The 71,691-nt window shown below is 40.6% G+C and overlaps 9 protein-coding genes across 9 annotated transcripts in view; 3 read left to right on the top strand and 6 right to left on the bottom strand.

Annotated features, from left to right (window-relative positions):
* The first annotated feature begins 17,915 nt into the window (after positions 1 to 17,915).
* Positions 17,916 to 18,857, top strand: LOC130492985 (olfactory receptor 6F1-like). Its single transcript, XM_056866761.1, has one exon. It carries the CDS (start codon positions 17,916 to 17,918, stop codon positions 18,855 to 18,857), a length of 942 nt encoding a protein of 313 aa, XP_056722739.1.
* Positions 18,858 to 23,073: 4,216 nt separating this feature from the next.
* LOC130492983 (olfactory receptor 6F1-like) lies at positions 23,074 to 24,102 on the bottom strand. The gene has a single exon (XM_056866760.1). It carries the CDS (start codon positions 24,100 to 24,102, stop codon positions 23,074 to 23,076), a length of 1,029 nt encoding a protein of 342 aa, XP_056722738.1.
* Positions 24,103 to 29,303: 5,201 nt separating this feature from the next.
* On the bottom strand, positions 29,304 to 30,266 carry LOC130492982 (olfactory receptor 6F1-like). The gene has a single exon (XM_056866759.1). The coding sequence runs from the start codon at positions 30,264 to 30,266 to the stop codon at positions 29,304 to 29,306; it is 963 nt and encodes a 320-aa protein (XP_056722737.1).
* Positions 30,267 to 36,388: 6,122 nt separating this feature from the next.
* On the bottom strand, positions 36,389 to 37,330 carry LOC130492981 (olfactory receptor 6F1-like). The gene has a single exon (XM_056866758.1). The coding sequence runs from the start codon at positions 37,328 to 37,330 to the stop codon at positions 36,389 to 36,391; it is 942 nt and encodes a 313-aa protein (XP_056722736.1).
* A 5,767-nt stretch (positions 37,331 to 43,097) lies between these two features.
* Positions 43,098 to 44,039, bottom strand: LOC130492969 (olfactory receptor 6F1-like). The gene has a single exon (XM_056866747.1). The coding sequence runs from the start codon at positions 44,037 to 44,039 to the stop codon at positions 43,098 to 43,100; it is 942 nt and encodes a 313-aa protein (XP_056722725.1).
* An 8,244-nt stretch (positions 44,040 to 52,283) lies between these two features.
* Positions 52,284 to 53,246, bottom strand: LOC130492980 (olfactory receptor 6F1-like). Its single transcript, XM_056866757.1, has one exon. The coding sequence runs from the start codon at positions 53,244 to 53,246 to the stop codon at positions 52,284 to 52,286; it is 963 nt and encodes a 320-aa protein (XP_056722735.1).
* Positions 53,247 to 60,747: 7,501 nt separating this feature from the next.
* On the top strand, positions 60,748 to 61,713 carry LOC130492979 (olfactory receptor 6F1-like). Its single transcript, XM_056866756.1, has one exon. The coding sequence runs from the start codon at positions 60,748 to 60,750 to the stop codon at positions 61,711 to 61,713; it is 966 nt and encodes a 321-aa protein (XP_056722734.1).
* Positions 61,714 to 67,940: 6,227 nt separating this feature from the next.
* LOC130492978 (olfactory receptor 6-like) lies at positions 67,941 to 68,915 on the top strand. Its single transcript, XM_056866755.1, has one exon. It carries the CDS (start codon positions 67,941 to 67,943, stop codon positions 68,913 to 68,915), a length of 975 nt encoding a protein of 324 aa, XP_056722733.1.
* Positions 68,916 to 71,042: 2,127 nt separating this feature from the next.
* Positions 71,043 to 71,691, bottom strand: part of LOC130492977 (vomeronasal type-2 receptor 26-like) — a 9,593-nt gene continuing 8,944 nt past the window's right edge. Inside the window, exon 5 of the mRNA XM_056866754.1 lies at positions 71,043 to 71,691. This exon is cut by the window's right edge and continues 265 nt beyond it. Coding sequence (XP_056722732.1) covers positions 71,043 to 71,691 — 649 coding nt within the window.

Raw genomic sequence — 71,691 nt, 5'->3', positions numbered from 1 at the left:
TACCTTGGGCCAGTCACAGTTATTTCAGAACTCTCTGCCCATGTGAAGACAGGTAATGGCAAACCACCTCTTAATGTCTCTTGCCTTGAAAACCCCACGGGGATCGCCATAAATCAGCTGTGACTTGTCAGCACACACAAACACACACAAACACACACACACACAATATGCAAAACTGAAACAGATATTACCAACATATTAAGACATTTCCAGCGATGTCACCAATATATTATTGACAATAACATGGAGAGTTCACACATCTATAGATCACCCATCCCATCTTTTGTTGGATAATCATGCAGATGTTAACACCTCAACAAATGCATGCATGTTTGATAGTAAGGCTAATCAGCACCTGCACACCCCTATGTACTTCTTCATAGGAAACCTATCCTTTTTGGAGACATGCTATAGCTCAACCCTCCTACGCAAGTTGTACTGCCACAAAGAATATCTTTCCCTACAGAAAAATTATTTCAGCAGTACTACACAATATGTAGTATGTTCAATATGTTCAAGGGAGAGTATAAGCATTTTCCTTACCACATTTACAAAGGTGGCCAGGGTGGTACTCACATCAATGCAAGTTGAAAAAAAGAAACGAAAATTGATGTGTAACGTTCCACTTACAGGATAATAATAATAAAATTGTTGTTGCTGTAGTTTGCCATTGCCTTCCTCTGCAAAGTCTTTCTTGGTGGTCTCCCATCCCAGTACCAACCCTGCTTAGCTTTCGAGATCTGACAAGATCAGGCTATACTGTACTGTTCCACATTGCATCTGCAGACAGATTTAAAAAGCAAAATATATCTGAGGGTGGCTTTTGAGAGGCAGCAACTCCAAGCTCAACATCTGTCTAGCCTGCTAATTAAGATCCAACCCCTTGACTGTGTCCATAATATTTCTTTTTTTAATACAAGTTTTTGAACTGAGGGGGCTCCACTTTTTAGAAACCTGTTATTTGGTTTGCTTCTAGCTTAAGGACTGTTTTATGCATATCATTTTAAGCTGCTGAATGTTGTTTTATGATGTTTGTATGGAACTTTATTGTTTTTTTAAGACTTGCTTATCATTGGAAGTTTTTGTGTTGTTGTTTTTATTATTTTATTGTATTACTATTATTATTTACTTTGTGAGCCATTTCAAGCAAGTCTCTGATTTCCCTGAATATTCTCATTCCACAGCCCTATCCCAGAGATATTATGTATATGCAAATATTCCAAAATCTGAAATGATCCTAAATCTGAAACACTTCTGGTCCCAAGCACTTCAGAGAAGGGATAGTCAACTTGTATTGGTTTTATTTTGATTACAAATATACAAATACAAATCCAAGGTCATTATCAGAGGAGGACAAGTACAGCACAAAGCTTCCTCACTCATGTCATGGAAACCTGCTGAGGGACCTTGGGCCAGTCACACTCTCAGCCCTGACCCTGGCTAATATTTGGATGGGAGTCCTCCAAGAAATACTAGGGTCATGACGCAGAGACGTGCAATGGCAAACCACCTCCAAATGTCTCTTGCCTTGAAAAGCTTATGGGGTTGCCAGAAGTCAGCTGTGATTTGACAGCAAAACAACAACAACAATAACAACAACAACAGTCTGTACCAGTTTGTACCAGTAGCACATACAGTAATCTGGGAAGAAATTATATCTGGGGTTCCCTGGTCTATTTTCCTCACTCCTTCTATTATAACACACTGGTTCTCATTATGATCAGCATATTAAAAAACAGCAACAACAAAGTAGTCACTTGATTCAGTAACTAATGCTCTCCAGAGCTTTATTGTATAAACATCTCTTCCTCCATGTAACAAATCTCTGGTGCAATCTTTTACAACATATACAATGAAATTACAGAGGGATTGGCAACAGTTATTTAATAATATGCAAAGCAATCATTGCATGCAATACAATAGGGAAAGAGTTATTGGGGTTGGGAAAGCATGTGGTATATAACAGATGGCAAATTCATATCATTGAGTTGAACAAGGCAGGGAGCTATGGAAACTTGGGGGCTTCAAAACCCAAGTAAGAGGAGAAGCCTGAAAGTAGTAGAAATAAAAGACTTCTTAGAAGAAGAATATACATTTATAGAAGTTGGATGACAGACATAAAAAGGTAACATCTACTTCATATTCCTTTTAATTTTCTCTTTCATTTCCCTATAAATTATTCTTTGTTTACAGTGTGTAACTGACTCTTAGATATCTTAGAAAAATGCATCTGTATCTTGTAAAATATTTGACTGATTTTAAAAACAATAATTTCCTCTCCAAATTAGGTCTACCTAATGGAAAATTATAGGCAGCTCAATGGAACAGCAACAAATCTGTTAATACTCCTTGGCTTTGGGACTCTCCAGGAACTGCAGCTTTTAATATTTCCATTGTTTTTGGCAGTGTACATTATAACACTGGTAGGGAACTTTCTAATTTTAATAGTTGTATCCCTGGATAAGAAGCTTCATACACCCATGTATTTCTTTCTTGGCAACCTCTCTTTCCTGGAAATATGGTACACTTCAAACATCAGCCCCAAGATGCTGGTGGATTTATTCAGAACAGAGAAAACCATTTCACTGGCAGGTTGTTTCATCCAGCTGTATGTGTTTTGTGCCTTAGGAACTGTCGAATGCTTTCTCCTGTTGCTGATGTCCTATGACCGCTATCTCGCCATCTGCAACCCTCTGCATTATGCCAAATTGATGAGCTGGAACTATTGCTTTAAATTAAGTGCTGGAACCTGGTTATGGGGTTTCCTATTAGCTGCTGGGTTGAACTTCATTGTATCCACATCCGTAACGCTTTGTGGCCCTAATAAGGTTGATCATTTCTTTTGTGACTTGACGCCCTTGTTGAAACTATCTTGTTCTGACACCCGCCCAGCGGAGATGGCCATCTTTGTGGCATGCTTTGCAGTATCGTTGTTTCCTTTTCTACTAACCATTACATCATACATCAATATAATAGCAACGATTCTCAAAATCCCATCCTCCTCTGGCAAGATGAAAGCCTTTTCCACTTGTAGTTCTCATCTTATCATTGTAACCCTTTTCTATGGGACTCTAGGCATTACATACATTGTCTCTGTAGGAACTCAATCAGTGGAATTAAATAAAATCCTTTCCTTACTGTATACTATTCTGACCCCTATGTTTAACCCTATTGTATACAGTTTAAGGAACAAGGAGGTTAAAGAAGTCCTAACTAGACTGCTGGGTAAAGTTTCAGCTTTCTCAAACTGGGCCAAAGCTATTCAATAATATTTGTCATGTGTCCAGATATGAAAAAGGGATAAACAAAGATTGGATTTGTTGTGTGAAATTTGTACAGCAAGTTCAGATCATAGGACCAAAAATGAAGCACTGAATGTAGCATCACAAGAGAACACTTGCTATGTATGGAACCCTTGTTAGAACTTTTGTTATTTCTATCAAAACTGGTAGGTCTTCCCACATGATTTTTTAGATTGTTTGACTGAGAAGGGACCTCTACATTTACTTCAGATATTGCCTTAGGGTGCATTATGCTGGGAACTAAAGAATTTTCAGAACCCATTTTCAAAAGCTTTATAGAAATTAGTGATGCTCAAATTGCTCTTTATCCAATACATATCTAGGCTTAGCCAGCCTAAGGGACATACAAGACCAACAAAGGATCATCAGAATAGATATATAATGATAATAATATTTTATTGCTGTTTCACACGGGATAGTTGTAATGCAACATAACAATATGTTTTCATAATATTGAAACAGGAAAACACAAAATGCCAAGAGGCAGTCCCCAAATTTTCCAGTAGGCAGTTGTTTTAGCAGACTTGCTGGGAGACTGGGCAGACAATGAGTGTTCCTGCTTGCTTTTGTTAGTTAGACCTTACTTTCCAGAGGTTACCTTCCAGAGACAACAGATCCTTGATGTTCCTTGATAATAAGTCTGTTGGCCCGTGGATGGTGGAGATAGCCTGGAGACTACTGCAAATCAGTTGGTTGACCTTTTGTCCAGGCTAGTTGCTTTCCCAACTACTGTGGAAGTCCTGATATCATTTCCCCTTCCCTAATTAGTCAGACTAAGAAAGGTTTAGTCTGACTTTAAATCAAACATAACTCTTTAAAAAACAGATGTTTCTGTTCTTTTAGCACTGAAGCCCTCCAGTGGAAGTCTCCTTGCACTGAAGAAAGGGTTCACCATTAGTGGAACAACTTTTGAATCCTACCCTTCAAACATATTTCTTTCATAATTTAAAATTTGGTTGAATAATGCCAACTCAGATTTCAGCCATTTCATGAATGTTTCTCCTCATACATGAGGATGTCATCCTATTCCTCAATTCTTTCTATGCTGCCAAAAGGAGGGTTAATTATGCCAGCTTCTTGTAACATTCTTTCTTCATGCTATTGTCTACTTGTTTTAATATATAGTAAACTTAATAGTAAAAGCAAATGCCTGGAGTGGTTGTATTTATTGACTTGGAATCATATGGCTATTAAATCTGAGGAATATGAACCAAAACCACAAGCATAAAAAGGCTTAAAAGTCCATCTTCCTGTCTTCCTATTTGTAAACCTCTGTTATTTTTCTCATTCTGCTTTTTAACTTTCTCCTCCTCAGTTTTGAGCAAGATTGAGGGAGAGACAGGTGCATCACTGACTCAGAGGATACACAGACAGTACTTTACAGTTCCTCAGATCACCAAAACTCCTAGGAATACCTGTTACCCAAATTAGGCAGTCTCCACTTTAGTTGGGGGAATTAGCTGAAGGGCCAGAGCGAGAGGTGGGTAACTGGGACCTGTAACCTGTGTATACTACAATTCATCCTGGGGGAAACTCTCAAATAAGCAGGCAGTTGTATAACAAAATATATTTTTATTAAAGAAGAAAATAATAAAGAATATAATTCTCAAGCAAAAGGGTAAACACACAATTCATACAAGAGCCAAGGAAATAAGGATGGAAAATTGGAATAGTACAGGGACGGACGATATTTACCATTTCTGAAGCGACAACTAGTGAAGGCAGCACTGAGGAGCGAAACAACCAGCATTTCCAGGAGTAAAGAGAAGGATCTCACATGAAAATGGGGGTGTATGCATGGATCCAAGATAAACACACACTATGAATGGCCAAAGGACTAATATTTATACCCCAAAATGTGTCCTGAGGCAGTATGAGGTAAGCTGACTGGAAAGTCAGAGACAAAAAATTGTTTGCTTTTCTGGGGTCCGAACAAAAAGATTGTAGCAGCTTGATGAGTAGTCAGGATGCAGGAGAATACCTGGGCTATTTTTTCTGAATTCTGAATGATTGCCCAGGATGGGTGCAGCTAAGATAATTAATGGTTGGTCAGGAGCACTGAGTAAATCACTTTAGAGTGACACAATGAATGATTCAATTCATCTTGCACAAATCAAATCCGTGATTCTTTACTTTTCTACCATTTTCTGTGTCTCAACAAAATATGATCCATTCCTATGCCTTACAAGGGAAATGCTGATGGCTGCAATACATTATAGCTTGGGGATTTCCAGGCTAATATCCATGATTATCTACTGTGATCTTGCACATCAAAGTGAGACAAACCTCTGTAAACAATTCAGCATGGTAGCCATTCAGGGAGGTTTGCCTTTGCAGCATTAACTATGCCTCAAAAGTAATGTGAACCTTCTCCAGTTAGTAATTGTTTCTAGGGTTGTGAAAAACAAATTCAGTAAATTTCGGGTTCCGGTTTATTGGGTCCGATTTTTTCGGTAAACCCGGAATAAGCCGAATACCCATACCATTAAATGTGTATTTCGGTATGGGTATTCGGCTTATGGGGCCCTAAAAAAACCAGTAAAAAAAGAAGAAGATGGGAGAAAGCACAGAGCCGTGCATCTGAGCAAAGGTGAATAGCCGAACCCGAAAAGCCAAACAAATCTGCTCATTCTGCAACAGGAAATCTATATAGTATACAGTATAAGTAGCTATAATTTACTTATTACATTTCATTTTCAAAGAGGTGAAGGTAAATTTGCCACATTGATCCTCATAACAACCCAACTAGGGAGGTTAGAATTCAGATTTCACTAATCTAATTCTGCTCGTCATACATGAAGACATCTTGAACTGAGGCAGATGATTAATCTATGAAGGTCAGTATGGTCTACTCTGACAGGCAGTCTATCTCCAGGGTCTCAGGCTCTCATTGTTTGCTACGTGATCCTTTTAATTGGAGGTGCTGGGGGTTGAAACTGAGACTTTGGCTTGCAAAGCAGTTGCTCTACCACTATGTCACAGACCCTCCCCCTAGACCATGCTGACTAAAATATGCTTTCCATTCAAAACATTAAATTAACTACAAACATTGAGGCTGTATTCTCTGGTGTCCTATTTTATCAATAGGTCTCCCTTCCTTTACAGTACTAATCTCTGGGGTAACCCTTGAAAAAAATAGATCTCTAATGAAACAGCAAACTGGCATAAAAATAACACACGGAAACAATTATGATGCCAAAAGTAGAATCACAACCACGAGGAGATTGGGAAGGAGTATAAAAGAACATTTTTAAGAGCCAAGGATCAGAAATGGCCAATTCATATTGCGAGGGCAATTTAGATGTGATTTGAGTGACGAAGGTGAGAATAGCGGGAAAGGAAACCATGTTTAAGAAGATTGCAGAACATCATAAAAACCCCATTAAAGGCCCATTAAAGGAAACATCTAAATTTGCAAAAACTGCTTGAGAGAGTCTATTTAAAAGGTAATATGTATTTCTCTTCCCCCTTTCTTAAATGAAGTCTTGTTTTACCAGTGATCTATTCAAGCAGTCTCTGTTCTTTCTTTTCCTATTTGGAGAACATATTATGAGATATTTATTGTTGGTAAAGAAATGCAGCATTTCTCTAACTTTATTCGTGGATGCATTAGAATTGAGAGAGCCAGCGTGGTGAAGTGGTTAAGAGCAGTGGTTTGGAGCGGTGGACTCTAATCTGGAGAACCAGGTTTGATTCCCCACTCCTCCACATGAGCAGCATGAGCTAATCTGGTGAACCGGGTTAGTTTCCCCACTGCTACACATGAAGCCAGCTGGATGACTTTGGGCTAGTCACAGCTCTCTTAGAGCTCTCTCAGCCCGACCGACCTCACAAGGTGTCTGTTGTAGGGTGGGAAAGGGAAGGTGAATGTAAGCCGGTTTGGTTCTTCCTTAAGTGGTAAAGTCGGCGTATAAAAACCAACTCTTCTTCTAAAATATTCTTATTCCATGCTTCTTAATACAATAGTTTTCCCTCTCCAAATTAGGTCAATCTAATGGAAAATTATAGGCAACACAATGGAACAGCAACAGACTTCTTAATATTCCTCAGCTTTGAGAACCTCCAGGAATTGCAGCTTTTAATATTTCTACTGTTTTTGGCAGTGTATATTGCCACACTGGTAGGAAACTTTCTCATTTTAGTCATCGTATTTGTGGATAAGAAGCTTCATACACCCATGTATTTCTTTCTTGGCAATCTCTCTTTACTGGAAATATGGTTTACTGCAAACATCACTCCCAAGATGCTTATCGATTTACTGAGAAAGGAGAAAACCATTTCATTGGCAGGTTGTTTTACACAGCTGTATGTCTTCTGTGCCCTGGGAACTATTGAATGCTTTCTCCTGTTGCTGATGTCCTACGATCGCTATCTTGCCATCTGTCACCCTCTGCACTATGCCAAATCGATGAACTGGGACTGTTGCTTTAAATTAGCAGCTGGCACCTGGTTGTGGGGTCTCCTGTTGGCAGCTGGGTTGAACTTCCTTGTGTATGTATCCTTAACCCTTTGTGGTCCCAATCAGATAGATCACTACTTTTGTGACTTGACGCCTTTGTTGAAATTGTCCTGTTCCGACACCTACCCAGCAGAGGTGGCCATCTTTTGTGCATGCTTTGTGGTAGATTTGTTTCCTTTCTTCTTGACCATCACATCATATATCTATATCATAAGGACTATTCTGAAAAACCCATCATCTGCTGGAAAGAAGAAAGCCTTTTCTACTTGTAGCTCTCATCTGATTGTCGTAACCACTTTCTATGGAACGCTGGGCATTACATACAGTGTAGTTGTGGGTACACAATCTGTGGAGTTAAACAAAATCCTTTCTTTATTGTATACTGTTTTGACTCCTGTGTTTAACCCCATTATATACAGTCTGAGGAATAAGGAGGTTAAAGAAGCCTTATCCAAATTGCTCAGCAAAGTTTCAGCATACTCAAAATGGTCCAAAGCTACTCAAGCATGTTTACCATCAATCTATCCAAAATGGTTTTAAAACAACAACAACTAGTTGTGAGATTTCTTGTGAGAGAGTTGTGTACCCAAGAGACAGCACATAACCACGGGCCAAGGTCTTTTTCAAAACTCTTAAATGTTTCCTTTCCTCTTGACTACCTTAATAGCCTTCAAATGGTGGTATAAGTGAAATCTGTGAATGAAAATGTGGAGTGTGTAGAATCCATCTGAGGTTTTTCAGTCATGATATTAACAAAACAAAAACAAACAAAAAAACCTTTCCATTAAATGTATTTGGGGTTTCAAGTGAAAGAGACTCCCTCTGTACCCCCCAAAAATCATTTGAAAGTTTACTGAGGCATTTTTTGGGGGGTGATAAACCTATCTAACAACCATGTTCCAAGAGCTGATTGAGAGTCATCAGAAGCTACTATGAGTTAAAAGCAACTCTGTAGGTACTTTATGGAGGGTGGATGGAGGGGGAGATGAAATTAATGTTCTAGCTTTATCCAACTCTTACTAGAATGGCTCTGTTCAACTAGTACTTGCAAAACACTGTCCCACTGCAAAATGAGGTTTGTCATCACATCAACTGCCATTTTTCACTGGTGTAAACGGAGCAAGAGACAAACTGGAAGCTCCTTCTCCCCCTTGCAGTGCTTCTTTGCATTGCCAAGTGGATGAGCTTTGTTGAAGGTGGGTTGCTCCAATATACATCTGACTGTGTCTGGCTGTGCACATTGACTCAACATGCATTGGGTGTTTCATGTATTTTGTCACTTCCATTATAAAAGGATGTTTTAATTATTACCTGTATTTTTGTCTGTTTTGATCATGACAACTCATGCATTAGAGTTCCACCCATGCCATTGTCAGAGAAGTATCAGTGTGTCCTTATTTCTCTGTGGGCTGACTACAGTATTCAGTTCTGACCTAATTCCTTGTAACTACAACTAGGCACCTCATCTTCAATCTTAATGCTATTGTCTGTTTGGCTATTTAGTAAATTTGATATAAGCAAATATCTGGAGTGGCTGTGTTCATTGACTTGATATTCAAATGGGTTAGAATTCTGAGGAATGTGAGCCAAACACACAAGTTTACAATGGAAACGAATCTTATGATTTAAGAGTCTGTCTTTCCAAATCACATAAGAGCCCTGTGGCTCAGAGTGGCAAGCTGCAGTACTGCAGTCAAAGCTCTGTTCATGACCTGAGTTTGATCCTGGCGGAAGTCTGTTTCAGGTAGCCGGCTCAAGGTTGGCTCAGCCTTCCATCCTCCCAAGGTTGGTAAAATGAGTCCCCAGCTTGTTGGGGGTAAAGTGTAGATGACTGGGGAAGGCAATGGCAAACCACCCCATAGTCTGCCTAGTAAAAGTTGTGATGTGATGTCACCCCATGGGTCAGTAATGACCCCCTTTACCTTTCCAAATTCTAGTATGCATCACATGGTGTTCTCATTCTTCTTTCTCCCTATCTACCTCAATTTTGGCTAATGTGGTGAAGGGAGTGCCAAATACATCACCCGCACAAGGGCTTTACAAGAAGGTTCCCTACAGCTCTTCACCACCAGAGCACCCTGGATAGGGTTGCCAGATCCCTCTTTGCCACTGGCGGGAGGTTTTTGGGGTGAAGCCTGAGGAGGGCAATTGGACCGAGGAGTCCAATTGCCAAAGCGGCCATTTTCTCCAGGTGAACTGAGCTCTATCGGCTGGAGATCAGTTGTAATAGCCAGAGATTTCCAGCTAATACATGGATGCTGGAGCAAAAAAGGCACGTTTACTATAAAAGGCACGTTTACTATAACGCCGTCCGGATGCTTTGCGTTTTCACTACCCCGTGGGCAGCTTCATCAGCTCTCCTTTCAATTGGAGTCAAAGCTCCTTCAATAAGTTACCATATTCATATAATCTCTCTGAGGTTAGAAGTTTCACGCGCCCACTGGGCTGCTCTGCATCTAAGCAGCTAAGAGCAGAGCAGCCCAGTGGGCGCGTGAAACTTCTAACCTCAGAGAGATTATATGAATATGGTAACTTATTGAAGGAGCTTTGACTCCAATTGAAAGGAGAGCTGATGAAGCTGCCCACGGGGTAGTGAAAACGCAAAGCATCCGGACGGCGTTCCTCTCCACCTATCGTCCATCATCTTTCTCCCGGTTCCTGAGGGAACAATAAGCATATGAACAGTACAAAATTCTAAGAGACTAATAAGTCATTGAATGAGATAAGCCAAAAAAATATATTTTTGTATTGTATTGTATTGCCTCACATGTACTCATAGTTATTTTCATAAGTTTCCTTTATTAGATTGTATGTAATTTTTTCACTTTTGTCACTAAATTCACTGGCTTATAGAATAAGAGTTTGTAATACATGGATGCTGGCAACCCTAACCCTGGAGCATGAGCATTCGAGTTTGCAAAACTCTGCTGAACTAGGGTCTGCAAAGTCTCTTATATATTGCATTCTGTGTAACTCTGGTGCCAGAAACAAGTATTTTGTTTAACCTTCTAAGGCTTCAAGAGAGGAATGGAAGAGAAAGTCACAAGTTTTAGAAATTTTAGCTCCTGGGATTTATTTTTTTATGGCTTTCTTTTCTTGCCCACCTTTCTTGTAGAGACTGAAGGAGGATTACAGAGTTATAAAGACAATGCAAGAAACAGCACACTACAATAATGAACAATGCAATAAAACTAGATTACACAAATTAAAGAACAATGAAATAGAAGCTGTATACTATGTCACATAAACTGGATCTCACAATTACAGAACAATGATTCCGTGAATTGGAGTTCACAATTAGAGACCACTGAAGTACAGACAATATGATACATCTGGTAAACAATACAATATAAAAGGGGGAGAAAAATAGCCTGAGAAAGCTTATGAGATTTTATAGGATTTTGATACAGGGCAGTGTGGAGGAAAGATGGCTTTTCAAAGCTTATTGCTGTGCTACGGTTGCATTTTTGTTACATGTTGACTTCACTGGATTTAGAAGGGATTATGATAGGTGCTTTCCAGCCAGTCATACTAAAGGATATTCATGGAGGGAAAGCTGGCCTACAAGGCTCATACATCAGCTTCGACCCCCCCAAGCTAGATCAAGGCCTGAAGTGGTTCCCAGGTCATTCTCACCCAGTTTTATCACCAGTGCATTTGAGGGTCCTTCCTAATGAACACAGCTAAGCACTGTAGGCATGGATGAATCCCATCACGTCCCCCAGACATCAGTCCAGGTAAGCTTCAGCGATGTCTCCAAACCCAGGTACTGTCCCTAGCCAGAAGACACCATGTAGACTCCCACCCAATGAACAATGCAGTGGCTGAGGAGCCAGACCAACTTCCTATGGGGTGTTGTAACTAAACTAACCATCCATTGGCAGCCAATCCCCACCTGTGACCAGATGTAGGTTTTGTATGCAGCCAACCTCCACCTGCTGATGGCCTGTATGCGGACTGGAGGAAACCCCAGTTTGGTGGCTGAATTGGCTGCCCTGGTAGGAAAGGAGTGGGACCCAAAGTCCCCCAGGGGTAGCCACTGGGAGACCAGGCCTGCCCTGAGAATGCTGGTGAATTGGTACCTGGTGAAGGGCGAACTGTCAGCATGAATGAGAAAAACCCCAGGGAGAGGAGGGAGAAGCGACTACATGTTCATCCCTTGTTACTTTACAGTTATCATAGGAAAATGGAAACTAAAAGCAACTGACAGTTGTAGATTTCACAGGACTGTTAGAAAACCAGACAGAACTGGCCCACTCAGTTTAGAGTTCAAAACTGCAGGAAATTTCCTTGGGTATTCACACAACTGAGGATAACACACAGTTTGTACTCAACTCATCCCGCCCCCCCAAACATTATTCTCTGCATGCATGTTCCCATTAGAAACAGTGCTGAATGGAACTCCATAGAGAAAATGGGGTTCAGAAAATGTAGATGTCCTTCAGAAATGTTCTTTCTTCATGACTGCATAATTTGAGAAATTACAATTGCATACAAATTGTTAGAAATGCCTTTCCAAATTGATGAATACTTTGGAGATGGAATCTCAAGGGAGATTTGGTGTATGACAGGGGTCGGCAAACTCATTAGTCAAAAGAGCCAAATATCAACAGTACAACGATTGAGATTTCTTTTGAGAGCCAAATTTCTTAAACTTAAACTATATAGGTAGGTACCCTGTTTATTAACTTAATAAACTTTAATTTACGTTTTAAGTCTTAATTAAACTATAGGTACACTGAATAAAACTTGATATCATACTTACTAGTGATCTTATTAATTGATAAAATTAAATTGTAAGTCCCTGCCATTTCCTCCTCCCCGTCTGGAGTCCTCGTCTGGAGCCTGGTCTACCGCCATAATACTCAAAAGACTCAAAGCAGATAACAATGATAAATTGCAACATATAAAATAATTAGTTTAAATCAACACAGGTAGTTGGTCAGTCAGCTAGTGCTGCTCCCAGAAACAACCCAATCCTTGTTTAAAGTCCTACCTAAATAACTCCGCCTTGCCCAGTTTGTTAATAACCCCTGTCATTACCACAGGGGTCATTCTCCTATGTAAGTGCTGCCACCCCAAAAGCCATGGTGCACACCCATATGACTCACACAGATCTTGCTAAACAGGATTTGCAGGTTTTGAAACACTTTAAAAACTTGCTTAACCTGTTTACAACTGGATTCTCCTTGCAAGGGATTCTCCTTGCAAACTAAATGAATTGTTGGGGGGGGGGGACTATATTCAAGCTTCAGCATTACAATCCATACTGGAAATGTTTCCAGGGTGCACTGTGTGTTAAGTGCCATCAAGTCACTTCTGACTCATGGCAACCCTATGAATCAATGCCCTCCAAAATGTCATACCTTTGACAGCCTTGCTCAGATCTCGCAAACTGAGGGCTGTGGCTTCCTTTATTGAGTCACTCCATCTCTTGTTGGGTCTTCCTCTTTTCCTGCTGCCCTCAACTTTTCCTAGCATGACTGTCTTTTCTAGTGACTTTTTTCTTCTCATACTGTGACCAAAATATGATAGCCTCAGTTTAGTCATTTTAGTTCTTAAGGTCAGTTCAGACCTGATTTGATCTATAACCCACTGATTTGTTTTTTTTTGGCAGTCCATGGTATCCATAACACTCTAGCTCCCTATAATTAGTACAAAGAAGTTGAGTCAGTGTTTTAAAATGCATTAAAATTGTGTTTTATTATTATATAAGGCTGGTATCATCACTTTGTTGGAGTTCAATTTGCAAAATTGAAATAACTGAAATGATAAATGATGCAATGCTATGTTGAGGGTTTTGTATTTTGCTGCTGTTGCAGATGTTACTATCTGCCCATTACACTGTCACCACATTACAAACGACTTTATGACACTGGCCATTGTGTTACTTCTTATTATGCTGACCTGAAATCACTCATGGGGGTGAAATTTAAGTTTGGTAATCAGAGATCCTGAAAAGGTCTACTGAGAATCTTACTCAAATCTACTCAGTGGTGCATACTCCCAGGGAAGTGTTATTATGACAGCACTGGTAGCCACCTTTGGTTCATCTGTCAACCCATACGCTCAATGCAGTTGTGACAGAGAAAAGAGAATAATGTAAGAAGACATGTATTATACAGGGAAAAAACCCGACACAATACCCCCAAAACACCATAAAACAAAGGGAGGGATGGGTGGGGAGAACCAAGAAGCCGACTGATCTTGGCAGTGCAGCAGGGTCCTTAAATAACTCAGCCAGGCAGTCCGGAAGGAAAACTCTTTTTGTGTGGCCCACTGGCCAGTGTCCTGCCCCTAGCCTAGCCAAGCTGATCCTGATTGACCGAGCTAGGGAAGGAGGCTGAGGGAAGCCTGTGCAAGGGCCGAAGCCCCCTGGCTGTTACCTTGCTGTGCCAGCGGTCCTGACAAAGCCACTGAGCCATGTCACCTCTCTTGTCACTGGCTGCAGGCCTGCAAATGGGTCCCAGGAAAGTCTGGAGCTCCTAGCTTCCAAGAGTTGATCAGGTACTACCTTTGAGTTCCAGACAAAATGACTCTAAGGAGAGCAATAACATCTTGTAGTTCATTTGTTCCTTTCCCAGAATTACACAATATGTTTCAAGCATGCTTTCTAAATGTTATTAAAGTATTAAAGATATGCAACATAGCTAAAAAAAAAACAGAATTCAATAGAATAAATCATACAAACCAATTAATCCAGAAATAGATGGTGATTAAAACAACCAAAACAGGAAAAGCAGAACTGAATCACTGGGGTATCTCCTATAACAAGATGAAAAAGACGAACATTTTACTGTCAGCAGGACGTCAGAAAAGGGTACGCTAAATGATCACCATAGAAGAAGGCATAACAAGACAGCATGGCATCGGCTTTGAAAGGGCTAATGCTAGCAGAAGCCAATCTAGAACCTTATGCAAGTTCCTCCCTGGATAGTAATAAACTTTATGGAGGCTGATAAGAAAGCAGGTAAATGCACAACATGCATTAGTATACACAGCTTCAAAGGGTAGCCACATTAGTCTGCAGTAGAACAGCTAGACTCAAGTCCAGTGGTACCTTAGAGACCAACAACATTTTTGGGATATGAGCTTGCAAGGGTCAAAGCTTCTCTAATCAGATCTGATGAAGGGAGCTTTGGCTCTCAAAAGCTGATACCAAGATCAATCTTGTTGGTCTCTGTGATGCTACTGGACTCAAATCTTAGTGTATACAGCTACTCATCCAGTTTACAATACCTGTGTAGGTAGATATAGACAGCTATTTTAGCAGACATTAGGGGGGCACATTCACCTGTGCTGAACCGAATAAAAACCGAGAAATTCCTTTTCAGCCTTTTCAGCTTTTTTCAGCTGAAAAAGGGCACCCTTTAATAGGAGCTGAAAAAAGCCAAATCTGAAAAGCTGAAAAAAAGTTTTTTCCCAGATTTTTGGGATTAATGGGAGCCATTAAATCTCTGTGCTCCATTATGGTCTATGGGGAATCTTTCCAGGGCTCTGGGGCGGGGGAGGCTGTTTTTTTTTAATTTGAGTGACTCTTCTTAGAAGATCCCCTGAGTTTGGAAAGATTAGGTCAAGGCGTCCAATTTTATTGCCCCCCAAGTAGAGGAAAAATTGAGACCAATAAATTGAAATCAATAAAATTGGGCCCCTTGACCCCATCTTCATCAAACTCAGAAATTCAGTATGAGTATTTGGCTTTTTTCGAATTTACCAAAAATGTTCAAGTCTATTATACCCAAATCTGAAAAATACTGAAAATACCAAAAAAGTTAGTGCTCCCCCCAGCACACATTCTGCCATATATAGTATTAGTAACATCACTGAAATTTGTAATTTTGTATTTTTCTGTGTCGTATTACATGCTTATCTAGATCAAAACTTCTTAAATTGTGGGTCGCTAACAATTTGGCAACAGTAAAAGGTTTCTTTAAGATTTATTATCAGTAAATGTTTGATGTTTGTGCCTATTTTATATACTGATATCCCCGGGGTCACATAAAAAATTTCTCGGGCAAAAAGGGGTGACAAGGGGGAAAAGTTTAAGAAGCCCTGTTCTAGATCACTATGACTGGTAGTGATAACAGATTATTAATCCTGCCTATTAATCCTTGTGTGTGTGTGTGTGTGTGTGTGTGTGTGTAAAGTGCCTTCAAGTCGCAGCTGACTTATGGCGAACCACATACTTCAATCTAGGGCATGGTTATCTGTAGCTAAAGCAGTGAGAGTTGTAAATTTTATTGCAGCAACTGAACTAAACCGAGGATCAGAATTTTCAAATTATGGGTGGTAATGAATCAAACATGGTAGACTGGCAAGTTCAAATTCAAATCCAACTGAACTGTAATTACTTTTAATGAGGGAAAATAATTATGAACTACTCATGCTTGTTAACAGATTGATTGTACTTTGCTTTAGATTGTCCATTACTAATTCTCATGGGCATTCTCTTTGCTTATATTGCTTAAATGCAGATCCATGGAAAGAACTTCCGTGCTTTCTGGGAAATTTTATTTTTCATAGTTGTGCAAGAACTGTTGATGAAGTCTTTGGAGATAACCTTTCAAGGGAGCATTTGGTTATGGTAATATAAAGGGCCTGAACCAATTAGAAACCCCGGTGTCAGAAGACAGTTTTACGTTTAGACTAGGTAAGAAGAAATGACAAATGAATCAATTCAAACATACTTAGAAAAATGGAGATTGGAAGTGTTTATGTGTTAAATATTGCATGGATGGAATAATGGACCATTATGAACATTTAATCAATTGGTTTTTTTGGCATATTGTTCCAATGGAATGAATCAGCATATATTTGGTAAGTGATTTTATTCTATCCTTTCTGTCTACAAACTCTGAGAGGTTTCAGACATTACCAATAATATAAATTAGACCATTTCTCAAATGGAATTATAACATCTGTCTGAAGCTAAATACTGATAAATTTTTAAAATATCACAACATTTTGTTTTTGATTTTTTTAAGCCTGATCAAAACCTCTGGTTTTATTACTTTCTTTTCAATAACTTTTATGTAAAAGATGCAATCATGATGACAACTTTAATATTCATTTTAATCATAACAACAACATCGGGGTCTGTGTTCTACTTCTTGACAAATAAGGGGGTGAAGAATCAAGAGCATAAAGAGAAATTCTGCAAATATAGAATGGTAAAACTCTTAGTTCATGCTGAGGTCATTCTCATATAGATTATAGTAGCCCTTTCTGATGCTGGCATTTCCTTCCCTTATATCTTTTCTGTTTGCAGTATTCAGAAATCTATTTGCTAAAATAATATTTTTTCAGTTGCTGTCATCACGTCTACCTTCATCTCTGCTTTAATCTGTCACTTTCCTCTTTCATAATAGAACCTCTAGTCCTTATATTTTCCACTGTTTTGCTTCTGACCATATATATGTATCTCTTGTTATATGAATGCTATCCATTAGGGTAGCTATGTTGGTCTGCAGAAGAAGAGCTAGATTCAAGTTCAGTTGCGCCTTAGAAATCTACAAGATTTTCAGGGTATAAGCTTTCAAGAGTCAAAGCTCCGTTCATCAGGTACCAGATACTAAAGGGAGTATCAGATACACCTGATGAAGAGAGCTTTGCATCTTGAAAGCTTATACCATGAAAATCTTGTTGGTCTCTAAGGTGCTACTGGACTTGACTCTAACAAGAAGCTAGGTGTCCATCCAGAGAGATCTCATGCCCTCCAAAACCTCTGGCATGTATGAAAAAAATTGCCACAAGATTACCTCAATTCATGAAGAGATTTTGAGCTCATGTTACAACTGGAGACAAAAAAAACTTAGAAGGCTGTGACAGCATTCACATGACAAGGGGAACATTTAGTTTTTGTCTGAGAGTTGTTTCTCAGTTCACCTGGTCCATCACTGTTCCATTTAAGTTTAGCTGCTCTCAGCAGGTGTTCAATTTTGGTGTTACATCTTCTTAATCCACTTAGCAGCAGCCCGTATACATTTTAGCATAACCCTATGTTTTTAACTTAATTAAAACAGATTCTGTTCATAAACTTATAAGAGTAAGTCTTAGTAGATAATGCTTTACTCCAGTTTCATAAATAAAAGTGTGATTTATTCATTCCTGTGTGTTAATTCAGCCATTTGTTTCAACAGGTAAAAAAAGGACAAATGAGGGAACACAGCCAAAGTAGACAGAATGAAACAAGAGTGTTGGATTTTATCCTTCTTGGCTTCCCTGGGTCTCCATATTTACAAATGTTCATCTTTACACTCTTTTTAGTTATGTACATCCTGACAATATTGGGAAATGTGGCCATCTTTATTCTAGTGATAACAAACCATCGCCTCCACATTCCCATGTATTTCTTCCTTTGCAACCTGTCTTTCCTGGAGATATGGTACACAACAGCCTCGATTCCTAAGACCCTTGCCATCATTCTGGGGAGGAGCAGAAATATCTCTTTCACTGGCTGCATTCTGCAAATGTACTTTGTTTTCGCCTTTGGGTGCACAGAATATTTCCTGCTATCTGCTATGGCTTATGACCGATATTTGGCCATATGTTACCCTCTGCACTACAGTACTATAATGGACCCTAGCCTATCTGGTAAACTGGCATTCAGCTCTTGGCTGTGTGGATTCCTTGTTATTTGCATACCAGCTTTTCTCATCACAAAACTGTCCTTCTGCGGGCCCAATGTGATTAACCACTTCTACTGCAACATTGATTCCTGGATAGTTCTTTCTTGTACTGACACATATGCCATTGAGACAGCAGCTTTCGTGATATCGATAATAGTCATCTTGGGCTCGTGCTTGATAACCTTTTTTTCCTACATATACATCATTTCCACCATTCTGCGCATCCCTTCTGCTAAAGGACAGCAAAAGGCTTTTTCAACCTGCTCTTCCCATCTTGCTGTTGTGATGATATGGTATGGCTCCACCATCTTTCTGTTTGTCAAGCCTTCGAAACGGACATCTTTAGAAATGACCAAAATTGTGAACATCCTAAATACTATTGTGACTCCACTGCTTAATCCTTTCATCTACACGCTCCGAAACAAAGATGTGAAGGAGGCCTTGAGAAATTGCTTGCACTGGAGATGAACCAAGATTGTATTATGTGTTATCAATTTTTTTTTTTTTTGCAGGATTATGTATTAAAAATCTGTATAAACTGTACAGACTTTGGCTGGATGTTTCTTAGTTTGTAATGTCAATTCCACACACATCTGAGCCTCAGTCTTTCTGACTGAAGGCATACATGAAAGAGAAATGTCGGATTAAATATGCTTATATCAGATATGAAAATTGATGGCCATTTAAGATACAGTCCTTTTAACTGTGTTTAAACCTTCTTGTGACTTCTGTGTGTGAGTACAGGCATTACGTGTGAGGTTTCACTTGTTTATTTATTCCTATGTTGTCGACAAGTGAACTGTACACATATGTCAATGGCTTCTTTAAAAGCTTTCCTTGTAATACTATCTCTGAAGTGTCTCTTTAATTATCATGATCAGGGTCAGATGTTAAATGCCTGGAAATTGTGCCACTTTACACAATAGAGAAAGAGCAAATGTGAATTAATGAACACATAAAGAAAAATAATCTCACCGTTTCCTTATAAATATTTTCAATGCATTGTTTGGTGAAAGAGAAGGAATGGGGGTTATATGGCAGATAGTTCTTTGTGCCCTTTTCCATCACATGTCCCTCCACACATCCCAATTAACAAACATGTTCAATGTTTTTATTTGTCTAAAATTCTACGTTATCATCACCAGTAAAACAACACAAAAAAACCCTACCAACCTTGAAAACATGCTGAAGCTGGAGATCTTTCCTCCAAGGTTGAAAGAATAGCTGCTAGAGATGTACATTTGGATATCTACTAATTGAATAAATACCCAAAAAATACCTTATTGGATTTTTTTCAAATATATCCAAGTCTCCAGGTGGTATCAGAGATTTTCCAGGATACCAGTAAATGGGTCCTGAAGAATCCCAGAAATATTTGGGATTAACCTGGAGTACTGGGAGCCAGTGTTTGAAAGCTCCCAGGACTTTTTTCCTTTCCTTTCCCCCCCTCAGTGTCTGTGTCTTCCTGAGCTTGGTATTGGCTAGCCAGGTTGATATGTCTCAGATTACACCATTTTAAGTTGTTTTTGTTGACTTTGCAAAGTTGTGTTCTTTGCGTGAATTGCCTCGTGTCAGGTTTGCTTTTTGTGGTGGACTCTCAGGTTTAACATTGCTGTAGATTCTTGAGTGTCAATAACCAAGCACAAGAAAGGACTTTCCCCCTGATTTTTTCCTACATTTGACCCAAAAAATAGTTTGAAGTTGGGGGTGGGGATACATATCAGAAAGGTAAAAGAGATGGTTTAAACCTGAAAAGACAAACTGTTTCCTTACTGGTTCCATTAATTATATTGCCTATCTCTCCCTCTCTCCTTCTGTTCTCAAAGACCAATACTACCACACAGCCAAGTTTACTGCCCCAAGCAAATGAGTACTAGATGACTTATTTTTTGCTCTCAGCAACTGGCATGCTTATTTAATGAGTTTTGAATTATGCAGAGTTTGCATTGCAGCACTGTATCAATAAATATTTAAATAATATTATATTTTTACTAGTGGAGGTGCTCAGTAATGATGAATCTGTAGCATTATGTCATAATTCTTTAACTTATGCATGACACGAGACCTGACAGTCATGCTTTCATGTCACATTTCAGTAAGGTAGAAAATATTTAAGAACAAGTTTGTGTCTGATTTCTTTTCAGGTTTTTTCCTCATTGGAGGATCAAAGATTTCTGGGAGTACATATACATTTGCGGGGTTGGAATAAAAATTGCATTTTATATACTACCGTTTGATAGACCACAAGAAATGAAACCCTTTTTGGCATGATGCACCCCCCTCCCAAAGGCATTTGTAGAAGAAGAAGAAGAAGAGTTGTGTTTTATATGCCGACTTTCTCTACCACTTAAGGGAGAATCAAACTATCTTACAATCACCTTCCCTTCCCCTCCCCACAACAGACACCCTGTGGGATAGGTGGGGCTGAGACAGCTCTAAGAGAGCTGTGACTAGCCCAAGGTCACCCAGATGGCTTCATGTGTAGGAGTGGGGAAACCAAGCCGGTTCACCAGAGTATCATCCACCGCTCATGTGGAGGAGTGGGGAATTAAACCCGGTTCTCCAGATTAAAGTCCACCACTCCAAATCACCGCTCCAAACCACTACACCAGGTGGAAGCTCAGCAAAGGAACCAACTGTCCTCTCCTCAGGGCACTGATGAACACTGACAGTGTCACACAAATGATTTTCATGCAATTGTATCTCACTCCCATAAAGATTGATCTTTTGCAGGAGGTTACCACAGTCCGAGTGCCCATTAGAAGCATCATAAATGCAAATTAACTGAAAGAACTGAAAGATACAGGATCTGTTCGATATTCAGAATGCATTTATTTATTCAGAAACAAGACTGCCATAGTCCCACTGCTTCTGCCTCACATCTGCGTTCTTCACCTCCACACCCCACTTCTGTTGTGATGTAGGTTAGGCTGAGAGATGGTGAATGGCCCTTCCAGTGAGTTTACATGGCTCAGTGGGAATTCTGGGTCTCCAGTTCCTAGTCCAGTGCTATAACTACTGTGAAACACTGTCTCATCTTTCAGATTTTGGAATACACCCTTGTATTACACGGCCATATAATAACACCTTATCATAAATATATATCTTAGCAGACACTAGAGGATCTGATACTATGTTGATTATATTTGACAGTTACTTTGATCTCTAATGGACTTTTGGTTTTCCAGTAGATACTGTGTGATGTACAGCAGACCTTCTGATTTGTATTATTTTAAAATGGAAGGCACATTGTTAACAGTAAGGGTGGATTCAAGTAAAAAGGTTTGCTTCAATATCCTCTAAAATCTCCTTTATCCCTTAGAAGCTCCTTGATCCACTGATCTTGAGCAGCATAATTTTAGATTTAATGTTTGAGGGATATCAGGACTGAAATAAATCTTGTCACTGACAATGTAGCCTTGGGATCCCTGCCACTTAATAAAAAAGCCATTATGTCAGACACAGAGGCATTAGATTTATATATCAAAAGGGGAGAGATATAACGTGATCTAAGATCTTCATAAAAGCGGCATTCCAAAAGGGCATGAGCTAATGAATCAGTAGAGCCAGAAGAGCAAGGACAGGTCCTGTCTGGGTATGGTATATTCAAAATCCTGCCTTGCTCTAAAATCTCCAGAATAATGAACCACCTTTGGTGTGATGTGGAAGGAGACAAGAGGAAGAATAAGCAGGTCTTACTATACTATAACTATAGAAATATGTTTATTTAAATATATTTCAGATTATGGTATTGGAATTTACAATGAGCATGTTTATATTTTAAATGGAACTTTTTGCACCCACACCATCAATCATGAGAAAAGCAAGCAGAGCTACATTAGGATTTTTTTTTAAAAAAAAATAGAAAATAAGAGCACAAATAATGACTAACAAACAAAGTATGAACTGTTTTGTCCTCTCTCTAAATAAAGAAAATGTAGGGTCAGATCTAATCAATTTTCAGATGGTGAAAAAGAAGAGGGTTGTTCTTTGACCACCAAAAAGATCTTTTGGGGATCATGGGACTTGCATGGACAAAACCCATGTGGAATAAAGGCTGTAATAATGATCTTAACCAGGCAGTATTGAGCAAAAAACTCACTGGATCTTACCCTCAATCCATTTGTTCCATATAATCTGTCATGACTATAGTTGCACTGGCATTATCAGGTGTATGGGTGAAGAGCATTCATAAGTCACAGCTGACTCATGGAAACCCAGTAGGGATTTCAAGGAAGGAGACTAACAGAGGCCGTTTACCATTGCCTTCCTCTGCATAGAGACCTTGGTATTCCTTGGCAGTTTCCCATCCAAGAACTAGACATGACCACCCCTGCTTAGCTTCTGAGCTCTGACAACATCAGGCTAGACCAGGCCATACAGGTCAGGGCTGACATTAACATACAAACCACAAAAATAAATGATAAACCCAAACCCTTGCCAGCAATATGTGTTCTATGTAACATATACACATTGCTTTTTGTGTGTGTGCAGAAATTCAAGGTGGGACCCTCATTCCTGAATTCTTGAATTTCAACACTTTTTGTCTATGTCATTTTAGAATTATAGAAGAAATAGTTCTTCTGCATACCTCTTTGAGGTAGTTCAGCATCAATCAAGCATTGTAGGAGGATCTGACATTTTATCATTTATAATGTCATGGGGCTGCTAAGGTTCTTCTCCTTCACTTACTATGCACCAATATAGCATTTCTATTCAACAGCTTTCTCAATGCATTTTGGACTTCTTTGTTCCTCAAGCTGTATATAATAGGATTGACCATTGGTGTCCCTACTATATAAAGCACAGAGAAAACTTTCCTTAGGTTTGGCCACTGAGTACTTGTAGGTCCAGCATATACCACCATTAATGTTCCATAAAACACTGTAACCACAGTCAGATGTGAGAAGCAGGTGGAAAAAGCTTTCTGTTTGCCTTTGGTTGACGAGATCTTCAGAATTGTGGAAATAATTTTATAATAGGACAGAACAGTTAGAAGGAATGGAGAAAAGGACACCAGGGAAGCAATAATGAAAGCAGGGATCCTCACTTTTTGTGTGTCTCCACAGGCAAGTTTAACAATAGGAGCCAAATCACAAAAGAAATGATCAATCTCATTAGAGTCACAGAAGGGCAACATGGAAACCATGGGCATAGTGACCACCAAGGAGAGAAACCCAGAAACCCATGACCCTATCACAAACAGAAGGCACACCTTGAAGTTCATGCTTCTTGTATAATGCAGTGGGTGGCATATGGCCATGTAACGATCATAAGACATGGCTGCTAAAAGGAAACATTCAACAACTGCTAGTGAGCCAAAGACATAAAACTGGAGAAGGCATGCTGAGAAAGAAATGGTCTCGTGGCCATTCAGAAAGGTTTTCAGCATCTTTGGGACCACACTGGTGGTGTACCATAATTCCAGGAAGGAGAGGTTTCCTAGGAAGAAGTACATGGGGTTATGAAGGCTGTGATCCATCCACACTGTCACTATGATCATGAGATTTCCCACTATTGTGATTATATAGATTGTAAGAAATATCATAAAAGTGAAAATCGTTAGACCATGAAGGTTGCCAAAACCCAGGAGGATGAATTCTGTTACCATCGTTTGATTTGGACTCCTAAGGATGTTTCCACCTGAAAACATAAATGAAGGGAAGGAAGAAGAGAAACAGAAAAGAAAACCAATAGTGTCATTCTGAGGCATGATTTCCAATTCAAATGGGCACAGGAAATTTCTTGGAATATAAAGCCCAATTAATAAATAGAAACTTATTTTCCAGTGATCTGGCTACATAAAAATATATCTACCATACACCAAAATAATTCCCATTTATGTAGGCTGAGATGCCCACTATGGTGGATTGATTTGATCTCCTCCACATTATTGCCTCCAAATACATTGTGCATAGCTCCACATGGGTAAATGGCAGCCATTCATGCCTGTGGGAGAAAGGAGAGGTGCTTTTAGGCATGCCAGTAATATGGTTTATTTATCTATGTATTTATTTATTTGTCCCAGCCTGGGAGGCCCAGGCTAGCCTGATCTCGTCAGATCTCAGCTGCTAAGCAGGGTCAGCTTTGGTTAGTACTTGGATGGGAGACCACCACAGAATACCAGGGTCATTATGCAGAGGAAGGCAATGGCAAACCACCTCTGTTAGTGTCTTTCCTTGAAAAACCTACTGGGTTGCCATAAGTTGGCTGTGACTTGACAGCACTTTACACACATTTATTTATTTAGAAAATGCATATGCTGCCTCTCCAGAGAACCTGTTTTAGGTAGTTTACGAAGTAGAACACAAAATATCATGGAACTCATTAATAATCAATAAACTACTAAAAAAACCCAGCAAGCTCCTCATAAATGCACCCCTGGTGACCACAAACTGAAGGGAAGGTCTGGTTTTGCACCATCTCAACTATGCTCAAGATTATAACCTCATTATTTGTCCTCCAGAACCACTGAGAACTGAACACAGTACAGTCCCATCATGCACTTTGTGAAATGAGAATGTTTTAATGTGTATAATACACTGTATTATCACATATAGTTGATGCATCACATGTTAACTTTCATATGTGTGTGTGTTAAGTGCCGTCAAGTTGCTTCTGACTCATGGCGACCCTATGAATTAAAGTCCTCCAAAATGTCCTATCTTTGACAGCCTTGCTCAGATCTTGCAAATTGAAGGCTGTGGCTTCCTTTATTGAGTCAATCCATCTCTTGTTGGGTCTTCCTCTTTTCCTGCTGCCCTCAACTTTCCTAGCATGACTGTCTTTTCCAGTGACTCTTGTCGTCTCATGATGTGACCAAAATACGATAGCCTCACTTTAGTCATTTCAGCTTCTAGGGTCAGTTCAGGCTTGATTTGATCTATAACCCACTGATTTATTTTTTTGGCAGTCCACGGAATCCGTAACACTCTCCTCCAACACCACATTTCAAAGGAATCTATTTTCTTCCTATCAGCTTTCTTCAATGTCCAGCTTTCACACCCATAAATAGTAATAGGGAATACGATGGCATGAATTAATCTAGTCTTGGTGGCCAGTGACACATCCTTACACTTCAAAATCTTTTCTAGCTCCTTCATGGCTGCTCTTCCCAGTCTCAATCTCCTTCTGATTTCTTGGCTGCAGTCTCCCTTTTGGTTGATGGTGGAGCCAAGGAATAGAAAGTCTTGAACAATTTCAATTTCCTCATTGTCAACCTTAAAGTTGTGTAATTCTCCTGTAGTCATTACTTTTATATACAGAAGTCAAATTACATACAGTTCCCTAGCTATATACTAGTTGTATCCAGCAACAACTGACCTTAGGAAGGAACACATATCCCTACCATCATCCAAAGATGCCCATTCAGTGTGGTCCAGATGAGCATCACAGTTCATATAGGGACGTTATGTATTCAGAAATACATTCATAAGAGCATTGACTACACATGTAAAAGACGGTTTATGCTTATGAATTCCTCATGCCTGATTGGGACAGTAATACAGTATTTCTAAGTTGCCATAAGTCGGCTGCGACTTAATGGCACACACGTATGCACACACACACGTATCTTAAAGCTTTATGAAAGGGAAAGGCTGGGTCCAAAGCATGGAATTTAGGTATTTGTATGTTCATGCAACTTTCCCTTCTGCCTGCCCACAAAGTCATTCTACATAAATAGTCTAAATCAATGGGGTTTGGATCCAAACTATGGGATTGGATCTCAAAGTGCTCTTCCATCGAAATAAGTGTATGAAGGGAAAGAAGGAGAAATACAAATCCCATTTTACCTTTGAATACACTGTCTCCCAAATACATCTCTGTGCTTTGCTTCCACTTACGTATCTTTCACAGGATGGTTCAGCACCTACACACAACCTATTCTTGTGGGTTGATATTGGCTATCACACTGTGTCTTGAGCACGTGGTTGTTCATTGCCACTTTAAGTATCATGGCACACACCAACAGGGTGTTTATTTCACTAATAATTACCAAATAAATGTATTTAATGAGAGCACTTTGACTTAATTGCGTCAGCAACAGGGATCTGTTTGCATCACATTCCATTCCATTTGGGAATATTTATAAATAAACTGGACCAAAGCTCTGGTGGCTGAAAAGTAAAGGAGTACATGATAAATATTTGCTTTTCCATTTGTCAGCTAGTCATCAGGATGTTGTGAAAGGAAACAACATTGAAAGTTGTATACATTTAATCATGGGAGGACTGCAAAGGGGATATTATTTTTTTCTAGTAAGAGTCACTATAAACATGGTGCCACAAAATGTCAAATCATTATTCCAAATATCACAACAGAATGTGTGTCTGAAAAGGGCCATCAAGTCGCAGCCTGGTATTGTGGTTAAGAGCGGTGGTTTGGAGCGGTGGACTCTGATCTGGAGAACCGGGTTTGATTCCCCAATCCTCCACATGAGCAGCAGAGGCTAATCTGGTGAACTGGATTTGTTTCTCTACTCCTCCACATGAAGCCAGCTGGGTGACCTTGGGCTAGTCACAGTCTCTCAGCCCCACCTACCTTACTGGGTGTCTATTGTGGGGAGAGGAAGGGAAGGTGATTGTAAGCAGGTTTGATTCTTCCTTAAGTGGTAGGGAAAGTTAGCATATAAAAACCAACTCCTCCTCCTCCCCCTCTTCTTCTTCTATGGGATTTTCAAGGCAAGAGGTGGTTTGCTGTTGCCCTCCTCTGCATAGCAACCCTGGTATTCCTTGGTGGTCTCCCATCCACATACTAACCAGAGTTCACCCTGCTTAGCTTCCGAGATCTGATGAGATCAAGCTTTATCATGCTGCCTTCCCTCCTCATAAGAGAATATTTGCCTTTAAAACCACAGTTATGTCATTTTTATGTATTCCATTTGGCTACAGTATTTCATATTCCTAAATCTGCAAATTGGTTATATATGATGAGAATCTCTTCTTCTTACTTCCCAGCAAAAAATAATCTATCTGTAAACAATTTTGCTTTGCCCCCTCTCCCAATGATTAGAAGCTGACCTGCATCCTATACATCATTGCAGTCTCCTAGAAAGAGTTACCTTATCTGTTGGGCTACCCAGTGGGGGCCAGTTGTTATTGACAATCATAGCCTGGCTAAAATCTGAGCCTGCCCGACTTGCCATAGCTTGTTTTTTCCTAACCTGTGCCCAAAATGACATGCCAAGAGGAGAAGAACACCCCCTGTCCTTTCAACATGCTAAGTAACATTGGAATTCATCCAGTGGATGCATAGTACCCAGATATTCTATTCCCCAACCACCCAGTACTAGCTAGTAATGAGTGTCTGTTTGGGGCAACCTTTCTTAACTATTAAATGTTTATTGGAAATACCCAGACAAATGCTTCTAGATATCTAAAGCTGGGCAAGGTAATAAAAAATACACTTCTCCACCATTCCAGTGAAGGCATCTCCCTGTTTCTGAATTGGCCAGAATCCATTGGAAATCAGTAGACCATGAGATCCATTCCAGAAATGCTTCTTATAACATTGCAAGCTGGAAGAAAAGAAGGGGCTAGAAACAAACTAAGCATGGTTGGTCCTGGTTAGTATTTGGGTGGGAGCCCTCCAAGGAAAACCAGGGTCACAATGCAGAGAAAGTCAATGGACACACCTAAGTTGAGGCTAACAACATATTTGTTCATTAATATTTAATTCTTATTTCAGGAATATCACTGTTACAGTACAAAATCCTTCTGTGCTTCATTGTTTTGAAACTATCTGGAGTCAACAACTGATGATTACATTTATTCTGATACTTATCTAGATAATGGAAGATTGTCTCACATTATTTCCAATTTGTGCTTTTTTAATTTCATGTGTGTATGTACACAAACCAGACAGGAAAAGTATTTATACAGAAAGACAAATAAAACATATAAGAATAGTCTACAAAGGTTCACAGAAAAGCAAAAGGATAAATTTTGTCCACTTTTGTTCTCATTCCAAAACATAATGAACAATATCCAGCATTAATTAAACCTAATCATATTTTGGAAATAATTATTTCACGTTTTTGAATACCATATCAATAAAGCAGTGTACCTAGTTTCTCCATATGCCTACATCAACCTGAAATACTTCTACTCATTTATGTACACTGCGCAAATATAGCCTGAGGGGAAAATGAGTGGAATTGACCACGGCTTTTGAAAGAAGACCAGCAAAGCCCCCATCCTTAATCTATTTTAACATCTATCTCTGGACAACAGACACATGTGTGTCAACATCTGATAATGCTTTCCTTTAGAAAATTACTGTGCCCCCACCTGTCCCCAGCTGGAAAGTTCAGATGAAGGCATTCTGTTTTCATGATTTGGTGTGTTTTTAAATTATTATTCTTTCATTTTCTCCATGGAATCATGTAAAGGTAAAGGTCCCCTGTGCAAGCACCGGGTCATTCCTGACCCATGGGGTGACGTCACATCCCAACGTTTTCTAGGCAGACTTTTGTTTACGGGGTGGTTTGCCAGTGCCTTCCCCAGTCATCTTCCCTTTACCCCCAGCAAGCTGGGTACTCATTTGACCGACCTCAGAAGGATGGAAGGCGGAGTCAACCTTGAGCCGGTTACCTGAAACCAACTTCCGTCAGGATCGAACTCAGGTCGTGAGCAGAGCTTGGACTGCAGTACTGCAGCTTACCACTCTGCGCCACAGGGCTCCTTGGAATCATGTACCATCAAGAAATTTCTCCTCTTTGGCTTTCATTTTGACTTGTTTTCTGCATCTACCATAAGGATTTACAGTCTGTACATGTTTTCTTTTTTTATATATTAAATCTTTTATTTTTGTATCCAGCTTTAGACAAACTCTTGCACAGGGGGCTCATACCCATCAGCTCATTCTACCTTGTCTGTACATATTTTCATGGTAATACTATCGCATTTCTTCCAGTCACCTAATGCATGTTTTTCTTTGTTTCCAATGTAATGAATGTTTCAAGGCCTCCTTCACATCTTTGTTCCTTAGTGTGTAGATGAAAGGATTCAACATAGGAGTCACAATTGTGTTCATGATGTTCACAACTTTGGTCATTTCTACCGATGCTCGTTTAGAGGGTTTGATATAAAGAATTATGGCAGAGCCAAACCAAATAACCACAACAGTCAAATGGGAGGAGCACGTCGAAAAGGCCTTTAGACGACCTTTGGCAGAAGCAATATGCAGTATTGTAGAAATGATGTATGCATAGGAAAGAAAGGTTATCAAAAATGAAATCAAAATGACAACGATGGCTACGATGAACATGGCTATTTCAGAAGCATGAGTGTCAGAACAAGAAAGAGATATCCAGGAATCAATGTGGCAATAGAAATGGTTAATCATGTTGGGTCCACAGAAGGATAACTTTGACATCAGAACAGTTGGTGTAGTCATAGCAAGGAACCCTAATAGCCAAGAAACCGCAGCCAACTTGCAGCAGAGTTTGATGTCCATTAGGGTGCTGTATTGCAGTGGATAACAAATGGCCAAATATCGGTCGTAAGCCATAACAGATAGCATGAAGAATTCGCTGCACGCAAGGGAATAATTGAAGAAGATCTGTAGGATGCAACCTGTGAAAGAGATGCTTCTGCTGTCTCCTAGCAAGACAGAAAGGGTTTTCGGCATGATGGTCATTGTGTACCATATTTCCAGGAAAGAGAGGTTGCCAAGGAAGAAGTACATGGGAGTGTGGAAACGGGAGTTAGTGATCACTAGAATGACAATGGTGACATTCCCAAAAACTGTCAAGATGTATATGGTTAAAAAGCTCATGAAGATCCCCATCTGTACATAGTGAGACCCAGGGAAGCCAAGCAAGATGAATTCCATCACTCTTGTTTTGTTTTGCGCTCTTTCATGAAGCTGTTCCATTTTTCCAGTTCTGTCTGCTGAAACAAAATGCTACTTTAACATGGGATAGACATCTTTTTCACCAAGAGTTTAAAATGTATTACCATCTTTTCAAGAAAGAAATCCGACCTTTTCCAGTTGTGAGATCCCAATAGTGTACCGAGACTTATTCTTACAGCTCAAGCGGCAGGCATGTCTTCAACTGCGGCCACCACATGAGGAATTTCCCTGCTCTTGCCAATGAATCCTTGGTCCAAAGTCCCTTCCCAATGGAAAGAACACATAAATGCCTGTCAATGGAATAAATGCATATTTCCCCTTGCTAATGTTTTGTTATGTTGTGTTTTCTCCTATTGCCAGTTAACTTAACCCTAATGACACCAATAGTCCTAATTTAAATTACAAGCTCCCGGGATAGAGAGACATCATCATCTCAAGCCCAGCAGTCAGATGACCTGCTGGCATTATTCGGGATGCACTTTTTGGGTTCCCTTTAATTGCTGCCATTTTTTTTAACAATCCCCCCCCCCCCCCCGAAAAACACTGAAAATGTATTTTTCAAGAGTTTTTCAGTTTGGTTAGGTACCAGATTTAACAGGATTCTCAGGTTTACATGGAATATCCATCTCCATTCCAACAGCTAACCTAACTAAAGACTAACTTTGTATGGGATTACATATGATAACTGCTGATAGAATGACCTTTGCCAGACATTGGAAACAAAAATCGATTCCAAAGATAGAGGAATGGCTGGTTAAAGTTAAAGAAATGTATGTTTTAATTAAGCTAACAGCATATCAGAAAATAGAGATACAATAAGTTTAGATGAGTTATGGTCACAAATTATAAATAAAATAGAAAATTTTGTAAATAAGGATGAGAAAAGGGAATGCATTGTGCTCAGTCAGGACGGAACGATGAATTTGAAGACAAAGCTGTAACATAGGAATCCTGTTATCTTAACAATTAATCTCAACTGATAAGAAATCTAAAGTTGTTGTGAAACATTACCATGTCTTTTACATGTAATTTCCGTTAGGCTGTAATTCCCTTAGATGTTCTACTTTAGGCTAATACCGAACCACAGTAAGCAAATCAGGGGTCTCTTTTTGCTGCATTCAGTTTTGTGGGTCATAAGTTGTGCACTTCTTTAATGTTTCAGTCCAACAGAGATAAAATGGGTTAAAAATAAATCAGGTGCTGCTTGAATCAAGCCCTTAATCAAGTTCCCTAATTTGCTCTATTTAAAAGTAAAGCTAGAATGAAGCTAGATAGAAGACTCTCTTGTACTGGATGAACTGCTACAGATTTTTAATGCACATTTGAAGAATTTTACAGCTTTCAGAAAGAAAGCAAGGAAGCCACTTACCAGTTATTTGCTCTCCACTGGAAGACTGGTCAGACAATACTACTCTGAATTTGCTGCAACATCGACATGCCCAACAAATATTTTAAATGTGTACTCTATATTTCTCCATATTTCCAGATATTTTGAATTAACTGAATGTTTTACTGCTCCTCAGAACAAGACTCAAGGAAGAAAGCCTCCTGAATATTGTATGTTTGAGATGCAGACTGTTGAATGAAGAATATTTACATAATCACAACTTGGCGAACCCTTGTGATTTCATCTTTATGGTATCAGTCAGACTATGTGGCTCCATCTTCCAGAAGTTCCCTGAAGAATTATGTCATCATGTGTGCTAGCTCAGGGACTGCATGGCTCCCTGGAGAATTTATTTTAATTGCCTTTGGAACCACATTTGTTGTTCTTTGTGAACGGTTATTAGCATCCAGGATCTGAATACAACTGAAATAATGAACCCATGGTTGCCAGTCTCTATGTAGCACCTGGAGATCTTCAAATATTGCAACTGATCTCTAGACTACAGAGGTCAGGCCCTCTGGAGAAAATGGCAGCTTTGGAGGATAGACTTTATGGCATTTTAACCTGCTGAAGTCCTTCCTCTCCCCCAGACTCTGCCCTTCTTAGGCTCCACTTCCAAAATCTCCACGAATTTCCCAAACTGGAGGTGGCAACCCTAAATGAACCCCAGAAAAACCAACAATAACAACTTAATCCTAGTAAATATGGAAGATATTCATAATGGTACGGGTTGAGCCATTTAAACAATCCTGCTCCTGTCCCTTTCCCCAAAAAATGTTTGAAAAGGCACTTTTATATCTAGCCCTTGGATGAGGAAAGCTGTTCTTAAGTCTGTTGGCCAATGAGGGTAAGCCTAGACAGGTCCTTCGTCTGGGACTGGAATGAGTCCAACCAGTTTGTATGAGAAGAAGTTGAGACTGAAAAATAAGGGGGGGATAAGAAATGAGGATAGACAAATGGCAGATCATGAAAGGTAGTGAGCAAAATGAGGGAGGAGAAAAGTGCTGAAATGAGTTAGGGAAATGTAGGAAAATACAACCATAGATGATGATGATGATAATGATGATGATTTTGTTACCTCACGTTAACAGGACTGCCCTTTTGCAAGTTCTGGCTGTGCAAGAGCTGCGTGGAACAAGGATGATGGAAACCATAGGGTGCTGGTAGGGTTGCCATGAACCTCTTTGCCACAGGCAGGAGGTTTTTTTGGTGGAGCCTAAGAAGGGGAGGGGCTTCAATGCCATAGAGTCCAATTGCCAAAGCAGCTATTTTCTCCAGGTGATATGATCTCTATCAGCAGGAGATCAGTTGTAACAGCTTCTCTGAAGCACGACCCTTTTAAATCCTCATGGCAAAAAAATCTTAGATGAGAAACTGTCATTGTTGGGCTTCTCGCAGGATATGTTATTAGATCTTGGGAAAACTAAAGCTTTCACCAAAATTAAAAAGAGCATTAAAGAGCTTGATTATAACAGCACTACTTTTCGTGCTCGCCGTGTTTGTTCATCCCAGTTCTTCAGAATACCACCACCATGTGGTTTGTCTGACAACTCCTCGTCTTTCTAGAGCCTTCTGTTTAGCTAGATTGAATGCTAACCCCTCTATGGTTATGCAGGGCAGAATTTTGAATATACCATATCCAGACAGGACCTGTCCTTTCTCTTCTGGCTCTATCGATTCACTAGCTCATGTCCTTTTGGAATGCTGCTTTTACGAGGAGCTTTGATCACATTATATCTCTCCCCTTTTAACATGCAAATCTAATGCCTCTGTGTCTGACATAATGCCTTTTCTACTAAGTGATAGGGATCCCAAGGCTACATTGTCAGTGGCAAGATTTTTTTCAGTCCTTATATCCTTCAAACACTAGATTTATGCTGCTCAAGATCAATGGATCAAGGAGCTTCTAAGGGATAAAAGGAAAAGGAAAGGAAAAATAAGGGGGAATACAAAGTGAGGAATGACAAATGGCAGATCATTAAAGATAGTGAGCAAAAAGAGGGAGGAGAAAAGTGCTGAAATGAGTTAGAGATATGTAGGAAAACACAACCGTAGATGATGATGTTGATTTTGCTACCTCACATTAGCAGGGCTGCCCTTTTGCAAGTTCTGGCTGTTCAGGAGCTGAATGGAACTAAAGGATGAGGGAAACCATAGGCAGCTGGTAGGGTTCCCAGGAACCTCTTTGCTACCAGGAACCTCTTTGCTACCGGTGGGAGGTTTTTGTGGCGAAGTCTGAGGAGGGGAAGGACTTCAATGACATAAAGTCCAATTGTCAAAGCAGCTATTTTCTCCAGGTGATCTGATCTCTATCAGCTGGAGATCAATTGTAATAGCAGGAGATCTCTAACTATTACCTAGAGGTTGGACAACCCTAGCTGCTGGAGATAATGACCTTGTTAGGGGGCTGCATCCTGGCAACGACTGTAGCTTGTCCTGGCTAATCTTACCTTGCTCCAATGCTGGTTTAGCTGATGGGTTTAGCAAGATCTGAGAAGCAGCAGTTACCCTCGGCCTCATATTGAACTTTGCAGCAAGGCCAAGACAGCAGCATCAGATACTGCTCTTTACTGGGCTCTACCTTACATGCACCCCTAGTGGCTGAAATCATAACTGCATTATAAATAAATAAATAAGTGCATTCCAAGAATACAGCATGACACTGATTTCAGGGGCCCTCTAGCCCTCCAGATTTTGTCTACTGGTTCCCACCCTTATGGTGGCACTGCATCTTCACATGGTAGAGAAAGAGCAAATGTGAGTGAACAAACACACTGACACACACAACACACACAAACTCATCTGCCTGGCTCCCTATAAATACTTTCAGTGAATTGTATGGGGAAAGAGAAGGAATTGGGGGGGGGGGTTATACGGCAGACAGAGAAGCCTAGATTCTGAATCATACCTTTCCCACCCCCCTTTTTTCCTTGTATTAAAATGAGATTTTTTGGGTTTGACATTGCTGAGAGCCAGTGTGGTGTAGTGGTTAAGAGCAGTGGACTCTAATGTGGAGAATTTGGTTTGAATCTCCACTCCTCCACATGAGCAGTGGACTCTAATCTGGTGAACTGGGATGGCTTCCCCACTCCTACACATGAAGCCTGCTAAGTGACCTTGGGCTAGTCATAGTTCTCTTTGAGCTGTCTCAGCCTCACCTACCTCACAAGGTGTCTATTGCGGGGAGAGGAAGGGAAGGAGATTGTAAGCTGGCTTGATTCTCCTAAGGTAGAGAAAATCGACATATAAAAACCAATTCCTCCTCCTCTTCTTCCTCTGGGTGGTCTCCCAGCCCAATACCAACCAGAGCTGACCCTGCTTAGCTTCTTTGTGGCCCCATCTTGTCTTTGAGCTTGCAATGATATGGGAAGAATTTCTGGAATGGATATCATGGTCTCCTGTTCTCTGGTGGATTCTGGCCAATTCGGAAACAGAGGGAGGATTTTACTAGAATGATGGAGAAGTGTTATTTTCTTACCCTACCCTGCTTTGAATATCTAGAAGCATGTAAAAACAATCAACGTAATACCAGGGTCTTCTAAGATATATATTTATGACTAGGTGATATTATAAGGCCATGTAATACCAGGCTATATTCCAAAAATTTGAATAATGAGACAGTGTGGCGTAGTAGTTATAGCACTGGACTAGGATCTAAAAACCCAGAATTCCCACTGAGCCATGTAAGCTCACTGGGTGGGCCAGTCACTCTCTTTCTCTCTCAGCCTAACCTACCTTAAACCTGTTGTGGTGAAGACACAAGGGAGGGCAGGGGAATGATGACACCTCAATGATACATTATTTTTCACCAACTGTGGTTGGTATGCAACTGCATTATTGCCTTGGAAAATTAGATGGTTATCCATGCATGGATCACACCTAGGTTAGACTATTGCAACCATTTCTCACCCCCATTTCTCTTAGAACCCCCCGCTCACTGCCCAGCTGAAGTGGAAGACCCTCACCCCTACTACTAGAAGATCAAGGAGGCAAATAGGATTAACTGTTCTGGCTCTCACGATGGAAGTGGGGTGTGGAGGGGAAGAAGGCAGATGTGAGGTGGAATCATGGATTTAGAACATTAGGGAACCCTCTTTTAAAAGTGCAACCTGAATATCGAACAGATTCTGCATCTTTCAGTTCTTTCGGTTAGTTTGCATTTTATGACGTTTCTAATGGGCACTCGGACTGCGCAAACATCCTGCCAAAGATCAATCTTGATGTGAATGACATAAAATTGCATGACAATTATCTGTGTGGCACTGCAAGTGTTCATCAATGCACGGTGGAGGGGACAGTTGGGCCCTCTGCTGAGCTTCCAAGTGTATAAATGCCTTCAGGAGGGGGGATGGATCATACTTATAAGGGCTTTGCTACTTGTGGTCCATCCATTTGTAGTATAGCATGACTTGCCTTGGAAAATGAGATGTAGCCATGGTTATCCATGCATGGATCACATCTAAGTTAGATTAGTGCAACCAGTTCCCACCCCCATTTCCCTTAAAAGTTCCTTCCCCCACTGCCCAGCTAAGCAGCAATGGGGAGAGCTGTTGGGGAAATCACTTCCCCTGGAGAAAATGACTGCTTTGGCAATTGGACTATATGACATTGAAGTCCCTCCCCAATTCCCGCCCTCCTCAGACTCCACCCCCAAAATCTTCAGGGTATTTCCCAACCCAGATCTGGCAACCCTACTGTCCATATATTTTAAAAGCATGTTTTCTCCTCATGCAGAGCATATAACAACACACTTTTCTCATCCCTTGTGCAACAAACTTTTCACAGCCTCCTTAACCTCTTTGTTTCTCAGCGTGTAGATAAAAGGATTCAGCAGTGGAGTCACAATTGTATTCAGGATGGTCACTACTTTGGTAATTTCTAAAGATGTCCTCTTAGATGGCTTAACAAAAAGAAAGATGGTGGATCCATACCAAATAACCACAACAGCAAGATGGGAGGAACATGTAGAGAAGGCCTTTTGTTGTCCTTTGGCAGAAGACATTTTTAGAATGGTAGAGATGATGTATATGTAGGAAAGAAGTGTAATCAAACAGGAGCCCAAGATGACAAAGACAGATATAATAAAAGCTGCCAATTCAATAACATAGGTGTCAGTGCAGGACAGAATTATCCATGAATCAATGTTGCACAAGAAATGGTTAATCATATTGGATCCACAAAAGGATAGCCTTGAGATGAGAATTGCTGGTACACAAATAACAAGGAATCCACACAGCCAAGAGACAATTGCCAACTTGCTGGAAAGGCTAATGTCCATGATGGTGCTGTAGTGCAGTGGGAAACATATAGCCAAATATCGGTCATAGGCCATGACGGCGAGCAGGAAATATTCAGTGCATCCAAAGGCAAAAATTAAGTACATCTGCAGATTGCAGCCAGCTAAAGAGATGCTTCTGCTACTCCCCATAATGATTCCAAGGGTCTTCGGAATGATTACAGTGGTGTACCATATCTCCAGGAAAGAGAGATTGCAAAGGAAGAAATACATGGGAGAATGGAGACGGCGTTGCGTTATTACTAGAATGATGATCGACATGTTTCCCAAAACTGTCAGGAGGTACATGATAAGAAAGAGGGTGAAGATGAACATCTGTAAATATGGGGACCCAGGGAAACCAAGAAGGATGAATTCCATCACTTTTGTTTCATTTTCTCCTCTTTGAATATTCCCTCCCATCTCCCCTGTTTTATCTGCAGAGGGAAAAAATTGAATTAAAATGCAGAAACACTGATTTAATTAAAAAACATGGGATTTCCATTATAGAGCTGGAGTAAAGCATTTATTGGCATAAACTGACTTTTAGAGAAGCACCAATCAATTCATGACTTGAAGTCATCAAGTTAATTTCCCATTTCCTTTCTGTAGCTGTGTCATGATATGGAACCCATTGCTCTTCTTATGTGGTAAACCTGATTTACATTTCCTAGCACTGTTTCATGATCCACCTTAGATCATGATCCACCATTCTTGTGTCTTGTAACTTGTGTCTTGTAATCATCACCACAGTACAGTGTTTGCAAAGTATCAATATTATGTCTCGGTGTAGAGAAGAAAATAAGTTCTTGGATCCTACCTCTTATCTCCATTTCCACACCATGTTCTACACCTCTTATTGAGGTGATGCTCCATTACAGAACATGGGATGGATTCACCCAGATTTTAAGCTGGTACAGAAGAGAAGATGGGTTCCCATTTATTATCCCCCAAAAAATCTATGTTGGCATCATGGGACCTGGACTGGTAAAGGTCACGCGGGATGGAGGCTGTAATAAAGTTGAGTGAGATAGACCAAATAAGTGGGCTGGATTTAACCCTATTTTCCCCCAATTCTGGGTGATTTCTGCATAGTCTTTTGGATGTTCCCTCTTTCCCACCAGCCGAAAAATTGGTTGGATCCAGCCCATCAAATTTCAGATTCAATACACCGTGAGATTTTAGTCAAATAGAATGTAAGGAGATTTGTCCTAACTTGCACAATGTACTCATGTCAGCTTACTGAGAAGGAGAATTTGGCTGCAACCTTGCACACAGATATAAGGGATTGTGATATTGATATATTTTAAATATCTTTATTCAGTAGAGGATCACATTGTAGAGAATGGACCCAGTGAGCTTTCTCACTCTGTCCCTCCCAGTTCTCCTTACTGCTGCAAGAGTTCCCTGTGGCTTTTGTCTGTGCAGATTCCTTGATCTTTGATACCTTTTTGGTGGTCTAGCCTTTCTTACCAATGGAAAAATTGGTCAGATCTCACCTTATGAATTTATGTGCGTAGAAGCATAATAAATAGCTCCTGTGCAAGGTTTACCTGAAAAGGAAGGGGGAATGGATAGCTCTCCTCTAATCTGTCAGTGTCACAATGAAAATAGAATCAAAAAGAAGAAAAAGCACTCCAATGTAAAATCATCACATACCCATATATACCCATTCATTCATTGTTTCACTTATCCACTACCCTCTCTTCCAGTGAATATTTTCCAATGAAAAGTTAAGTCAAACTACACACAGCAGAATTTGGTACTGGATGCTGGACATGTAATATCTTTGTATTTGTCCTTAGAAGGAAATAAGGAACCAAGAAACACTTACCAAGTGTTTGCTTCTTCATTCTTTTGGGTTAAGGGGACAGTGCAACAAATGGGATTGAATTTAGTCATGTATCCATCCAGCTATTCCTCCTTCTGAGAGCTTCCGTATATACCTTGGGATTGTTCCCAAATATTTTGAGTTGAATGGATGGTTTATCTAGCTTCTAGCCTCCTAAACAGTGGTTTCTACCAGAAACGCTGGAGACTAAAGCAATACATTTTATGTCATCCCAACTTAAAACATCCTTGTGGTTTTATCCCCAAAGAATTCAAGGATTGTTCTTCTCCCTTGGTCCCCAAGTCTTAAGAGCTTCTTTGAGTTGGGCCTTGTGTTCAGTTCCCCAGAACTTCAAATAATCAGTTTCTGTGGGATTATGACAATCTGTAATTAGTTTCCTCTTGATGGGTCGGCCAGTTAGTCCATTGGGAAATATAATCTATTTCTGTGACATTTTATTTAAATGTATTACGTCCTCGATAGTACAGGTCTTTTGTATGGGATCTGCCTTGCATACTTCGGAAATAATTATGAATGGATAAAAGTTTCAAAGACTTTATCAGAACTCTAGCTAACTATGTGGTGAATTTTAAACACTTTTTGAGTGCCACTTCATGATGGAGTCCATGACATTTTGCTCATTGGCACCTTCTATACTGGTCTCTAAAGAAGAATCCATTGGGCCACAAGAAATTCCTACTACAGATTGTTAAGTGTTACAGTAGCCATGTGTACTTGTGTACCCGCAACCCCCTCTTTTTATTACAAAGAAGGATATGGCTGCTTGGCTGTGATGATTTATGTAGGTGCAACTGAGTGATGAAAGTGGGGCAAGTGTCTGGGACGGAAACTGGATGAAGAATAAGTATGGGGGATGGGAGGGGACAAGAGGGGTGGGGACAATGTCACTGATGCTGCTGCATCCCTTCTGGCTACAATCTGGAAGAGACAAAGGGTAGCTCTAGGAATTGCTAGAAACTATATGATTTTACCATAGAGTTTCTGGCAATTCCTAGAGCTGCCCTTTGTCACTTCCAGGTTGCAACATCAGCAATGTTACAGGTTTCTCTCTCTCCCTTCCACTGCCATGTGGAGTGATGGCAGGCAACAGAGCTTGCCACTGGGAGGCCTCCTTCATATTGGGATGCCTGGCAAGTCTAAGGATAGGGGATATTTATGTGACATGTCATAGTACCGCAAGCTGTTTTGTGAATGTGACTGTTAGAAAGAGTGGAAAATATTGGGCTTCTTTGGCTGGATATTTAAGTGAAGAGCAGGAATGTATCTGTTAGGGGTATTTTTCACGGTGGATTTTGCTTCGGTTTCGAATCGGAGCAAACAAAAAACGGATTTAAATAGCTTTTTCATGGCAGCACAGATTCTCCCCCCATCCCGAGGCATGGGGGGAGAAACAATTTTTCACGGGAGAAACAGCGCACTTCTCTGCGAGTGTGTTGTGTGTGTGTTGGGGGGGCATCCTGAGAGCGGCAAATCCAAGCCAAAACTCCCATCACCCTTCAGAAGAGAGGCTGCCAGTCTGCTCTGGGTCTCCCTCCAGCTGGTGCGATCCTATGTGTGTGTGTGTTGGGGGGGTATCCTGAGAGCGGCAAATCCAAGCCAAAACCCCCATCACCCTTCTGAAGAGGGGCAGCCAGTCTGCTCAGGGTCTCCCTCCAGCCGGTGCGATCCTATGTGTGTGTGTGTTGGGGGGGGCATCCTGAGAGCGGCAAATCCAAGCCAAAACTCCCATCACCCTTCTGAAGAGGGGCAGCCAGTCTGCTTTGGGTCTCCCTCCTGCTGGTGCAATGCTGTTAGAGTGGCAACTCCCCCAGCCAATCACTGTTCTTGGGGGAGGAGAAAGGAGACATCCCGGGGAGCGAAGCAAACATTTTTTCATGGGCATCCGAGCAACAAAACGCTCTTCTACTGGAAAGTACGGCTCAGAAGTGGTTTGGATTGCCTCTCATTTAACCCGGCTTATTTTGCTCAGTGGGGGAAAACACGGATCTGGCGTGAATAACCAAAATTTGCCTCCGACGCAAATCAGCATCTAAACAGCATCAAATCTCCGTGAAGAATACCCCTTAGTGTGTAAGGGACTAATTTGGAATGTAACATTTTGAGGAGTTTATCCCTTAGGATGTATACTGGCTCAAGGAACTGGCATTTCCAGTATTGCAGGAGGGTGATGCAACTTATACTACTGGAGGAGGAAAGGACAAGGGAGGAATGTTGCTCTCTGTGACTGTTATTATGGCTCCTAAAGCTGCCTAAACAAAGAAATGGGATTAGCTGAACAAAACAGTAACAATAAATGTTCCCTATTAAAAATTTCTTCATATTTTGATGATGATGATGGCATAGTATTCTGGAACTTGTGAGTAGAAGTGATGCTGCAGAAAGGTCTGAAATTGGGAGAGAAGGAGACAAGTTTAAAGCGGACTGAGGTCCAGGGTCTACCTGCAAACATTGCCAGGACAGTACCAAAATCAAAATCATTGGTGCCCAGTCTGGAGCATGCGGTAATAGCTGAACATGCAGGCTGACTTCTAGGAATGGGGAGAAGACTTGTTAGGAGCTGGTTTCAGGTGAGGCTGTGGGTTCATGTGCTCCAGCTAAGGGCTTTTTTGAAATAGCGCTGAGTGAAGATTGATTCACTGCTGACCTTATTGGGTGTAGTAAAACAGAGATATCTTGGGATAGAGCCAGAGTGGGTTGGGAACCGGCTTGTGGGCTGTTCCATCCAGATAAAGCATGGAACAGCATGCCCATGGAGGAAGGTGTGACATGGCCAATGTCTATTTGGCAGGCAGATTCTGTGGTATCCCACTAGGCAGCAGGCAGACTGATGTGTCTTCCTTTCATTCTGTAGAGTGCCTTGGTAGCCCATAGGAAGTCATACTTGCCCAAGGCAATCATCCCAAGCAGGGGAGAATATACAGGAGCCACTTTCCCTCCTTCTGTGGGAACCCAATCAGAAAGAAGAGAATAAGGAAATGACTAAGAAGCAGAAGAAGGATAAGTGCGTGCTGGTTGACTATATGCGGACCCCCTGTCTTTCAGGTGCCCAGACAGACAGACAGACAGATGCCAAAGATTGCTAGTTAGATGGTGACCCACACTTGAAGGGTTAGGGGTGGACTTTAATAAACATAATTAGAAAGACCAAGTAGCTCAGTGTTTAATAAAGCCAAGTCTTACCCATACTTATTGCCCTATGTCTTCATTCTGTGGGCGGTCACTATTGTTCCTGCCCTCATAAAAAGTTAAAGATGGCAGATGTTGTACATGGGGTGGTCTCACATTGGCTACATATATTGGCCCCATATAGATTTAACTAAGTTTGGTTTTCGGGTTGGGGCATATTAGGCTCTGATTAAATTGTAGGGAATACTGTGGGTTTCTGGAATATGTGGGGAAAGTGAGTGAGCAGCCTGACGAGGTTATCTCATACACTCATTGTTTTTTGCCAGCTTAGTTTATGAGCACACGAGCTAAACAAAAACTTGAGGCTTTCAACCACTTGCAAGGAAAGGTTGTGGGACAACATAAGAACATGAAAAAAAAAGCCCTGCTGGATCAGACCAAGGTCCATCAATTCCAGCAGTCTGTTCACACAGTGGTGAACCAAGTTCCTCTAGGAAGCCCACAAACATGATGACTGTAGCAACATTAACCTGCCTGTGTTCCACAGCACCTAATATAATAGGCATGCTCCTCTGATACAGTAGAGAATAGGTATACATCATAACTAGTATTCATTTTGACTAGTAGCCATGGATAGCCCCATCCTCCATGAACATGTCCCCTCCCCTCTTAGAGCCTTCCAAGCTGGCAGCCATCACCACATCCTGGGGCAGGGAGTTCCACAAATTTGTGCTGTGTGAAGAAATTCTTCCTTTTGAATCTCTCACACTCCAGCTTCAGCAGATGATCTCACGTTCTGGTATTATGACAGAGGGAGAAAAGCTTCTCCCTGTCCACTCTCTCCATATCATGCATAACTTTATAGACCTCTATTATATCTCCCCTTAACCACCTTCTTTCTAAGCTAAACAATCCAAAGCGTTTTAACCGTTCCTCATAGGGTGGTTGTTCTAGCCCCCTGATCATTTTGGTTATTCTTTTCTGCACATTCTCAAGCTCTGCAGTATTCTTTTTTTGGTATGGTGACCAGAACTGTGCACAGTATTCCAAGCGTGGCATGGTAAGGAGAATACACCCACCACTTGAGCATGCATCAAAGGAAGTGAAGATTTTTCAAACTACTCTCTAACAAAACTGGACTGTATGACACTAAAGTATTTAATATCTCCAGATTTGGACATGATTAGACACATTAAAAATATGTGTTCTAGTTCATACCCTATGGAATTTATTTCTCAAGACATTCTTCACCTCTTTGTTTCTCAGGGTGTAGATGAAAGGATTCATGACTGGAACCACAATCAGATTGAAGATGCTCACTATTTTGGTCACCTCTAAAGCTGTTTGTTTAGAAGGCTTGACAAAAAGAAAGGCAGTGGAACCGTACCAAATGATCACAACAGCAAAATGGGAGGAGCATGTGGAAAAAGCCTTCTTCCGTCCTTCAGTAGAAGGGATGCGTACGATGGTGGAAATAATGAACATGTAAGAAAGTAGGGTTACCACGCATGAGCCTATGATGACCAATGTGGCTGTGATAAAAACTATCTTCTCGAGGAAAGAGGTGTTAGTGCAGGAGAGAATGATCCAGTTATCAATGTTACAAAAGAAGTTGTTGATCACATTGGACCCACAGAAGGACAACCTTGTAATTAGGTAGGATGGGAAAATAACAACAAGGAATCCACCCAGCCAAGCACCACCTGCCAACTTGCCAGAGAGACCCATATCCATAATGGTGTGGTAGTGCAAGGGGTAACATATGGCCAAATACCGGTCATAAGCCATGACAGCAAGGAGGATGTGTTCGGCGCATCCAAAGGAAAAAATGAAATACATTTGGAGTAAACAGCCAGCAAAAGAAATAGTTCTGCTCCTCCCCAGAAAGATGGCAAGGATTTTGGGGACTGAGGCCGTTGTGTACCATATCTCCAGGAAAGAGAGATTGCATAGGAAGAAATACATGGGGCTATGGAGGCGGCTGCTAGTTGTCACTAGGATGATGATGGATGCATTTCCCAAAACTGTCAAGATGTACATGATAAAAAAGACCACGAAGATTAACATCTGAACATGCGGAGACCCAGGGAATCCAAGAAGGATGAATTCTGTCACTCTTGTTTCATTGAATTCTACCTGATTTTGGTCTGCCATTTGTCCTCCTTGATATGTGGAAACAAATTGCTGAAATAAAAAATAAAGGATTTTACTCTCAGTCCAAAATGTCTTTTCACTAAAACAGTAATCCTTTTTTCCATTATGAAGCTGGGTTAATGAAAGAATCTGCATACGCTTAATTTCATAAAATTAGGAACAGCCTCTGAAGAATCCAAAATACAAAAATATCTACTGATTTCACCAAAGTGATAGTAATAATAGCATTTTAAAGATAGCATGAGAAAGGAATCCAAGATGGGGTAGGTCTGTGATGCAAGACAGGAAGAGTTCATACAATTAATACAGCTTTTCTACAGTGAAAAATATGGAAGAGGGGCCCATTTGATGACCCACAAAGACAATATGGGAATGGACAGGAGTAGTAGTTAGGGTGGAAAGTGATTAAGGGAGAGAAAAATCTGGCTAGATCCAACCTACAGTTTGGAACCATGAGATACCCCCCTCTTTTTAATGACATACCACTAGCAACTCAGAAACAGAAATGCCAAAAAGTTTAATGTATGATCTAAGAGCTTCTGGGTGTTGATCTAGGAGTTTCTGTGTACAGTTATAACACTTGAATAACTGTAATTAAAATTTAGGTTACCTTCTTCTGTCTTATTAAACATGCTTGTGCACAGAATTTTGCCCCCTTAAGGGTGGTCTCGTTGGAGCAGTCAGCAAGGAGAAAGTCAGTATAGAAGGAGCTTGTTCTACCTGGGTATTTGGGCAATATTGGTCTAATGAGCCTGGATCTAATTTCCTGATAGTAACAGCAATCTAATAAGACATGTTCAATGGTTTCAATCCCACCTGACTGGCAAGGACAAATTCGCTGATCATATGGGATACGTGCATATCTTCCTTCAATAAGGGCAGATGGAAGTACGTTGAACCGGGCTAAGGTAAAGGCTCTTCTCAACTTTGGAGTTTCCAGCGAGTAAAGGTAATTTAGAGGCACAAAAATTTTATTACACTCTTTCTCTGCTGGTAATAGGGGGCATGTGCTCTGTCAGTTTGAAGCGCAATGTCCCATAGCCTTAGCTTAATTTGTAGTTTAGTTCTTTGATAACCTAGTTGTAGTAATGCTTCGCTGCTGTATCCCAGATGGTACATTTGGGCCTCTGTATCTCTTATCTACCTTGAAGGGTGGTTATCTATGAGTATTAGTGAGGTTAATCCAGATGGAGCTAGGTTTAGCTTAAGCCAGAGATTTATGGCTTGGAACCAGACGTGTGTTCCTACAGGTACCAGGCCTGCTTCTATCCTAAGCTGGGAATTTGAAATGCAGCTAGGTACTCCAAATAAGAATCTAAGGAATTTAGATTGTATTACTTCAAATTTATGGAGATCTTTATAAAGACATACCTGTGAGCCATAGGTTAATTGTGGGACCACTTTCTCTTTAAATACCTTCAATGCACCGGATATATGTGCACCTCCTTTTGTAAAGAAAAATCTTAAAATTGCTGTGGCAAGACCTTTGGCCAGCCTATGTGTGTTGCCTGAGTCGACCAAGTGCCAGAAGACTGAAACACTACTCCTAGGTATTTGAATATTTTAACTTGTTCTATGTTATGGCCATCAATCTGCCATCTCTACTTGGAGGGTTTTTTTGGAAAAAATAACAATTTTAGTTTTTGAGAGATTGATTGTGAGATGTTCCTCCTTGCAGTAAGCTGAGAGTGCTCATAGTGCCCTTTTCAACCCTACCTTAGAGTTAGAGAGGATAGCAGTATCATCTGTGTTTAGTAATGTAGAGATTTGTTTTTTTTTGCCATATTAGGAGGGTGAAAGTCGGGATCTGTTATTGACTGTGCCATAAAGTTAATGTAGAAATTAAACAGGAGGGGTGCGAGAATGCAACCTTGTTTTACGCCTCTCTTTACTGGAATCTCGTGCGTTAAGTGACCTTGAAGATTGCACCTTACATTCAAGTTGTTATTTTCATGTAGTGTGCGGATTAGTAAAAGTAACCTGTGATCAATTGTAGAGCCTTCAAGTTTCGCCCATAACCTATTGCGTGATATACTATCAAACATCATTTTATAATCTATAAAAGCTACATAAAGGGCTCCTTGGGGTCTAGAAGTATATTTCTCTATCAGATGGCGAAGAATCAGGCATTGGTCCAAAGTGGAACGGCCGCTTCTAAGGGCTTCTGGGTGTTGATCTAGGAGTTTCTGTGTATTGATCTAGGAGCTTCTTGGTGTTGATTAATGTTAAACAACATTACAAAGTAATGACTAGAGGATATCAGAGAAAGAAGTGAGAAATGTTGCTAGAACAACAGTGGAGGAAGACTTGGGACGAATCCAATAAGACACAGGCAAAAGCTCATTTTAAAGTGTACTCCACAGTAGTGATAGGGGCAATGAAACAACACTTCTCCACAACCAATGCATCTGCACAGTGTAGGCTAGTGGAGCTGTTGTGGGTACTGGGAGGCCTGTTGGGAGGTGACCTACTTGGTGACCTACTTGGTGACCTGTTGCTCAGCATTTTGCAGATAAATCTCTCATATCCATTCCTATTTGGACTCTATGTTAGCAGTGATAGGCCCTCCCCTTGTTGCTGTCTTTCTGGTACAGCTGAGACAGGATTCAGGAAAGGATGTATATGGATGATGACCTATATCTGTCTTGGTGGGCTATAGGTGGTACTAGCCAGCTATAAAGTTAGACTGAGAAGAAAGTTTCAGACCTAGTCAATAACTGCTCAAAAACAACATCTCACGTTTTCAGATTCATTGGGTGGGATCCAGCTAGCTTTTCTTTTTTTCTTTTTTGCTCAGTCTCTCTCAATGATCTTTCTTACTACAGCCACTATCCCAAGTGGCTTTCGTCCATACAGATCCCATGGTCCCCACCTCAGGCTTTCTAGGTTGTCAAGTTGACTAAGAAGAAGATTTTGGCAGTAATCCTTTCTCTGGATAGACTGTGTAAATCCTGCAGACATACATGGAAGTTCACAAGTTTAAGTGTGTGCAAGATTGCTACCAACATCTGAAAAGCAACTGGCTGAAAATTGTCTGAGGTGCTGTGATCAACTCAGTGATTCACAAATCACAAATCTGTCTGAGGCATTGAAATAAATGTATGTTTTTTTGTCATGAAGAAAAGGGGAAAGTTCTTTTAAAATCATTACATGTCCAAATATGCAGATGTAATTATGAAATCCACATTGCTGTCCCTTTAAACTAGCTGGCTGTTTTCTTATGAACACAAGATTTGGAGGAGAAGAAGAAGAGTTGGTTTTAATATGCCGTCTTTCTCTACCACTTAAGGAAGAATCAAACTGGCGTACAATCACCTTCCCGTCCCCTCCCCACAATCGACACCCTGTGAGGTAGGTGGGGCTGAGAGCTGTGACTAGCCCAAAGTCACCCAGCTGGCTTCATGTGTAGGAGTGGGGAAACCAACCCTGTTCACCGGATTAGTGTCTGCCGCTCATGTGGAGGAGTGGAGAATCAAACCCGGTTCTCCAGATCAGAGCCCACCACTCCAAACCATCGCTCTTGACCACTACACTGCACTGGCTCTCATAAGTGGTTATGCTCACACAGAGAACAAGAAACTCATGTGCTATGCTCAGTGGGAAAAACTATTCACTACTCATATCCCACCAGCTGTAAAAGGACAAGCTCCATCAATCAAAAAGACCCCCTCTGAGAATGTAAAAAGAAAGGGAGGGCTTATACACTATTCAAATGTAAGCTTTGGGGTTTTCTTCCATATAGTGGTCACTTCCCTGGAGGAACTGAAATTAAGCCCAGCACCTTCTTGTGGGATGCTAAAGAAGCTGCAGTCATAAAGGTTGCTGTATTGCTAGGACTCTTTAAAACCAACTTTGAAAAGGTGAGAACCAAAAGTTTAGCAGAAATATAAATGATCATTAAAAAGTCCTTGCTACATCAGCCATCTATGTCACACACAGACTTCCTCTGTCAGTTTTCCCATTTATTTTGATTGCATCTCTCATTTCTACTCACCCAGTTTAAATCGTAAGAATGTCCTCTGGAACAGTGGTTTCTAACTGAATGGAGTTAGGCCCTTTATATTGCCATAACCAAAAGCTCTCTTGAGATGCTGTCTCCAAAGAATTCATCAACTTTTGTTAAAAAAAATGGTTCCAGCAGTTCTTAGCCAATTATGAAAAGGGGGAATCCAGAGAACATTCAGATCCTCTGTATGTCATTCTCTCTGTGGATTTGTATTGATAAGCTGCCTTACATCACTCACCACACACAACACTTTGCCTAATAGAGTGCACAGAGAATGCCAGTAGGGACTGAACTTCAGGTGAGGAACCTGATGCAAAGTATAAGCAACCTGAAGCTGTACTTCATAATTACTGAAGTATACTTTTTCTTCCCTTGGGGGGGAAAAAAACATTGACACTCAATGTTCATAACAGGTCATTCTCACTGCCTCACTACATCCCATGGCCAAGCTGGTGTGGCCCGGTTGACTTTGAAGAGTGTTGTAGAGCAACACAGGTTGTCAAAGTGAGCCTTTGCAAGAAGGCTGTTTGTCTGTCTTTTGACAACAAGGAGAGGCAGGTGATGGAGTTGGCAGCACAAGCAGTGACAGGCAGGTAGAGAGGAGTAGGGGAGGGGCCGTGGCTCAGTGGTAGAGCATCTGCTTGCCCTGTGGACGGTCCCAGGTTCAGTCCCCAGCATCTCCAGTTAAAGGGACTAGGCAGGTAGGTGATGTGAAAGACCTCTGCCTGAGACCCCGGAGAGCCGCTGTCAGTCTGAGTAGACAGTACTGACTTTGATGGACCAAGGGTCTGATTCAGTATAAGGCAGCTTCATGTGTTCATGTGAGTAGGTGGCTGGAAGGGGTGGGGACATGCCACACAGATAAACATTCTGCCCCAATGCAGGGGCAGTAGAATGAATGATGCAAGCTCCAATTAGCTCCCCAAAACTGAGAAGGTAACACATGTTGAGGAAGAAGATGGAGAAAGAGCCTCCAGGGAGCACTGTAGGGTTGCCAGCTATGGGTTGGGAAATATCTGGAGACTTTGGGGGTGGAGCCTGAGGAGGGCGGGATTTGGTGAGGGGAGGGACTTCAATGTGTATAATGCCATAGAGTCCACCTTCCAAAGAGGCCGTTTCCTCCAGGTGAACTGATCTCTGTCACCTGGAGATCAGTTGTAATAGCAGGGGATCTCCAGCCACCACCTGGAAGTTAGGAAAACTCTAGTACCAGGCTCACCAAACAAAATAAATAATTACACAAGCAAACTATGCAAACATGTATTGTGAACGTAAACATCTACAAACAAGTGCAAACATCAAAGAGAATATATACAAGTGAATCCACGAGGGAGAATTGGAAAGTCTCTTTCAAGGTAGGTCTCTATCAGAGTAAGTGAAAGTCTTATCTCAAGGTAGTTTCTTCAGATAATAACCCCAAGTAGAACAAAGGGGAGAAGGTCCACAGTAACGCAGTCCGGATGTTCACGAGCGTTTTCACTGCATAATTGCAGCTTCATCAGCTAATATCTTCTTAATATATATCATTTATCTATAAAATGTAATAATAATTAATAAAAAATTATTTTTTTATATACTAAACTACCATTGTCTTTAAATATATATTAAAAGCTTATAAAATGAAACATACCTTAGTAGATGCAATAATAGCAGTTTAATACAAGTATTCAGTCTAAATGCACCAGAAGGCTGCTCAAAATGGCTACAGTTAAAGTTGCATAAGAAGTGCTATCTAATATATTCAGCTAGAACAGAGGGATGAGTGGCAAAGGATGGATTCTGAAAATACTTATTACTTACTTACAAATAACACGATAGGTCTAATTCATTATTGAGCCCAAAAGGAAAATATGACTTGAATAAATAAATGAACTTGCTTTCCTGTCTCAGTAAGATTTTTTGCACATTTTCCATATCAAAGCTGTTACCTTTATAAATCCAAATAACAAAAAATCTAAGATCATTTTCATTATGTTACTTTTCGATGAAATGGGAAGTCAGGGGTGCCTCAAAATTACGGGACCTAATCCTGGATTTATGCTCACCAATACGCAGTTTGACTGCACGTAATGTGCTGCCTACATAGAGTAGACCACATTTGCAAATGACGCAATAAACCACACGGCTCGTGGAGCAATTCGAGAAATGTGTGATTTTAAATTTAAAATCCGAGGTGGTTGATGTAAACTCTTTTACAGGAAGGCTCAATGGGCACATTGAGCACGAGCTGCAGGGGAAATGACCAATAGTTACAGGAGGCAAGCGTCTGGATACAATGTCGGAGCGAACTAGCTTGTCTCTTAAAGAAACATTCCTTTTTAAGCCAAAAAGAGGTGGAGCGGAACAACCTGGAATAGATGTAAGCATATGCCAATGCTTCTTAATTATTTGCTGAATGGCATTAGAGTGCCGACTGTAAGTTAGGGAACAAAAAACTCTCTTTTCAATGTTAGTTCTGGAGTTTTCTAACATGGATTTGCGGTCCCTCATATCAGTCTTCAGCTTGGCATTGGCTATAACGTGGTCAGGGTAGCCTCTCTCGGAAAGATCTCTTTTAAGATTAGCCGTGGCATGTTCAAAGTCCGAATGTGTGGTAGAATTGCGCTTAAGACGGATGAACTGACTGAAAGGCAAATTATTTCTAAGATGCAGTGGATGGAAAGACAAATAATGTAACCCAGAATTGCGGGACATGGGCTTCTTATAAGGTCTAAAGGCAAGGGATCTATTGTCATCAACATATAATTCCAAATCAAGAAATTGAATCTGTGTAGAATTACAAGTACCAGAAAACTGAAGATGGGGATCTAAGGTATTGATCCATTGAATAAATTTGTGAAAGGAGTCAGAAGATTTAAATAAAAACAGAAGGTCATCTACAAAACGTTTGTACAGAAAAATATTATCCTTAAAAGGATTATCATTGTACATGTATTTTCGTTCAAAATTTACCATATAGAGATTGGCAATCGCCGGGGCACAAGAGGCACCCATCGCAACCCCTTTGATTTGAATGTAAAAATCAATGCCATATCTAAATATGTTGTTTTCCAAAATAATGTCAGATACATCGAGCAAAAAATGAGTGGGAGGGAATGGATCCAGACGCATGTCTAAAGAATTAGAAATGATTTCTCTAGCAGAATCCAATGGAATGTTAGTATAAAGGGCTTTGACATCTAGAGAGGCCAAGACAGCATTATTAGGAATTCTCATACCTTCAGTTTTATTGATCAGATCACGAGAATCTAGCAAGAAAGAAGGATCACGAAAGAGCTTTGAATAAACTTGCCGATGATGACTCCATTGTCATTAGGCAAGCTGATAAAGGAGGTGCGATTGTCATTATGGATTTTCATACGTACCATCAGGAGAACCTAAGACAGCTTGATGACACCACGTTTTATAAGAAATTGCCTAATAATCCAACCAAAAGAATTGCGAAAGTTATTAATGTTGTCATTTCTGAAGCTGTTTCCTTGGGCTACATTGATGCCAAAACAGCAGAGTTTCTTTCAGTTAAATATCCAAAGACTCCTTTATTTTATACTTTGCCCAAGTTGCACAAAAATGCTCATAATCCACCTGGACGCCCTATCATCTCTTCTAGGGGCAGCCTTACTGAGCCTCTTGCGCAAATGTTAGATTTTTACCTTCAACCTTTTGCACGTGACACTCCTTCTTTCTTGCTAGACCTCCTGCCAGTGAAGAGGGAGGACCTGGCAACCCTAAGAGTGAAGAAGGATGTTGAATTTCTGTAAAACCAGTAATGTATATCTTTGGTTATGTACCAACTTGCTGATTGGTGTCGATTTATTTAAATAAAGTACTAAGATGATGTAAGTAGTTTTTGCCCCACAGCCACATACTTTGTACTTTGAACTGTGTTGATATTTTTGGTGTGGCTTTGCTACTGTATTTTTGTCAACTAACATTTGCTACAATACACTTTCAACATGGATTCTAAACTTGGAGGAAGAAATTAGTTTCTCTTTCAGATAGTCAAATATTGTTTGGAAGAGGAGTCATGGTGTATATAGTCATCCCTTTTTGTGTTTGGGAAACATCTTATGCAAACCAGTGCAAGGTTTGTTTAACAAACAGGTAAGAACAGGAGCAAATGGGCATAGATCGTGGCAAGTGAAACGTCCAACTCTCCGAAAAACCTGATGATCTACAGCCTAACCATTAATATTGCATAGAGGTTTTGTTCAGAATTATTTTTCGCCTTCCTTGAATCACACAGTATGTATTTTGTGACATCCCCACTGCAATGAATGTCTGAATGCATCCTTTACCTCTTTATTCCTTAGGGTGTAGATGAAAGGATTCAGCAACGGGGTTACGACAGTGTTCAGAACGTTCACTACTTTGGTCATCTCTAAAGAGGTCTGTTTAGAAGGCCTGACAAACAGAAAGATGGCTGAACCATACCAAAGAATCAAAATGGCAAGATGGGAGGAACATGTGGAAAAGGCCTTTTGGCGTCCTTTAGTGGAAGGGATGCGCAGGATGGTAGTGATAATGGATACATAGGAAAGGAAGGTTATCAGACATGAGCCAATGCTGACAAAGATGGCTATGACAAAACAGGCCGTCTCAATGACATAGGTTTCCGTGCAGGACAGAGCTATCCACGAATCGATGCTGCAGTAAAAGTTGTTGATCACATTGGACCCACAAAAGGACAACCTTGAAATCAGAACAGCAGGTATAGAAACGACAAAGAATGCACATAGCCAAGAACCAAAGGCCATCTTGCCAGAAAGGCCAATGTCCATAATTGTATTGTAGTGCAAGGGGCGGCATATAGCCAAATATCGGTCATAAGCCATGACCGAGAGCAGGAATTGTTCAGTGGTGCCCAAGGAATAAACAAAATACAGCTGCAGAACGCAGGCAGTGAAAGAGATGCTTCTGCTCCTCCCCAGAAAGATGGCAAGGATCTTCGGAATCGAAGCTGTGGTATACCATACCTCCAGGAAAGAAAGATTGCAGAGGAAGAAATACATGGGGGTATGGAGGCGTTGGTTAGTTATCAGCAGAATGACAATGGATGCATTCCCCAAAACTGTCAGGATGTACATAATAAGAAAGAGGCTGAACATGGACACCTGTAAATACACAGACCCAGGGAAACCCATGAGGATGAATTCCACCACGTTTGTTTCATTTTGGCTTCCTGCCGTGTACTCCCCCATCTGCCCACTTGCACCTGCGGAAACAAAATGCTGAATTATCACACAGAAGGTGTCCATATGAATTGATACATTATTGTAAACAAACTTACCTTGCTCATCTAAAGATCTTGGCTACACAAATTCACTTGGATAATTTCCAGAATGGCCTCTGCATTATCCACACCACAAAGATATTAGCAATTTCATACAAATGTTTGTTTGTTTTGAAGTGGGTCAGTGCCTTTCAAGTAACTATGCTCTTAGAATTGACCCCTTCCTGAGAAGTGGTATGTTATCTTATTCAGATAGTCACCTACTAAGCAGGACTCAACTACTTTACTCACTTAAAAAGTAAGTCTTTTTATTGATGTACTCCAATGTAATTATATGTGTGTGTGTGTGTGTGTGTGTGTGTGTGTGTGTGTGCAAGTATTACAAAGTCTTAATATTCAGTAACAATGTATACAGTAAAGCAAGCAAGTTCTACATACTATTAGTTTAAAATCCAACACTTAAAATATAACAGTTAAAGAAGTCTGATTTAGTTCAAAGTATCTAATTCATACTCTAGAATAATATATTTGTAAAGCCATACATGTCCTGACCTGGATGGCCCAGGCTGGTCTGATCTCATCAGATCTCAGAAGCTAAGCAGGGTCAGCCCTGGTTAGTATTTGGATGGGAGGCCACCAAGGAATACCAGGTTTGCTGTGCAGAGGAAGGCAATGGCGAACCACCTCTGTTAGTCTCTTGCCATGAAAACCCCAAAAGGGGTCGCCATAAGTGGCTGCGACTTGAAGGTACTTTACACACACAAAGCCATACATACCACTGTCTCTTCTGAGACCCTCTGAGAGAGGTCTCAAGTTCTAGCTTTTCTGTGCCTGTATTGATACTGTTTCAGCCACCTTTAATTCTCAACTAATTGAGAAAGCTCCCTGAGGGAGGGACTTTTGTGGCGTGTCTCTCTGATATTCCAGTCTTGCTTGGTTTGTCTGCCTGACTGCCAAGATTAAGCATGTCCATTACACATTGTTGCATTACTGCCAGGCAACTGTAGTTTGATCCTGGCATTTCTGTGTTTGGTTTTAATTGTTGTGAGCCACTCTGAGCCTAACCTGGTTAGGAAAGAGTGGCATAAAAGATTAATAGAATAAGTAAACCTGCAATATCATTCTGAATGTCACTATAATGCAGCCACAGACTATCCATAAAACTGAAATGCAATTGATTTTCAAAGCTGCTTGGCTTGTACAGGATTATCCATATATAATCCAAGTACAACAATAAATTATGAGCATGCATCAAACTGTTTTCAGTCTTTTGTAAATATCAGATCATCCTAAATTTTTGCTATCCTAATGGACCTATGAAACTAGATTAGGGGCTGGATACAGCTGGCTTTTCTGCTGGTGAAGAAGGAAGAAATGAAGAGTCCCCTTTGACTCCCCAAAAGGTTTATGCTGGGAATCATGGGACCTGTACAGACATGAGGGATGGGGGCTGTGGTAAGAAGGGGAGTATTGAGAAAGCTTGAGTAAAAAGATGGCTGGATCCAACTCAGGATTATCAATCAGATAATCCTGTTGTCCAGAACATAGTTGGTACACTGTGTTTGGCTTTGTTGGGTTCATGCTGAAAAAGTGGTTCATAAAGTTAGATTGAATTAAAATTTCAGTCCCTCTTGATAACTGTTTGAAGTGATATTCCAAATTTCAAATTCTATTACTGAATCATTTTATAAGCTGTGATATAAGGCTAATGTTCTATGGATCGTGACGTCAAGACCTATTATCATCTGTCATTGTCAGATTTGGTTTAAAATGGTACCCCCTGCTTTACTAAAACCTTTATCTATCTAAATACGTCATTTGGTCATTTTATTAATTCCCCTTCTTTTACAGTAAATACTTTACTTTCTGAGTAAATAGGAGGAAATAGCAACAAGCTACACAGAGCAGTATCTTCTCTTTGATGAAAATATGAAAGGTGTGCACTATCCCAAACTGCAAAGGTACAAAGAAACGATAAAATGGAGCCACTTACCAATTGTTTGCTCCTTCATTTTCTAGGCGCAATATGCCAATCCTAACCCAATGGTATCACTTTGATTGTGTTCACACTCATTCACTCATCCATCCATTTATCCACAGAATTCATATATCCCAATCTTCCCTCTGTTTCCAAGTATTTTGGATTGATTGGATCCCTTACTAACTGTCCGTCCACTCTAGGACAGAAGTCCTCCTTACACAATTGTTTTGAACTGAGATGCAGAAGGTTGGGAGAAGTATCTTTATTGCAGCACAAGTTCCCTTGAGACTTCATTTCTACAGTAATATGTTCATTAGTCCTTCGGGTGCTTTGTTATTTCATCTCCAAAGAATTCATCATCTTTTGAAAAAAAAAATTCCATACTTTAAATTTCCATGTTTCTTTCTGGCATGCATGAATTTATTTAAAATGACCCAACACTGATGATCAAACAAAGAAAAAAAAAACCATGAGATTTTAGCAATGTACAGGATAACTGGGGCTAATTTTAAGCAGTTTATAACCAATGTTGCACATAAAAACTTTCATACTGCTCTATATTTTCCCTATAAAATCATTACAGTTTTACCTCACATGCTATATGGTGCTCCATTCTGGTTCTTGGGTCCAGTTGAATTACTTACAGCGTATTCCTCAAATGTGCTGGCAGCCGTGGCGAAAGGCCTTAGGAGGCCGATGAAGGCCTCCACCGGCATAGGGGCCCAGACCGCCGGCACCTGGATGGCGCACGCCGGTGTGAGTGGCCCCAGCACCAGCGTGCAGGCCCAGCCGCTGGTCCCCAGCTGCCACCGCAGCAGAGCTGGGCCCGCCCACTGCCGCAGCCTCCCGCTGGATTCCTGCTGTCGGCACAGGCCGTGGCGGCAAGCCGGGAGGTGTTCCAGTGCTGGCTGGGTGGCGTTATGGCTCGGGAACGCCCCTTTTTGTTTTTCACAAGATATGCCAGCTTTTTGGTGCCAGGTAGAGGGTTTGGTGGTGCCAAACCCTCCTTAGGAGGCAACACTACCTCCATGTATAACATCTTAAGTTGTGCATTTGGAACTGGGTCTTCCAAAAATTTCTATTTTGATTTGGAAAGCCATTGTCAGTTTTAAGTATAGGCTACTTAATGCTGAGAGCCTTCCTGCACTTACTTGATTGGCAGCTCAGGAGCGCTGTTGGTCTTGGTGGAATAAAATTGTAGATTCTGCAGTTGCACAACTAGCTCTTTTGCGGTCTTTGACCTCTTTGGTAGGGAAGGAAAGAGTGTTAAATATTAAGATGCTTTTAAAACAAGACTGGAACCTATGAATCCAAGATGCTAAAACAGAAATGTTCCCTGCTCCATCTGGGGATCAAATACTTAATCAAATTTGAATCCCCATCCTATCTTTGCACATGGACGATACCTAAATTAAGATGGCTCTATATGCTTGCACGCTGTAATGTGCTACCTAGATAGGGTTACCAACCTCAAGCTAATGGCTGAAGATCTCCTGCTATTACAACTGATCTCCAGGCAACAGAGGTCTGTCCACCTGAAGAAAATGGCCGCTTTGGAAGGTGGACTCTATGGCATTATACCCTCTTTGAAGTCCCTCCCCTCCCCAAACCCACCCTCCTCAGGCTCCACCCTGCAATGCAATTGTGTCAATGTTCTTCAACAGGAGTAACTCTGCAAAAAATGTACTACATGATACTAGAGTATGGGTTGGATTCAGCCAGGATTTTTGCCAGGTTCTCCTCCTGACTACAGCCAGGGCCATAGCTAGTGGGAGGGGGTGAGGAGGGCAGCCACCTCCCCTGTGGCATGCAGAGTGGCTGGCAGAACTGCCTCTCCTACAGGAGGAGTGGGATCCCACTCCTCCTGTAGGAGAGGCAGTTCTGCCAGCCTCTCTGCATGCCACGGGGGGTAGTGGCTGCCCTTCTCGCCCCCCCCCCCAAGCTACAGCCCTGACAACATCCCATGTGCCCCATGACATTTGGTCATGCAGGTCAGATGATACCAAGCATATCCTTTTTGAATGATTAAAGAGAACCCTTTCTCCCTTTTACACTAACAGCAAAGCTGGATGGATCCAACCCTTTATGAACTTCGACATGACCAAGCTAACAGGTTTTAAAATATTTGTTTCTACTTTACTTTTGATCAACCTTTCCAGTCACTTAATTTGTATATTAAAATACGCAAAAGTACCACCATTATTTACTCAGCTGTACTTGATTTTTTTCTCATACACATCATATATACCCTTTCCCCCCTCTAATGTACACAAATTAGTAAAGAAATATACTAAAAATGAATGTATGGGAGTTTTTGAGTAAGATTACAGTGCATTCCCAAGAGGAATGCCTGCGCCGGGCTTAGGAGGCAACCCAGCAGCGTTTTCTCCTAAGGAGGTTTTGTCACCACCAAAACCTCTACCCGGAGCAAAAAAGATATGCCACCTTTATCTCGGCCCAAAAAGGGGGGGCATTCCTGAGCTGAAACAGCTCAGGAGGCTAACTAACATTGGCCCTGCCCCCCGGCCGGCGCTGGAACACCTCCCGGGTCACTGCCGCAGCCTGTGCCAGCGGTCAGATGCCGGTGGCATCCAGGCCCAGCGCTGCCACGGCAGCAGCCAGGGACCAGCGTCCGAGCCTGCACGCCGGCGCTGGGGCCTCTAACGCCGCTGTACGCCTTCCGGGAACCGGTGTTGTGGGCCCTTGCACCGGCGGAGGCCTTTGTCAGCATCCAAAGGCCTTTGGGTTGGGCCTCCGACGCAGCTCAGGAATGGCTGTTAGTCAGATAACCTTTATTGGTATAATATTGATGGTCACAAGGTCAGAGATAAATAGATAATACATATCTAGATTAAAATTGAGTTTGAATCTTAACCTTAACAACTTCTGCCAAAAACTCCGCCACCTTTACCGTGACATCAGTTGTAATGTCGTTCAGCAAGAATTGGCAAGTGGATGTTCTATAAGGGGCCACCCGTTTGCTGATTAGGTAATATAATTTTTTTACAGGGTTCTTCATGTAAACGACAATCTAAGATAATGTGATGTAGGGCGTCTTAGTAAATCTCCCATATAAAACCTTAGATGGAAAGGAATTGAGTCGTGCTAGCATAAATGTTCTCCGTTGAAGAGGTTCCTAAAGTGTACTAAAATATTGCTGCATCTTTCCGGGTAATGTTGACAAACCCATTTTAAGTGGGGAACATACTGGCGGAGTGAGCGGGCATATTTTCTGATAGGCTGTTAGTCATTTTCTCAAGGGAATAAAAGGTATGCTCCTTGAACTATCACCACATCTTTGTTACACTAAATAAAGAAAAACACCTCTCGTGGCTTAATGATCAAACAACAAACAGACACTAAATTTACTGAGAGACTATAAATCCCTCGGGACACATTTCTTCTGGGAGACTGCAGTGAAAGAAAAGGGTTCACTGCCAAAGCGCACAAAGTTTGGAATTTGGATACTGAAGCACTGATAGCATGGATTAGCCAAGTACTGCATTGAAGTGGTTACTTTCTATTATAAAATGGTACTTGTTGGGAAGCTGTGTATTTTATGGAATTTGTGAAAAAAATACTACTTTTTGTACAGATAATTATAGCCTGTACCTTTTACTATCTTTCACCTATCTGGCATGTTTTATTTAAATGTTTGGAATAGTATCCAGAGTTTTGTTTTCACTCATTTATTCACAACTGTAAAATGGTAAGATTGTTATTCTGTTTATTATCTCTGCAGTCATAGTTAGGCACTGTTCAAACACATTAATTTAAAAGAGATAATTCAGGACGTTCTTACATTTCTGTTTGCACAGAAATGTATTGAAAGTTCCCTGTTTCTTGGATTCATTATGCTTTGTTTCACTTTTCCAGAATTCTGGTATAATTTGAAGCCTCTGAAGCCTCTCTAGACCTAATACTAGACATGTGTGTGGGTGTAAAGTGCTGTGTCAAGTAACCGCCAACTTATGACGACCATGTAGAGTTTTCAAGGAAAGAGATGTTCAGAGTCAATTTGCCATTGCCTGTCTCCGCGTGGACTGAGAGAGTTCTGAGAGAACTGTGACTGGCCTAAGATCATGTGGAGGAGTGGGGAATCAAATCTGGTTTTCCAGATTTCCAGAGTCTGCCACCCTTAACCACTACACCATGCTGTCTCTCAAATACTGTGCATAGAGAATGCAATTTTCCTACAGCTTTCAGTTAATTCAGCTAAGGTAGCATCTTACCCTTTTGTGTATTACTGAGGTACATTTTGCTAAAACACTGCAAAAAGCAATGTATGATTCTATCAGGCTTGTCCTGGATTGAAGACATAGGACTTTGTATTGGGTTAAACTAATGCCAACTTTATCAACAGCAGATCTGCAGCAATAAAGCCTAGTTCAGTTCCTCCCTTCCCACTTCCCAGTGTGGGTAGCCTCAAAATATGATACTTTTAGAGAACAACTAGACCGTCATGCTGACATCCAACCAACTCCAACCCTGAAGATATTATTTCGATACAAAATGTATATAACAATTGCTCATTGTTTATATTGATGGTATGGGTTGGATCCAGCCAGCTGTCCTGCTGGCTCAAGTAGCAGTAGGAAACCTGTTTTGACCACCAAATAGGCTATGGCAGGAATAATAGGATCCAGATCGACAAAATTCATATGGAATGGAAACTGCAGTGAGGAGGGGAATCAGGCAACATTGAGGAGAAAAGCTGGTAGGACCCACTGTTTAGTACTGAATTATGTGTATGTGCAAAGTGCCGTCAAGTTGCAGCTGTCTTATGGTGACCCCAGTAAGTAAGAAGCAGAAGTGGTTTACCATTGCCTTCCTCTACAGAGCCTAAACTGAGGATATCATATTTTGGTCACATTATGAGAAGGCAAGAGTCATTAGAAAAGACAGTCATACTAGGAAAAGTTGAGGGCAGCAGGAAAAGAAGAAGACCTAACAAGAGATGGATTGACTCTATAAGGGAAGCCACAGCCCTCAATTTGCAAGACCTGAGCAAGACTGTCAAAGATAGGACATTTTGAAGGATGTTGATTCATAGGGTTGCCATGAGTCCGAAGCGACTTGACGGCACTTAACACACACACACACACACACACACACACACACACACAAGATCTGATAAGATTGGATTATACCATGGTGTCTTTCCTCCCATAGTACTGAATCACTAACCCACAAATACTGTTGAGAAATATACACCTGTCTTGGGGAATGAGTGATTCAGGGAAACAGGAAAAAATACTTCAAAATAAAGATTCATATCTTTAAAGCAGTGGCTTTAAGGTTTAAACAGCAGGAATTTATTGAGTTCTATATAAATTCAAATAGCAACATTGTGTAACAAAATTAATGTTAGGGTTATATTTTGGTAGAAATATGTGCTTCTTGAAATAATTTCAAAACATAATGGACTTCATTCCTAAATAGTTGCTTTTCACAAGTGATGTTTTGACAGGTAAACCTACTCATTTGGATGAATGACAGTCATGGCTTCAGTGTGAAGGAATTCATCCTTCTGGGATTCCCTGGGTCTCTTGAACTGAAGATCTTCCTTTTCATGTTCTTCTTCTTTATGTACATACTCACAATCTCTGGAAACATAGCCATCATAAGTTTGGTGAAAAGCACACAACGGCTGCACACACCTATGCATTTCTTCCTCTGCAATCTTTCCTTCTTGGAGATATGGTACACAACTGCCTTGGTTCCCAAGACTTTGGCAATCCTTGTGTCCCGGGATCAAACCATCACCTTCATAGGGTGCATCACACAAATGTACTTTGTTTTCTCCTTGGGATGCACTGAATATTTTCTCCTTGCAGTCATGGCTTATGACCGTTATTTGGCCATATGTCACCCACTGCATTATAACACCATCATGTGCAAAACTTTGTCTCTCCAAATGGCTTTTGGTTCTTGGATATGTGGCTTCCTGGTTATTTCTTTGCCAGCCTTCCTTATTACCAGGTTGTCTTTCTGTGACTCCAATGTTATCAACCATTTCTTCTGTGACATTGAACCTTGGATAGTTCTTTCCTGTACTGACACCTACATAATTGATATTGTCTGGTTTCTTATCGCCTGTATTGTCATCCTGGGATCTTGTGTCACAACCTTGATCTCCTATGTTTATATTATCACCACAATACTAAAGATCTCATCTGCTCAAGGTCGGCAACGGGCTTTTTCCACCTGCTCCTCCCATCTCACAGTAGTGCTTATATGGTATGGTTCCACCATTTTTCTGCATGTCATACCTTTCAAGCAGAACTCCTTGGAACTGAGCAAAATAGTCACTGTCTTAAATACCATTGTCACACCCTTGTTAAATCCCTTCATTTATACACTTCGGAATTCTGAGGTGAAAGAAGCACTGAGGAACATATTTGGGAGCACAACTCTGACTTTCTTTCCCAGAAAGCAAAAGGATTACAAGTGAGATTCAGAATATCCATAATACAAAATACTAAACTCATTGGAAAAATCCATCTGGCATCACTGACAGCGCCACAGATTTCTAACAGACCTCTGGAACAGAGCAATTGCCCTGTTCTTCACAATGTTAGAGAATGTTCTATAGGGCTTCAGTTCCAGAATTCACTAGCCCTCATCCCCAGCATAAATAACAGAAAGTGGATGAGCTAATAAATAAATGTGCGGGTTAGAAGGTGCTATTACCAAATGGTTCCCATCTCCTGGACTGGATAGTTGGCATGCCCAGGAGCTATGTATTGCCACCGTTCCTGACATGTGGCAAGCCCCACATGCTAAAGGGCTGGCCCACCAACCCACAAAACAGGCAACCAAGGAACCACGGGCAGACAGGCCCCCTCCGAGTGAACCAGAAGGTATCCATTTTCCTGTGATCTCGTACAAGTTCCCAGCAGAAGCCATTTCGCCTGGAACAACTAGAAACGTAGCCGGCATCCCCCCCCTCCATCTGCATATCAACAGACCATCAGGAGATACCGGGAATGTGGCACCTAAGGCGCTGGAGGAAGTGACACCTCCGAACTCAGCAGTTTGCATGTCTCCTCTCAACAAGACAATCTTCCGGTCCTCCCGGATTTACACAAGTCAATAGAATTAGCTTACCCCGTCTCAACCACCCACAGTGGCGGATCTACATTTTTGGGGACCTGAAGCTTAAACTGTTATGGGGACCCTTTCGCAACCAGCAACAATAGGGCAACATCTAATGAGGCCCTGGCCCCAGCCTGATGGAATGTTCTTCCAAGTAACATCAGGGACCTATGTAGGGATGCCAACCTCCAGGTAATTTAAAGAAAACACAAGCACTGATGGCTCCTAAACAAAACACTATACACTTTATCTATATTTACAATCATTCCAGTTATGTAAACAGAAATTCATACAAGATGCAGAATACAATTAAGTCCAGAAGTTGTTAGAATGGACGCCACCGGGTAAATCCGCCCCGATGTAAACTGGCTGAGAGCGTCCCAAGCAGGCTGTAGAAGCCGCACGCTGATTCTGCGTAATCAAGCAAAATAAGTTGCAAGCCTATTCTTGGCTGAGCCGATTCTTGGCTGAAGCCGATTCTTGGCTGAAATTATGGCAGGGCTTACAGAAACCATTTACACCTAGGATATATTTCCTTTTAAATTCTATAATTGGCCCGAGATAGGGTTTCCTGAAAAATTCCTATTTCGCCGAAGCTTTGTCCATCAGGCTGTCAGAAGGCATGAGATGTGTATTTATCTCTGAATAACAATAATAGTAACGAGGCTTAGTTTTGTATAAAGACAATAGCTGAGAATTTGTACAGAATACTTAAACAACAAGGAGTAAAATACATACCAATTGCCAGTGAATAATATCACGTTGTATTCACTTAGAAGGCTTGTAGCATTCTCAATCATAGGCATGAGATTAGAACATTTAACATGCTCATTGGTAACAGGTGTAGAAAACATTAAAGGTGCATGGCAATATTATAAGAATTGATTCTATTACCCAGCATACAGAAAAAAAGGATATATAGAAGGTAAATATACATGATTTTTTCACAGGAAACAATAATCAGAGGCTGTATTCAATCCATTAGGAGACATTGTATTAAAAATAAAAATAAAGCGAGATTCTTGTTGAAATAAAATTCTATCTATATTTTGTGTAGGGCTTAGGAGTACACTGCCATACAACAAAAAACTGAATGTTAGTATCAGAATGTCGCATCATTTTGTAATGTGATACCAAAGGTGCCTCAATCACATTATTTCAAATATAGGGACCTTTGTTCCCCTACCCTTAATTTAATTGGTCTGTTTGTCTTGCCTACAAGACGGCCTTTTTTTTTTTGTTTCCCCGGCCTGCGTGAATTGGCTTAGGAAGAGGCACCGCTGCGCCTCTTCTCCGCAGACTCCACACGCCACATTCTCAGTAAAGGGCTGTTACTCTATTTGCATGTTAGAATACATAAAAAACACTACCATCATTTACTCAACTGTAGTTTCCTTTCTTCAATCATATACATCAAACCTATATACATAACTTGATTATTTCTTATGTGCAAAATACAGGACTAAAATGTTGTTTATGCAAATTATAACATTACATTGAGGGGGGAAAGGAGTAAATAAATATAAATATGTGGGAGTTTGTAATTGAGGATATTCATTTCCATGAAAAAATAAAAAGTATTCTTCAATTCTGTACAGAGGCCAAGGTAGATAGAAGGGATAGATTAGGAGAGAAAAATTATGCTAACATTATGGGCCATTATTCTAAAGTACTTTCCCAGATATCCTTGCAGACTCATTAACAAATTGGTATAATAAAATGGGGAGAATTATCTCTAGGGGGAAAGTACTGAATCTCTTGATCTGTTAGCATTGACATCCCCAAGGGTTTCTGAGAATTTAACCCCAATTAGGATCCGTAATCTGTATTATTTGAGAAGTCGTTTCTCAAATTGTGCTTCTTTTAAGGGAAGACAGAAGACATAGATCTATGGAAATTCAGAGTTACATAGAGCTGGATCTTTGGTATTGTTTACAGATGCCTTTAGGAAACAAGTGCAACGATTGGCAAAGATTCACCCTTTCCAAAAAGATTCCTCACAACTTAAATATTTAGGTAAAGAAACCTGTCTTAATATTCTACTTATATTTTTAAAAGGGAGTGTGTTCCACACAGAGTCAAGAAGAATGTATTTTGGGGTGCCATCCTAAGCATGTTTTTCAGACCATTGGTCCATGGGTTTAGAAGGGTATAATTCTGTTTAGGACTGCAGTGTAACTGTGTTGAAACCAGCCAGAATAGAAAAGCTTAAATTTGACTATATGAAGATGGAGGGGAATCAGTGGCTATTTTACAAAGATACATTCTAACACTTCTCAACAGGATAAGTGGTTTTATGATTGTGTTATTTTGTCAACTGTGCAGTCCTGTGCAGAGCTATTCTAGTCTAAAACCCCTGAAATCAATGGAGTATATGTCAGTAAGGGGGCAGGCTGAAGTCAATGGCAGCATTTCCACTGATCTGATGAGTGTTCAGCTGCATTCTAATTTTTTACCAATAAGCTTTGCCGACCTATTATCATTTTTAAACAATGCCCCCATATGAATAATAAAATCCATGAAGACTATGGGTTGGATCCTACCAGCTTTTCTGCTGGCAAAAGAGGGAACAAGGGTTTGGGGGGCATCATGAAATCCATATAGGTGAAAGTCACAACAGAGGAGGGCTACTGTAAGGGAAGAAACCCAGCAAGATTGAGCAGAAAAGCCGGTAGGATGGAACCCATCATGGTAAGGAACTCTTGCAATCATCAAACATACCTATCACCCTTTATATTTAAATGTTGCCATAAAATGTCTCCCATGATAAATCGGGAAGGATTGTACTTGGACCAAAATAAATAAATAAATCAGTGGTCATTTTGATGCCACTTAGTTTTTTCCATGCAATGCTCTACACAACTTAATGCCAACCCATAAACATATTACAAAAAAACCTTAAGAATGTTCTCAAGCAACCACCAACGAAGTGGAAGTCTCTTCCACTACAGCAAGGTTTCTTCTGCCAAAACAGGACTCATCTTTCTTGGGAAAAAATATTACATTTCTTATCTAAAATACATTTGGATCTATATTTTATTACCCATTTCACATTATTCAATGCCTGCTTTAAAAATCTATTACACTTCTGAATCTAAATGATGCCCAGTCCCTCAGTTTTGATTTATTGTTACATTATTACATAGTATTCATGTTTAAAGGAGCCATTAACTATCAACCAATTTTAACATTGCTAAAATTTACACAGAAGATTCAGTCTCATTTAAAAAAAAAGTCTTGGCTATTCATAATATGAGCCGTAATTTAATGTTGCTGAACTGATGGGAAATGGATCTTCACCACATAATTACAACTGCATTCGTTTACTTCATAAAAAGTAGAGTTGGTTTTTATATCTCACTTTTCTCTACCTTTAAGGAGTCTCAAAGCAGCTTACAGTCACCTTCCCTTCCCTTCCCCATAACAGACACCTTGTTAGGTAGGTGGACTGAGAGAGTTCTGAGAGAACTGTGACTAGCCCAAAGTCGCCCAGCAGGCTTCATGTGGAGGAAACAAACTCGGTTCTCCAGATTAGAGTCCACCGCTTTTAACTACTACATTGCACTGGCTCCCACCAAACCAATTGGATACACAATCCATAAAAAAGAGAGTATAACTGATTATGAGTTACCTGTGATCTACAGAGTTCAAGATAGCCAGAATACCAGTGAAAAGTGCATTGATGCCCTTTGGATCTATCATTGTTTTAAATGGTAATGGTGCTCTGTCTATATTCTACAGTATGTCATGTACCTGTGTGGAGGGTCTGGTGGAATATGTTAACAACGGCTACATGAATTAGGGTGTGAAAATTAATAATAGTGTGTGGAATTTTTTTGCTGTCTATATAATATTTTTCTGCCATTTTAAGTTTAAGAGGAAATGTGAATAATATGTTCCATCAGTGGGAGCTTCTTCCGGTGAGAGTGACAAGTATGTCAAGTATTAATATCCACTGTTGGTCTTGCACTGAACCACATGAGACTTTATACACATATGGTTGAATTGTATTAGAGCAAGGAAATATTGGAAAATGGTAATTCATTGAAAAGGTATTGGACAAAGCATTGAAAGTACTCAAGAACTATTTCTGTTAAATTATGTAGTCTTTATTCTAAAAAAGTTTCATGTTATAGCCTTGTATGTTATAATAGCTGCTAGATTAAAGGTATTGAAAATGAACTCTGGCTAAATTAGGCAAGCAAAAGAAAACACCAGCAAGAAGAACTTTATTGTGTGTGCGTGTGTCAAGTGCGTGTGTCAAGTCACAGCCGACTTATGGTGACCCTTTGTGGGGCTAAGGCAAGAGACTAACAGGGGTGGTTTGCCATTGCCTTCCCCTGCATAGCCACCCTGGTATTCTTCAGTGGTCCCCCATTCAAATACTAACCAGGGCTAACCCTGCTTAGTTTTAGAGATCTGATGAGATCAAGCTAGCCGGGCCATCCAGGTCAGGGCAAGAGCTTTAACCTTATCTTTAATCTTATCTAATACTTTTGTCTATATATAAGACTTTGGTTCTTCAAAGAAATGGAGATGTGTCAAAAATAGACTTGATGTGACAAGAACTCTTAAAACAGTTAGAACAAACAAAGTGAGGAATGATCTCTTTAAAAAAAGTACTGTGCATTTGTATGTATCCTATGTTTTGTTAAGAAGATAAAAATAAATTAATTTAAAAAGAAAGTTGCATAAGGACAATTCAAAATCAAGGCTTCTGAAAATGAATCCTATATTAACCATATAACTTGAGTGCTTGCAAATGTTTTGATATGTTTGTCCACTGACTATTAAACTGCTGCTTAGTTTGATGTGCAAACTTATCTGACTTGTCCTGAGAAGTACATTTCTGATTGGTTGGACTCAGGCAATTTCAATTTTGTCCCATTTATCTCTATGTTACATCTCCCATTCCTCATGGCTTTTGTTCATCCAGGTCCCATGATTCCAGTATAGATGTTTTTGGTGGTCAAAGAAGACCTCTTCATTTTCCCAAGAGATGAAACCCTGGATCCCACTCTATGTGTTTAACTGACAAGGAGTTCAATTATTCTTTTCCACTGGTGGTGGAGGAAAGTGCTGTCAAGTCACAGATAACCTCTGGAACCATGTAGGGCCTTAAAGGCAGGAGACACTTTGAGGTGGTGGTGTGCCATTGCCTGCCTCTGTGTAGCAAACCTGGACCTCCCTTGATGGTCTCCCATCCAAGTACTAACCAGGGCCATTGCTGCTTAGCTTCCAAGCTCTGATGAGATCAGGCTAGCCTGGGCCATCCAGGTCACAACATGCCTCCATTAAGCAAGGAGGTTTGTCCAGATGGAGCAAACCTGCTCTTCCAGAACAAGGTTTGCTGCAGTAAGACTACTCACTTTGTGCAGGGGAGTTGTATTCATCCAAAAATGCTGTACTTATTTATTTAATGTGCTGCATTTCAGATTTGAGCACTCATATTCCATTGCCTTCTCACCACTATATGTATAAATGTATTGATCAATAACTGCATGAATGTTTACAAAAACAAAATATTCAATGCTCTGTTTTGTTTTGTCTCAACAGTGGAAGTAACAAAGAACACACAGGAAAATGAAAAATGGAACATCACACTTTGAATTCATCATTATGGGGTTTTCTGAGCTCCCACAGTATCAGCTATTATTGTTCGCAGTGTTCTTTACCATCTACATTTTAACTCTTTTGGAAAATGTCCTCCTCATTGTGACCATTTGGTTGAACAGTCACCTTCGCACTCCCATGTATTTCTTCCTAGGAAACCTCTCACTTTTAGAAATCTTTTATGTCTCAGTAACGATGCCCAAATTGTTCTCCAATCTGCTGTTGGGTGAGAAGACCATCACTTTGGGGGGGTGCCTTGCTCAGCTGTATTTTTTCCTATCCTTGGCTTCTTCTGAATGTTTCCTCTTGGCAACCATGGCTTATGACCGGTATTTGGCCATTTGCCATCCATTACATTACACATCACTAATGAATTACAGAGCCTACATGACTCTGAGCCTGGCTTCCTGGCTAGGTGGCTTCCTGGCCTCTTTCCCCTCTGTAGTGATGATGTCCAGTTTGCAGTTTTGCAATAAAAATACCATCAGACACTTCTTCTGTGACATCTCTCCTTTGTTGAGGCTGTCATGCACAGATACCTCATTAATAGAACTGCTGGATTTTGTGGCAGCACTAGCGGTCCTGATGACTTCACTGCTTGTGACTGGAACCTCTTACGCATGCATCTTTTGTACAGTTGCCAAAATCCCTTCTGCCAAAGGGAAACGTAAAGCCTTTTCTACCTGTGCCTCACACTTGACAGTTGTTTCCATGTTCTATGCCACCACCATATTCATGTATGCTCGACCAAAGGCCATTGGAACCTTTGACCTCAACAAGATGGTGTCCATCCTCTACACTGTGGTGGCTCCATTTCTTAACCCAATGATCTACAGCCTTCGGAACAGGGAAGTAAGAGAGACCTTAACCAGAGCAATGCATAGAAAAGCTGTTTCTTCAGGGTGGTTTCAAATGGAATGGTTAAAGCGACCAGATACAAGCTGAAACATATTGTAGTAAAACAAGACTGGGTTCATGCCACTATTTTTCCCCTTATACTGTGATGGCTTTTGCAGTGGCAAAGTCATGCAAAAACACACAAGGGGTAGATACAAACATATTTTTCAGCAATGTAAAAGAGAGGAGGGGATCCCCTTTGACCACCAAACAATCTGTGCTAGGGATCATAGAACCTGAATGGGTGAAAGCTATGTGTGCCTATAACTCTAATAAGAAGAATATAGAGTAAGAGGTAGTGAAAAAGCAGACTTGATACAATCCCATGTAGTGCTCTGAATGGTTTAAGTAAAATAGACTGTCAGCTTATCAAAAAGAAAGTCTATTTTTACTACAATTCCCCCATGCTTATTGATGTAATGTGATAAAATACAGACCTATGAAGTGGCCAAAAGCAACCTGATTCCAATAGTACCTTAATTTCAGTGATATATGTTGGCCCTTATCTGTTTTGCCTGTATGTATGACTGATTTTCAACAAGTTGGTCTAGAACCCAATCCATATATTACCATTAAAACACCGACAAAAAATCAAAATGATAGGCGCCAAAGCTGTTCATATAACATCTTTAATATAGTAACTCTTTAAATGCCCTATATACAGTATTCACTCTAATGAAACACTGGGTTATTTTCAAGGTGTGCCAGCAAAAAAAAAAAAAGAGGGGAGGAAGGATGGCTTATATTTACACACCAGTTATAATGGTATTTCCTTTCCAAGGGAGGAGAGGTTGCTAGAAGCTGATTTCCATGTTCAACAGGATGTAGTAGGAAATGTAGGGTTTACATGTCTCCTTCCACCCCTTTTAACAAAGGTAGGTAAGCCAAAACATAGCTCAAATGATGGCTCAATTTAGGGGCAGTGAGAGATCTGGCATTTTGGAATGTTTTCCAATAACAGAGGCAGGAAACTAGTGGAAGGGAAGACTATGAGATGCCACTGTGAAATACTGCAGAGACAAATTTCATCTAGGTAACTCTCAAATGTTTAAATTGTACAGGGTTATGTCTTTGGTTGGGATGTGGAATGATATGGTATAGCTCAATCTCATCAGATCTTGGAAGCTAAGCTGTGTTGGTACTTGGAAGGGAGACCTCCACAGAAGACCCTGCCAAGGAAGGAAATGGCAAACTACCTCTGCTTAATCACTTGCCTTGAAAACCCCACCAGGGGTTATTTTAAGTCAGCTTCGACTTGACAGCACTTTACACACAACTTTCTTTGATTAAGGAATTGGAAGGTTATTCTTGACAAGGCATTTAGTACATTTGGTAAATGGCATTTCCAGTGCCCTGTCTCATTTTCAGGAGCAGCACTTCTTAGTATTGTCTCCTTCATTGGAAGGAGATCCTGTGAAAATGCCTGCAGCTCTGTAGGACCTTGACTTCCAAACATCCTTAGCTGAAACAGTCTCCTCAGTGCACTTTTCCAAGCATCTCATTCAATATTCAATTCACATGCTCATTCATCGCCACTTCTTCTTCTTCTTCTTTTTTTACAAAATACTCAAGAAGATTTAGAAAAAGCAGATTAGAGAGCCAGCATGGTGTAGTGGTTTAGAGGGGTGGACTCTGGAGAACTGGGTTTGATTCCCCACTCCTCCACATGAAGCCTGCTGGGTGACCTTGGGCCAGTCACAGTTCTTTCAGAACTCTCTCATCTTCACCTACCTCACAAGGTGCATGTTTTTGGGGGGAGGGAAGGTGATTGTAAGCTGCTTTGAGACTCCTTTCAGTAGAGAAAAGCAGTTAGGTTAATCAGTAATAGATAGACAGCTGTTGTGCACTTGCTACATTTGTTAAGCTCTTTGAGGTTGGCACTAACACTTAGAATATAGCAAGAGGATGAGGGAAACTTTTTTTTTAAAGAAGTGTATCTTGTTTTACTGGGAGACAGCAGGTTCTTGAATGAAATTCCAAACATTTAGAAATTCTGAATTCTTTTAACATGTATGTACACTCATATGCTCATGCGAGTTGTAAATAAACATAGTCCACATCAAACATTACTTTGCAAGTGTAGTGGGCTGCATGTGTTATTTGTGTATCACCACCATCCCAAATGAAACTCTTTGCAGGTAACTGTATGAATCACCCAAATCAATGATAAAAAGTTCATTCCATAGCACTTTTTCTTTTCTGCATTAGAAGTTCCCTTGTGTTCATGCTGGGCTGAAGAATAATGATATAGCATTTAGGGAAAAATATGAAACTCAGCAATCCAACACTAGAAGCTAAAATAGAGAAGATCTCTACTGCCACCATATATTTCCCTTTGGTGCTCAGATAGGTGGGAACAAAAGAGAGCCAAACACTGCAAAACACCAACATACTGAAAGTGATGAACTTGGCTTCATTGAAACTATCAGGCAGCCTCCTGGCTAGGAATGCCACAATGAAACTAATGAGTGCCAGAATACCCATATAACCCAAGGCAGCGTAAAACAGGATGACAGATCCTTCATTACATTTCACGATGATCTGGTCACTTTGTGAATGCATGTCAAGCTCTGGGAATGGAGGAGAGGTTCCCAACCACACAGCACAAATGCCAAGTTGTATGAGTGAACAGGAAATGATCACAGATTTTGCCAAGTGTTTCCCCACCCCTTTCCTCATTCTGTTTCCTGGCTTTGTGGCCATGAAAGCCAGAACCACAGTGATGGTTTTTGCCAAGATGCAAGAAACGGAAACAGAGAAGATGGTGCCAAAAGCACTTTGTTGGAGAAGGCAGGTCACTTTTCCTGGATGGCCGATAAAGAGT

Source organism: Euleptes europaea, unplaced genomic scaffold (genome assembly GCF_029931775.1).
Source record: "Euleptes europaea isolate rEulEur1 unplaced genomic scaffold, rEulEur1.hap1 H_4, whole genome shotgun sequence".
In the NCBI taxonomy this organism is placed as follows: Eukaryota; Metazoa; Chordata; class Lepidosauria; order Squamata; family Sphaerodactylidae; genus Euleptes; species Euleptes europaea.
This window is presented reverse-complemented; position numbering and strand designations above follow the sequence as displayed.

Bases quoted from the DNA above. Each gene is read 5' to 3' on its own strand.
- LOC130492985 (XM_056866761.1), top strand. From the start codon at position 17,916: ATGAGGGAACACAGCCAAAGTAGACAGAATGAAACAAGAGTGTTGGAT.
- LOC130492983 (XM_056866760.1), bottom strand. From the start codon at position 24,102: ATGCCTCAGAATGACACTATTGGTTTTCTTTTCTGTTTCTCTTCTTCC.
- LOC130492982 (XM_056866759.1), bottom strand. From the start codon at position 30,266: ATGGAACAGCTTCATGAAAGAGCGCAAAACAAAACAAGAGTGATGGAA.
- LOC130492981 (XM_056866758.1), bottom strand. From the start codon at position 37,330: ATGGGAGGGAATATTCAAAGAGGAGAAAATGAAACAAAAGTGATGGAA.
- LOC130492969 (XM_056866747.1), bottom strand. From the start codon at position 44,039: ATGGCAGACCAAAATCAGGTAGAATTCAATGAAACAAGAGTGACAGAA.
- LOC130492980 (XM_056866757.1), bottom strand. From the start codon at position 53,246: ATGGGGGAGTACACGGCAGGAAGCCAAAATGAAACAAACGTGGTGGAA.
- LOC130492979 (XM_056866756.1), top strand. From the start codon at position 60,748: ATGAATGACAGTCATGGCTTCAGTGTGAAGGAATTCATCCTTCTGGGA.
- LOC130492978 (XM_056866755.1), top strand. From the start codon at position 67,941: ATGAAAAATGGAACATCACACTTTGAATTCATCATTATGGGGTTTTCT.